The sequence below is a fragment of the Schistocerca serialis genome, chromosome 6, assembly GCF_023864345.2.
Source record: "Schistocerca serialis cubense isolate TAMUIC-IGC-003099 chromosome 6, iqSchSeri2.2, whole genome shotgun sequence".
Classification (NCBI taxonomy): domain Eukaryota; kingdom Metazoa; phylum Arthropoda; class Insecta; order Orthoptera; family Acrididae; genus Schistocerca; species Schistocerca serialis.
Genome location: NC_064643.1, coordinates 308,277,754 through 308,349,842, shown reverse-complemented (window position 1 = coordinate 308,349,842; position 72,089 = coordinate 308,277,754). Strand labels below are relative to the sequence as shown.

The following is a 72,089-nucleotide window of genomic DNA, read 5'->3' as shown; positions in this document are numbered from 1 at the left end:
TTCACGCCTGTCGCGACACCACTGGAGGCGGGCTGCACGATGTTGGGGCGTGAGCGGAAGACGGCCTAACGGTGTGCGGGACCGTAGCCCAGCTTCATGGAGACGGTTGCGAATGGTCCTCGCCGATACCCCAGGAGCAACAGTGTCCCTAATTTGCTGGGAAGTGGCGGTGCGGTCCCCTACGGCACTGCGTAAGATCCTACGGTCTTGGCGTGCATCCGTGCGTCGCTGCGGTCCGGTCCCAGGTCGACGGGCACGTGCACCTTCCGCCGACCACTGGCGACAACATCGATGTACTGTGGAGACCTCACGCCCCAAGTGTTGAGCAATTCGGCGGTACGTCCACCCGGCCTCCCGGATGCCCACTATACGCCCTCGTTCAATGTCCGTCAACTGCACATACGGTTCACGTCCACGCTGTCGCGGCATGCTACCAGTGTTAAAGACTGCGATGGAGCTCCGTATGCCACGGCAAACTGGCTGACACTGACGGCGGCGGTGCACAAATGCTGCGCAGCTAGCGCCATTCGACGGCCAACACCGCGGTTCCTGGTGTGTCCGCTGTGCCGTGCGTGTGATCATTGCTTGTACAGCCCTCTCGCAGTGTCCGGAGCAAGTATGGTGGGTCTGACACACCGGTGTCAATGTGTTCTTTTTTCCATTTCCAGGAGTGTATAAATACAGCCCAAGAGGCAAGACTATGCCTCACTTCCCATCCAGTCACTGTACGATCCACATCAGTCAAACGCCAGAGTGCGTGCTGCCTTGGATGACGTCAGAGACAGGCTGTTACTAGACACGTATTTTCTGTAACAATAGAAAGTGAACTCGCGAGGACTGTACACCATCCTGAATCGCTTAGATTTCGCAGAAGTAACTGTTAATGTGCTGCTCGTAATGTTAACAAATCTGCGTGGCAAATGGTGACAATTATTTTCCACTTTTGTAGCGAGCAATTATTTTGAGTATCAGAAGTCAGGGCGAAAGCTAATTTAATACGAACTTAAAATTTTCATTTATAATCATAGTCCAGATCGAGATGAGCAAACAGAGAATAGAAAAACTTCTATCAGTGGGCTGGACAAGAATGTGGACTTGCAGACTGGGAACTACAGTCAGTATGTTCTCCATCGTTTTCTGGCTGACCACAGAACTAATTTCCACGCTCTCGTAAAAGAGAGCAACAATATTCAAATATCTACAGCAATTCAACAATATTATACTATTTCAAATATTTTCTCCTATTTCTTATGACTGATTAGAATATATAGTAGTAATAATAATAATAATAATAATAATAATAATAATTATTATTATTATTATTGTTATTTACCTGCCACCCCACAGATTCTCTCCAGCTTCTTCAATTTTTCACCTCCAGTCCTTACACCGCTAGTTGTTGTATCTTTCTTTCTACTTGTAACCAAGATCTCACATTTCTTTACATTAAATTTCATTGCATACTCTCTCACAGTTGATCCCCTACTGACAGGCCCAAAATCTCCGTACAGCTATATGTATGAATGGTTATGCATGAAACTCAGAAAAATGTTCACATAAGGATCCTGTCTAAAGCTCTATACTGAACCATCAGTTCCGACCTACGTGGGTCTGTCTGATACCGAAACTGAAGAAGGCAGGTACATTAGAGAAATTTTAAAATAACGCACAACGAATTCGCAAAAGTACATTACCGTAGCAATGTCTGGTCACTTCTCAGATTCACAATGAGTGATAGTAGTATTACTGTCTCAGTGCTGCTAGGATCGAAACTGGTCGATATAGCCAATATGAAAGTTTAACGTAAATGGACGGAGAACTTAAATGGGAATCCTAGAAAGAAAGAGGACGTACTTCTCGCCAAATCCTGTTGGCCAAATTTATAGAACCTGTATTCCAAGACTACTGAACGACATCTTGTGCAGCCTCAATGTATTTGCTAGTGCAGTCATGAGAATAAGAAATGAGAGATTAGGCCTCGTCCAGAAGGAAAAGGCAGCCATTTTTCCCTCACTCAAACGTGATGCGAGTGGGTAAGAAAATCGATAATATCTGTACTATGTAGCCTCAGACGTGCACTGTATTCTGGCTTGTGAAGTGTATACAGGATATGGACAGAAATATAGAAACACCAAAAACACTAAGCCTATTATGTTATTTATTTAACTTGGTATCTTGTAAGAAACGCGTTAACTTTAAAAACAGCTTCCAGTCGACTCGGAATGTGTAAATATAGTTCTTTTGTGGCTGTCAAGGGAATCTTAATTCAGCTGTCCTGCAAAATAGGGGTAATGTTGAAACGTCCCCTTTGAAAAATTATGCACGTGACTGGGCTTAAACTGACACACAATGTTTTTAGCGCAACGCAATCTGACTTTCAATAATCCCTACGAAAGAATGGCCCTGACTAACATTAACCTATACCTTTCACAAATCACTTACCTCACAAAAATCTTCGTTACTCGAACTACTGCAATATAGCGAGCGCCACTACTGCCAGCTAAACAAAAGATTCAAACTACGGAAGGCACTAACTACTAATAGGCACAGTTAGCAAATGAAAGATTTTGATAGAGAATAAACAATGTATTTACCTCAATAGTGTTCAAAAGTCATAATATATATAGCAGTTCATGGTATCCAGTTTTACAAATTTCAAAACTCCGCCATCTCTCTCCCCACATCCACCACTGCTGGCGGCTCACCTCTAACTGCGCAACGCTACGCGCTGTTCACATCCAGCTGCCCAACACTACATTGGCAGACAACAATGCAAACTAGCCACAGACTGCACACAGCACAGCCAGTGATTTTCATACAGAGCGCTACGTGGCGTTACCAATAAGAAAACCTGAACAGCCTACTTATAATGTGACAATTTCAGGTAACTCTCAAGCAGGTGGGTAGGGACCACACAGCCTTCTCTCGCAAGCAGACTACAAAGGCTCAATAATATTTAGACACGGTGACTGTGCTGACACGAGAGATGTGGCAATTCATGTTCATACTCAGAAAACCAGTCCCGGACCACGTCATCAGCGTGGTCAGGGAGGGGCCCTGTCATTTTGGAACAAACATTGGCATTAGGTAACAAATTTTTGCTGGTCAGCCAAAATGGTCACATAATCCTCAGCAGTAATACGACCTTGCAGAGTAACCATGGGGACCATAGAATACCACTATATGGCGGCCCAAATCATCGCCGAACCCCAGACATGTTTCACACTTGGGATGTAAACTTGGTCAGAAATTTTAAACAGTCTTGAACAAGGTACATCCGGCCAAATAACTTCCATTTACGAGCATCTGCATCACTGATCATTGGTTTTGGAAATCTATCTCGTCCTGCAATTCCTTGATTATGAAGCTTTTCCTTCGACGTGTTTTGATACTTGCAGAATACGCGAGTGCGACTTTCAGTTCTGCAGTGACTTTTGCAGCTATTTGTCCTCTTATTTTGCTCCACAATTCTCTTCAGTGACCGTCTGTCACCATCACTCAAGGCAAACTTCGTCCGCTTTGTGACTTAGCGGATGATGTGCTTCCGGTTTTCCTGTATGCGGTAGAAATCTTCGATAAACTGCCTCGTGAGACACCGAACACTTTGTCTACCTTGGTTACTTTGGCACCAACCATGCGATCATCAACATATTGCTCTTGTTCAAATTATATTAGTTCGACATAGTGCACTCACAATTGCACAGAACATTCTTCTGACAACGACTCACTCTTGCAACGTATTGAATAGATTGCTCAGGTGCTGTTAGCGGTCATATACAACAGCGGACTCCAAGTAGGAATTCAGTTACGAGTTTACGGTTTCATAAATTCCTCTTAGTTTTCTAGCTAGGCCAGTTTAGGTGTAACTTGGGACATGAAACCGTGTGCTTTTTATTTATATAATGCGCGACGGAAAACTACACTTCATGATAAATACGACCTTGCCACGTAACTCAAAAAACTGTAACATATCGAGAGACGGTGAGAAATGTACAAATGAAAAGATTTGCTGATTAGCAGTACAAGACTTGTAACAGAGCGAGGTGTGACTCTTTAGAGTCTTTTTATACTACTCCTGAAATCAACAAAAATTTTTCGCTTTCCTAATCTCGTTTTATTAATACTAAACTCATGTTCAGAAGAAACAGAACACCTTGAACGACAAGAGAGAGTACGTTCATATTCACAGTGCATGTAGTTTAGTATGTTCTGCAGAAATGATTAACATTTCTGTCACCTCGGTTCAGCATGTCTTCTGTTGCCTAGTACGCACAGGGTCCGCCATGGGCCCAGATAACATGCGTAATGGGATCGATGCGTGTAAAGAGAAAATTGGAGTCCTGTGGTTTGGACATACATGCTGCATTCACCTGGTTCCAAAGCTCATCTGTTGTGGTTGGCATTGGGTCACAGAGCTGCTAGCGCCATTTCACCATATCCCTAGTCCACCCCGATAGCGTGAGCGTGACGGATTGCTGTCCTACGGGCCCGGGTGCGATTTACGGCTGGGTCGGAGATTTTCTCCGCTGAGGGACTGGGTGTTGTGTTGCCTTCTTCATCATTTCATCCCCATCCAACACGCATGTCGCCCAACGTGGCGTCGAATGTAATAAGACCTTCACCAAGCCGGCTGGACCTGCCCCAAAAGGGGCTTCCCGGCCAATGACGCTAAACGGTCATTTCCGTTTACCATATCCCCATATTTTCGACTGGCGACAAGTCTCGTGATCTGGCGCTCGAGGGCAAAAGGCTAACAGCCTATGACACCAAGAAGGCATCTGTTCGGGCAGCAACGTGTGTTCGTGCATTGTCTTGCTGAAGAAAGGCGTCTTGGGTGTTGTGCAGAACGGATATGGTTGCGGGTCGTAGGACGCTATTCACGTAGTTCACACTGGTCGCAGTGCCCTGGACTCGCACCAACTGTGACTTGTGGTTGTACCCAATGGCACCCTACACCTTAAGCGATTGATTCAGCGCTGTATGTCTTGTTCGAATGCAATCACTTTGATGCCACTCTCAGTGTCTGTGACGAACCAAAATGCAGCCATCATTTTCAAACAGACGGGACCAGGATTCGTCCGAAAACACTATCTTCCTGTCGCCATTTACGTCGTTCCATACATCTTTCGCTTCTATCGTGTTTCTACACATTCGTCATAGATAGGCGGAGAAGTGGAAGACGCGCACGTAACCCATGCAGTAGTAAATGGCGACGACTGTCACCCCTAATAGTGTACGATGTGTTGCACTGTTCCACTAAAGCCGAGAAGGACGCATATCTGTCCTGCAACGCCACTAGTACGAGGTGCAGATCTTCTCGGGGGTGGTCTCGGTCGTGCGACCTGACCCGTCTCGTCGTATTCTACGGCCATCCGTGAACCATCCTCCACATGCCCATTGCACTGCCGAAACACTTCGTCCCACACGAGCAGCAATCACGTTATCTTATGCCAATGGTGCGTCCTCTTTAAGACTCACTGATGTGACCGTACGGTTCGTGCATACGTCTGAGAGACATCCTGCACGTCTGCTCACATCACACTGATCCGTTACCTTCGGTTCACAGCGATAAAGAGGGCGCAGGCACTTTTTACCTGTAGGTGATGTTGCACTGCGATGTCGATGTAGATCTTGAACCCGCAAGCGGCGGTATTGGTTCAAATGCTAATCATTCCTTCAGAACATACTAATTTACATGTCCTGTGATTATGAACGCCCTATCTCTAGTCGTTCAAGGTGTTCCGTTTTTTATGAAAACGAATGCTTATAGAATAATTACTTGGAATGTCCAATTTCATTTTCAAACAGGGGTTCATAACACTTCATTATTCACTGTGTACTTTGCCGATTACTGATGATAGCATAATACTCAGTTCAACTGCAAAGATTGTTTCTAAATAGATATTCATCATTTATTATACATGCGCTCCACGTCAAGGTATAATTTTCGACGAGCTGAAAGCCGATTACTGATGATAGCATAATACTCAGTTCAACTGCAAAGATTGTTTCTAAATAGATATTCATCATTTATTATACATGCGCTCCACGTCAAGGTATAATTTTCGACGAGCTGAAAGCTGTTTCTTTCTAAAGGGTTGTAGCATATTTGATAGCCCTCATTTTCATCTCGTCAACATACGTTCTACGTTTTACTAAAACGGTCATATTTGAAATGTTATTGGTGTACAAAAATCTTGTGTTCCAGTCTTAAAACGTAATTATTTCCAAAATTAACTATCATAAATTTGTTACCCTGATTTTTACATTTTCAATAGTTCAGGTTTAGTAGTAAACTAACTGGGTAGTCCGTTAATTATTCCAATTAAAAAATTCCACTTTCTCAGCTTTTACCAAATTTCGGGAATCCATTTTCACTGTTAACTGCTGCACTATACAATAATACAGATAGTTTTGTCTTTTTATGATTATAAAGCTGTTATTTAAACTAACTAAAGTCATGGTCTACTGTGTCTTCATAGTTTTTAATTTTCCTATTTTTTATATTAATATCTATCATGTTATGTTATCAGCTTGAATTTTACCATTTGCTGATTCCTGTATTACGCACGTCTATAAATGGTCAATAGTAGGGTAGCATCAGTACGCGACTGTCATGTAGGCTTTCGTCAGTCATGCCTTATTACGTAATTTTCACTTCAGTTCGCTATATGCAGTCCAAACGTAAAGATCATGCTGCTGTCCGTGTAACCGTCTACGTGTATCAGTCGGGTCTGAGCAGTAAAGGTGTACAGCTACTACGTGCCATTCAGTTAGCGCCGATCTGGTAAAATATGAAGCTACTATGTCAGCCAGAGTTATGTAACGTAATCTCTTATTCTGCCACCAGTGAACGTCGTTCAATTTGGTTAATTTGTGTAGCTTACTGAATGTATCAAATATTGAGACTCCTGCATGTTATAGCAAGCTGATCATCCAAACAACACTGTGTGTCAATAAACAGGAAGAGATCGACAATCAGAATCTGTCGTGATATGTATTTTATTTAACATACAGGATGAGTCACTAATTATTGCCAACTAGAATAACTCCGAAAGTGTGATAAGAGCTTAAAAGTTTGTGCGACAAAAGTTGCATGGGATAACGGGGACCATAATATGACGTTAATTTTTTTGTTGCTAGGTGGGGCCGCTTCAGAGGCATAAGGGTCAACTTTTTTTTTAATTGGATACTATAATTTGGTACTTATTTTCTGAAAGCGGCTATCGAGACGAATCCAATGAGGTAGTAAGGTCTTTGAATGTCAACGAAGGTCACAAAGGTCGCATGAACGTCCATTTACAGAATGTGTTCGAAGTGATGACCATTGGTATGAATACAGTGGTGCAATCTTCTTATCATTCCTTATCACATCGGCACTTATCGAAGTACATGCTCTTGCAGTTCTCTCTCGCATATCTTCAGGTGTAGTTGGAACGTCTTTATAAACATTGTCTTTTACGAATACCCACAAGAAAAAATCCAGAGGCGTCCGGACACGTCACATATCCTCCGCGACCAATTCAACGATTTTGGGATTGTCTCTGCAACTCATTTCCAGCCATCAGTGAAAAATGTGCCGGACACCCAATTCGCTGATACCACATTTTGTTCCTTGTTCCTAAAGGTATTTATTCCAATAACAGACCCTATGTTTCTTGTAGGAATGTGGTGCACTTCCTATCATTAAGACTTCCTTCGATGAAATAGGGGCCTACAGTTCTGTCCTCCAGAATCCTACACCATACATTCTGCGACCAGGATTTTTGGTTCTCGCTTCCCACGCCCGGGTTCCCGGGTTCGATTCCCGGCGGGGTCAGGGATTTTCTCTGCCTCGTGATGGCTGGGTGTTGTGTGCTGTCCTTAGGTTAGTTAGGTTTAAGTAGTTCTACGTTCTAGGGGACTGATGACCATAGATGTTAAGTCCCATAGTGCTCAGAGCCAGGATTTTTGGAGTGCAACTCGCTGCAGCCAACATGAATTTTTCAGTTGCCCAATAATGCATGTTATGCAGATTAACATTTCCATGGTTCGTGACTGTAGCCTCGTCAGTAAATAAAATGAAATTAATAAATGTGTCATCTCTCTGAATCTGAAGTTGAGCCCATCGGCAGAATTCAATGCGACGCAGACAATCCGTACAAGTTAATTCTTGGTGGAGACTGAAATGGTAAGGATGATGTTTACGGCGATGCGAAATACGAACAACACTACTCTGGCTCATGCCAGATTCCCTTGCGATTTGTCGCGAACTAACACAAAGATCTTGAACCACAATGGCAACAATACCAATGTACGCTTCCTCGTTAGTAACTTTTCTTTGCAGGATACGTTTCCGATGCGTGAAAGATTCATTCGTTCTCAATTTATGATACACGTATTTAAATGTACGACGTGTAGTGTGAGTACGTTGAGGATATCTTTCACTGAATAAGTCTCTAGCTCTCATTGAATTTCGTTGTAAATATCCATAAATGAGAAGCATAACTACTTGTTTTTCGAAAGAATACATCATTCACATTCGCTTTATTCGACGACACTAGTCTTACCGTTCCTATTACTGTTGCATTGCGAAACCGTCGAATGATGTTTACATGTCAATGGCACGTTAGGTGGATACGCCGTATTCGGCGAATAATCACTATTTGCACGATATATGAGAGAGAATTGTCAGAGTAGGTGCTACGATAAGTGCCGAAGTGATAAGGAATACCACTCAGTCCATGATAAGAAGATTGTAGCACTGCATTGATACCAATGGTCATCGCTTGGAACACCTTCTGTAAATGGACATTCATGCCACCTTTTTGACCATCATTGACCTTCAGAAACCTTACTGTTACTCATCATTGGATTCGTCTCGATAGCCGCTATCAGAAAATAAGTACCAAACTATAGCATCCCATTTAAAACAAAGTTGACCTTCATATCTCTGACGCGAACCCACCTAGCAACAATAAACCAACGTCATATTATGGTCCCCGTTGTCCCATGCAACATTTGTCCCGCAAACGTTTCTGATACTATCATACTTTCGGAGTTATTCCAGGTGGAAATAGTTAGTGACTCATCCTGTATATTGATCAAGTCCGTTAATGGCTCAATAACAATGAAACAAGATGTATTGCGAGACTTCAGAGCCCTAATTACAGGTCATTAAAGCCGCAAACTGACTCTTCTTTTCGAGACAAAGTACTTCTTCGATTCAGAAGACAGGCCAATGTGGACGTCATATTCCTTAAATGGTTTGTCAGTGATGCAGTTCACATTAATTCTACTTGCAAAAGACAAGAGCCTGCTGAAAGCGTCAGATATTGATCTGATACTTATGTAATCCTCGTACATCTACAGTAAGGTAAATACATTTATCATATGTGATTTGGATATGTCGTTTCTTTGGTAATGTCGAACCTATATGAGGGGTCATATCTTCTTCTACCTCTGAGTAATAGCTAGTTAGGTCAATGCGGCTAGTGACGGTGTCTAGCTATGGTATACATGACACCTTGTTCAAAAATATTCTAAACTTTTTTTGTAACAAGTAAATAATTCTCTTAAAAGTTTGCTCATAGTTCTAAAAATCCGACAAACACATGGAAAAGGCCACACACGATTAAAATAGGCAAACAGGTTGCTGTTACCTTGCGATAGTTGACTAATTGATTGAACTGTTATCAAATGAGAAAACATTTTACTCTACTTTCTCAGCCGCAGTTGCTCAGTCCCAGCGATGAGTAACAGACATTTCTAAAGCTTTGCCCTTACTTTAATGAAATTGCTATGAATGTTGAATGACGAGACAGAAGAAATAACTGGTTTGAAAGAAGACACTAACCTCAAAAAATGTTATTTGAGAATCAGTTAAAATTTAGAAGTAAATACTACTAGAGAATGTCTCAGTATACGATAAGTTGAAACAGGAGATATGTCAGCTATGTTACAGCCGGAGCTACTCTGGTTGAGCTATTTCAGCGGTTACGGGTACTACAGCAGTCTTAATTGTATTCCTATTACGTCAGGCAATTATTTGATACCTGAATAGTTGTGAAATTTATCATTATAAGAAACTGCTGTACTCGTATATTTCTAGGAGACGTAATTCCTTTAATTACGTGACGCTGCCAGTGCCCTTTACACACCAGCCAATGATTGCGAAAACATTCTGTTGGCACCCAAGTACATGTGAAGAAATGATCATCACGATCAAATAAGAGAAATCAGGGCTCGCACAGAAAAATTTAAGGTCTGGTTTTTCCCGCTCATGGTTCGAGAGTGGAACGGAGGAGAGGCACCTTGAAGGTGGTTCATTGAACCCTCTGCCACGCACTTTATTGTGAATAGCAGAGTAATCACTTAGATGTAGATGTGGCGGACAAATCACAGTGAAAATATTGATTTACGAACACTTTTATATTATTATAAAAAGAGTTGAGGAGAACTTACAAGAAAATTAAACGATTGTCGACCGGAATGCGCGCGTGTAACGGCTGGAAACAGGTTCGACTTTGAATAGGAGGCCATTTCTTTGTTTAGAATTTGGAGCACAACAAGCAGAGGACTGCAAAATTAATGAGTAACGGTTCACTGCCGTGTCACTGGGCGTTTAACATCTTCCAAGTATGACACAGTTTTTGTACCGCCAAGTGGTGTGTACGACTAAGCCCTTCCACAGACGTAATTTGCAGGAAAGTCTCTTGCGCCCCACACGCAATCTCCTCGTTATGCAGGTCCAGTCTCTTAGCCTCTAGCTCTTGTCTAGGACTACCGTCCGTCCAGAAAAAGGAAGGCATGTCCTCATGTTTCTGTATTTTGCTTGTCTTCGGAAATCATTTTCAAATTTCGTAATGTTCCCGGCAATTTACTCTGTATGTGTTTAATATACGGTACCTGCTTAGTTTTCAATAGTTTTATTTTACTTCTTCCCCTGTTAGGACCAAACGCTTCTAATTGCTTTAACAATGATGAATAATTTCCGGTAAAAACGCCAAAACTCCTTGACTTGTGAAAGAAACGTTTACCAACTTTACATTATTAACATCAAAGACTCATTACATTGTTGGATAGTTGGAGTCCTACTGTGATGTGAAAGAAAAGAAAAGATGTTACGGTCACGTTTCTTTCTGTTGATTACTTTTTCTGTAATTAACACTGATTTCTTGACCGAAAGTAGAGTTAGTACACTCGCAGCGGACAGTTAACTGAGTACATGTTGCGTTGAAATTTTTACGTCTTTAAAATGACGAGCTATAGAAACGATGAGTAGTGCTTATAACAGTAGAGAGAAGAAAAGTTTTCATTTAACTGTCTTACAGATTATGGTTTTCAAAGGGTATGTGATATGTTCCGTGAAACGTGTACAATTTCTATAGTACTTGCATTTCTTATCGAAAGACTTGTTCGAAGCCTATGGAATAATTGAAGTGCTTCTAGCGAATGAAATTAGGAAGCATGGAAAATATTAAGTTTAACGTTTTTTCTTGCATACAGTACCTGCAATCCAAGAGAATTAGTATTGATGATTTTAAGACATTTGATCAAGTCTGTAGTTTACACCGTTACGTCAACTTTGGTAGCTGGGGCATGGAAACAGATTTAACTTCAGACCAAAAAAATGTAATTTCATCAATCGGGAACAATCTACATGTGCTGAATCTCTCCAAGAACTTTATAAAATTTGTATGATTATTTTTCCATTCCAGCCCATAACGAGATCACTAAAGAATTTTTCCCTTAAGGATGGCTCAGAGCACTAAGCAAAGAAATCACCTCTTGCCACAGACAGTTAAGGGGATTGTAATGGTGTACAGCAATTATTTCAAACATATGTGCTGTGAACAAGTCCAGTATCCCGTGATCTCCATGATTCGTGTACACGGCAACTATGGTGGACGATATCGTTGAATCTATAAAAGAACACGATCGTTTCGCCTGCTGCGAAGCCTATGTTCAACAGTGTCTGGTAATCAGTTTCTTTCGAATCACTCGGGCCTGCACCAGTATGGTACTCTGTCGACAGACCTGCCACAAATCGCCAGCTATCCTGATTAACAGAGCGGGAGAGCCTCTGACCCACACTTTCTGTGTTGTGATGTGGACGTCCAACGCTACTCGTGGTTTCACCGTCCTTTAGTCACCTTCCATAGATGCCCAAAGCAGTAACACGTGATCAGCGGACCACCGTTAACAGATCCCTTAGATGGCGGACCGCAACCGTCCATCCTTTGTCTAAATCGACTGCAGACTTTCCCGTTTAGGGCCCGCATCGTCGCTAGACTTATTCCCCATTCGTCTCTGCTCCGCTTGCATACTGGGTGTCCATGATGTCCTCCTACAGTTCCTAAAAATCATTATCTGGAAATATTAGATCACCATGTTTTTCTGAAAAAAAATTTGTGTCAGAATTTCAGTGTGTTCTCCTGAAGTCGATCGTAGAGCACCAAGGCAGTATTCAGGTTCTGCATGTACACGGGACAACACAGAAGCACCATCAGTCCTGATTGCTTCACTGATTCGCACCCAAAGGGTGGCAATATTAATGACTGCTGTTGGTACACGCAGTCCTTCATGTAACCTCACCAAAATAAGTGTAATAGCACGACATCCGTAGAGGCATCACATTCCATTTGGCTCTCAGAGAATTTTGTTTGTCCATCCTTGTAATGGCAGGTCTGAGGGACTTCGGCCGTTCTCTTATGTAAGAAAATGAAAAACCTACAGCCGTCCTTACGGTGTCATTTAATATATGGCTACCAGTTTCGGTGCTTCATTGCACCATCTTCAGGCCTTAGCTGATGCTGAAGGATCTAAAACCATCCATATAGACGATGTATCAATGGCCGATTTCTATAGTGCTTAACGTAGACCAACTGTAATCGCGATGTTGTCTTTCCAACCATCAATTATCAACTCTCAGGAAATTTGTCGTTCATCAGATCCCGCATGTTCAAACTCCAACATGGGTGTGCGCCACCACGCGGGAATTCGGTGGTCGACTACAGTTCTTCAGTCTTTGGCAGCTGGACTGTTCCAGCATGTCCAGGTAAACATTTCTCTTTATGGTTTGCTCTGCGAGTAAAAATTGACCTATGACCGTATCGTGCATTCGGCAACACGAAAGATTAAGATTCGGGTTAGGACGGATGTATTCACCAACTTTGTGTGGGTTTTGTGACCCACAAATTCTAATGTTGGGGCTATTCACATTTCCAGATGCGTGGAACGTTGCATCATCTGATAACTTTTTCAGCTAGTCATTTTCATCATCCAGACCTCCGCTGTGACCCTCCACTCAGCCGTGGTTGGCTGTCATAGCGTGATGCTGCCAGAGGGCAGACAGTTTCCGCCTAAGATGCAATGGTTTAGAGCCCTTGCACCGACTGGCATGATCCAAGGGCGCCCATCCTAGGGGGCTTGGAACGGCCGCCCCCTCCCTCCCCCCATGGCTCTCAGGAAAAGGAGGAGGAGGAGGAGATTAGTGTTTAACGTCCCGTCGACAACGAGGTCATTAGAGACGGAGCGCAAGCTCGGGTGAGGGAAGGATGGGTAAGGATATCGGCCGTGCCCTTTCAAAGGAACCATCCCCGTATTTGCCTGAAGCGATTCAGGGAAATCTCGGAAAACCTAAATCAGGATGGCCGGAGACGGGATTCAACCGTCGTCCTCCCGAATGCGAGTCCAGTGTGCTAACCACTGCGCCACCTCGCTCGGTTCAGGAAAAGGAAAACATGTTGTGTAGTCGGGTGTTTGTCTTTCAAGAAAATGATTTAGAAATCGGTGTTACGCAGATTTTTAACAGGCCGGAACTAAAACAGTTTTTATGGCTACTTACAAGTCGCCATTCGTCTTTCAGAACACCGCTATTAAAAATAGTTCATCCCTCCCCCCACTATCGTATGGGTGCTCTTGGGCTGATGGCATGTTAAGCATGCTCAAACAGAATAATTTCATACACGTGAAGAAAAGGAACTGTAGTCGGACTAGAGATAAATAAGTGATAGATCAATGACTGACGTTTCAAACGAAACCGGTCATGGTTTGAATAAATCGTTAGTATAACTGAAGCGGATCTCTTTAAATTAATTAATCTTGCTCCTCATTTGCGGATGTCATACATACCACATCGTGTATTTATAAATAAGAGATCTTACTTCCTGGAGTTCGCATGATACACGACCAACTGACGTCTGAGGGCTCCGCTGCCGTATAGCTTGCACTCTGTCAACACGGGCATAAGAAACATGTGAACGTCTACTTCGAGAAAGGTCTTCGAAATTGTTAGTCTCCTTAAAGCTTTTGAATCACCTATTTATGCCTGATTTTCCCGATGGTGTCCTCACATACTGATGTCGCTAATACTGCAGTACCCTTGTCACATACGAAACGAGGTGGCGCAGTGGTTATCACACTCTACTTGCATTCCGGAGGACCACGGTTAAAACCCGCGCCCGGCCATCCTGATCTAGTTTTCCGCGATTTTCTTCACTCGCTTCAGGCTTATGCCGGGATGGCTCCTTTGAAAGGGCATAGCCGATTTCCTTCCCCATCCTTCTCTAATCAGAGCTTGTGCTCCGTCTTTGATGACGTTGTTGTCGACGGGACGTTAAACACTTTTCTGGTCCTCTTCATTCGTTGTTACATATTTGTATTCTCAGTATCAGATGGCACATTGAGACTTCTCCTGATCTGTCGTCATTTTAATGCACTCCAAATGAGATCTGCAACAAAGGACGAAGGAAAAGACTTTGAGAACCTGCTAAACTTTTTTACAACAAACTACGGTCCTCTAATAGTTCCGAAGTTATGATTTTTTGAAATGATAGTGAGACTTAAAAAAATATGTGTCCCCTTTACTTTACCTCGTGCGTTACTTGCCTGTAAACTCACCGGGACGCATCCGATCTCGCGATTGGCAGTGGTCATAACGTTTTGTCTCATCATTGTACTTCATGGCCGTTGAATACTTTGTAAATGGCGAGTGATTTATTTCCGTAGGAGACAATTGCTGAAAATCAAATCTATTAAACAACTAGATAACATTCTGCTAGGATACACAATGAATGTAACAAATTTTCAGCATGATGAAATCCTTCCACATCTTACCATACGCTTAAGGCAATAATTCAGTCACAGTTACCCTAACCACTGGAATAGTTGTAGTAGCACCGATTGTCTCCTCCCTTCCCATCCCCCATGCCGTCGGTTGGGCGGCTTGCGTGCCTCAGCGATAAAGATAGCCGTACCGTATGTGCACCCACAACAGAGGGGTATCTGTTGAGAGGTCAGACAAACGTGTGGTTCCTGAAGAGGGGCAGCAACCTTTTCAGTAGTTGCAGGGACAGCAGTCTGGATTATTGAGTTATCTGACATTGTAACATCAATACAAACAGCCTTGCTGTGCTGGTACCGCGAGCAGTTGAAAACAAGGAGAAACTACGGCCGCAATTTTTTCCGAGGACATGCAGCTTTACTGTATGGTTAAAAGATGATGGTGTCCTCTTGGATGAAATATTCCCGAGCTAAATTGTCGCCCATTCTGATCTCCTGCCAGGACTACTCAGGAGTATGTCATCATCACGAGAAACAAAACTTATAATCTATGAATAGGAGCGTCGAATTTTACGTCCATTAATCGGGCAGATAGGTTTGAAAATTTAAAAAGGGAAATGGATGGTTGAAGTTAAATATAGCGGGAATTCGTGATGTTTGGTGGCAGGAGAAACAGAATGTCTGGCAGATGAATACAGGGTTAGAAGTACTATGTCAAATAGGGGTAATGTCCGAATGGGTTTAGTAATAAATAAGGAAACAAATTCGGGTAAGCTACTATGAACAACTTACTGGACCCATCATCGCAGCCAAAATAAACACGAACCCCACGTCTACCACAGTAATACAAGTCTACATTTCAAGTACCTCCTCAGATGATGAAGAGGTGTATGATTAGATACAAGAAATTGTTGACGTAGTTAAAGGAGACGAAAATGTAATTGTGATGAGAGAATGGAAAAGGACGAGAAGGAAAAATAATAGGTGTGTATGGACTGGTGGAAAGGAATGAAAGAGCAAGCTGCCTGGTAGAATTGCACAAAGCATAATTTAATCCTCGCTAACATTTGGTTTAAGAATCATAAAAGAACGTAGTATACGTGGAGGAGACCTGAAGAGAGGGGAAGATTTCAGATTGATTATATAATGGTTAGACAGACATTTAGGAATCAGATATTATATTCTAAGAAGTTTCCAGGGGCAGGTGTGGACTACAACCTCAATTTATTGGTTTGAAATACAGATTAGAACTGAAGGAACTGCAAAAAGGTAGGAATTTGAGGAGATGGGACCTGGATAAGTTGAAACAACTTCAAAATACGCAACAGTTGACGAGGACAGGAGAAAGGTACACAGTATAAGACGAATGGTTAACTTTAAGAGATGAAACAGTGAGCCGGCCGGAGTGGCCGAGCGGTTCTCGACGCTACAGTCTGGAACTGCGCGACCGCTACGGTCGCAGGTTCGAATCCTGCCTTGGGCATGGATGTGTGTGATGTCCTTAGGTTAGTTAGGTTTAAGTAGTTCTAAGTTCTAGGGGACTGATGACCTCAGAAGTTAAGTCACATAGTGCTCAGAGCCATTTGAACCATTTTTGAAACAGTGAAGGCACCAGAGAATCAAATAGGTAAACAGACAAAGTGTAGTAGAAATCCTTTGGTAACACCGTATATATTTAATTTAACTGATTGAAGGAGAAAATATAAAAATGTAGTAAATGAGGGAGCGAAAGGGAATAAAAACTTCTAAAAATTAAGAGTGCCAGAAAGTGCAAAATGGCTAGGAATGGCTCGAGGACAAATGTAAGTATTTTGTAGCATATATCACTTGGGGAGCGATAGATACTGCCTGTAGGAAAATTAATGAAGCGTTTGGAGAAAAGAGAAGCAGCTGTATAAATATTAAGAGCTCAGATGGAAAATCAGTTTGAAGGAGTATTTAAAGAGTTTATATAAGAGGGATGTATTTGAGGACATAATTAGAGAAAGGAAAGAGGACGTAGTCGAAGATGAGATAGTAGGTGTGATAGTACGAGAAGAATTTGACAGAGCGCTGAAAGACCTAATTCGAAACAAGCCCCCGTTGGTAGACGATATTCCGTCAGAACTACTGACAGCCTTGGGAGAGTCAGCCATGACAAAACTCTTCCATCTGGTGTGTAAGATGTATGAGACAGCCGAAACACCGACAGACATTAAAAAGAATATAGTAATTCCAATTCCAAAGAATGCAGTTGCTGGCAGATGTGAAAAATTACCGATTTATCAGTTTAATAAGTCATGGTTTCAAAATACTAAAACGAATTCCTTACAGAAGACTTGGAAAACGGGTACAAGGCGACCCCAAGGAAGATCAGTTTGTATTCGAGAGAAATGCAGGACAATGGGAGGCAATACTGACTCTACGACTTGCCTTAGAAGATAGTTTAAGGATAGACAAACCTACATTTAAACCATTCATAAACTTAGAGAAAGCTTTTGACAATGTTGACTGGAATACACTCTTTTAAATTCTGAAGGTAGCAGGGGTAAGACACAAGCAGCAAAAGGTTATTTACAACCTGTACAGAAACCAAACGGCAGTTTTAAGAGTCAAGAGGTATGAAAGGGATTCAGTGTTTGAGAAGGGAGCGTGACACGGTTGTAGCCATCACCGATATTGTTGAATGTGTACATTGAACAAGCAGTAAAGGAAACTGAAGAAAAATTTAGAGTAGAAATTAAAGTTCAGGGAGAAGAAATAAAAGCTTAGAGGTTTGCCAATGACATTGTCTCTGTAAGAGACAGCAAAGAACTTGGTAGAGCAGTTGAACGGAATGGGCAGTGTCTTGAAAGAAGGATATAAGATGAACATCAACAAAAGCAAAACATGGATAATAGAATGCAGTGAAATTAAATCAGGTGATGCTCATGGAATTTGTTTAGGAAACGAGAGCCTTAAAGTAGTGGAAGAGATTTGCTATTTGGGGAGCAAAATAACTGATGATTGTCGAAGTAGAGAGGGTATAAAATGTTGACTGGTAATAGCAAAAAAAGCATTCCTGCAGAAAAGAAATTTGTTAACATCGATATAGAATTAGAAAGTCATTTGTGAAGGTATTTGTCTGGAGAGTAGCCATGTATGGAAGTGAAACATGGATATAAACAGTTTAGGTAAAAGAGAATAGAAGCTTTCACAATATGGTGCTACAGAAGAATGTTGAAGATTAGATGGGTCGGTAACGTAACTAATGAGATGGTTCTGAATAGAATGGTTGAGACAAGAAATCTGTAACACAACTTGATCAAAGGAAGCGAGCAGTTGGTAGGACACATTCTGAGACATCAAAGGATCACCAGTTTAGTATTGGAGGGAAGTGTGTGTGTGTGTGTGTGTGTGTGTGTGTGTGTAAGGGGGGAGGGCATTGGTGATAAAAATCGTAGTGGGAGACCAAGAGATGAAAACAGTAAGTAGATTCGGCAGGATGTAGGTTGCAGAACTTCTTGTGAGATGAAGAGATTCGTACAGGGAGAGTAGCATGGAGAGCTGCATCAAACAGTCTTAGGACTGAAGACAGCAATAGCTACAACTGATTACCTGGCCTCGAAGATATTTTGTACTAACCGTATTACCTATTTTCATTACTCTGCTGTATAGAATTACACAAAAGGACGGTGCTATATCATGAACAATGCCGCTCTTATAAAATGAAGTAAAAATTCATTAAGACACGTAACACAACTTGTTCTCCCAGCAGTTCGACAAAGAATTGAAGTACAGCGAACAGAATAACCTCTTGGCACATAAATTCGGCCAGAAGTTGGTAACAGTGTGAATCAAGACAGCCGACCAAATTATGCTCCATAGCTCCATAGCCCTGCTTATGAAGCTCCCTTCGCGTTGTTTTCGTGCTGGTTGGGTACGTGAGTGCGACATTCAGTTCGGCACCGACTTTTGCAATTGTCATCCTCTTATTTCTTGCTATAATTCTCTTCAGTATCCGTCTGTCACGACACTCAACACTAACATCTTCTGCGATGTGACTTAGCGGATGATGTTTTTCCGCTTTCTGGTAGATATACATGAAGCTGAAATACTTAAAAGTAACTTTGAACGGTTTAAATTTACTACCAACAGCTGAAACATTTCACAAATTGACAGATAATACTAACACATTGAAGTAAGAAATGAATTGAAACTGTTTCATAATGGCCATAAATATTCTATACTCGAGAATTATTCGATAAGGAGCATTTTTCTGCTCCAATACTGTTGATTCAAACGAAGATTTCCGATCTTGAGGTTTTCTCCTAGGGCGGTTTGTGTAAGTGGATGATGTCTGACAGGGGCTTCTGGACTCCAAGCGGGAGATATAGATGAAAAAAAAAATTCATGCGACTGTTAACACGATGGGCTTATTTGTGAAATAGCTTTTCCGTTGCCAGTCAGAATATTGTTTTTATTTATTTCTTGCACTACGCGTTTCGAGGACTGGCTCTCGTTTTTATGAGTGTTTTTCACGTATTACGCTATCTCAGTGTTTTCGATGATTGACGAGCTACGTCGTTCTGTTGCAAATAAATACAAGCACGTTCAATTTGGTAATTAATGATGTATCTTTATTCTTGCATTAAATGCTCTTACCATTCTTGTCACCTTGACTCTCAGAAAATATTCCAGCTTTCGATAGTATCTAACCAGTCTTCGACACGAAAGTAACTGGCTCGAAGAAACATTGAAATCGCACGTAGCACATACGGGCAGAGATTACATTGTCGGCAATGGTGAAACGTCATCCGCAGTGCCTTTGCTTTCTTCCATAAAGATTACGGCCATCGTTTCTTTGGTCGAACTGTGTCTATATCCTTTCTATCGATTTCGTAGCTATTTCATTTCTCATTCCTCTTTTATATCCAAATATTTCTCGAGTATTGAGATGTACATTCAGTTCAATCGGAACATTTGTAATTAGCATTAAATTTCTTCCTGTGCAGATCTCCACTCTTGTCAAGAATCTCGTCTCTGTTGTTTGTATTTCGTTAGCATATTTTTATACATTTGTTTTTATCGAACTGTCACTTCCCCATAATAATATTTTTATATGTTTACTTGCTTTGTAGTTTAGTGCCACATACTGACTGGTATCTGTGCAGCTTTTGATCTGTATTATTATCATAATCGTAACTTGTACCGCAGCCAAAGCAGTTAAAATCGGTCACCCGTTCAATTGTTTCGCTTTTAGCTAGTATTTTAGATTTTACCCGGTGGTGACTTTGGAAAGCTATAAGCTTCTTTCGATGTAATGGAATTCTACGCTTGTATTCTATACGAATTTTTTTAGCTTTGGTGCCGAAATGTGACGGCCGGAGTGGCCGAGCGGTTCTAGGCGCTTCAGTCCGGAACCGCGCAGCTGCTACGGTCGCAGGTTCGAATCCTGCCTCGGGCATGGATGTGTGTGTGCTGTCCTTAGGTTAGTTAGGTTTAAGTAGTTCTAAGTCTAGGGGACTGATGACAGATGTTAAGTCCCATAGTGCTCAGAACCATTTGAACCATTTCGCCGAAATGTCTTTCGTCTCTGATAGCTTCTTCTCTGTGCATCAGTGTATCCAGTACATAATATTTATTTATTATAATCACATGTATGGTTTCCGTTAAATGAATAGGCTAAACTGCGCTAACTGCTACATAGAAAGAAAAGTATACTGTGATATCATAATACGGTCGCTATTTGTAATTAAACCACAGCATATAATATTCTTTATATACATCAAGATATGCATTACATATTAAATTGTTCGTATGAAATTATCTTACAATTATTACGATATACAATACTTCGTTGGTAACAAAAATAAACCTGAGGTAAAGAAACACAGACGCGTTGACCGGTCAGCAGCACTGGCACACGCATATTACTGTTGTTTCGTTGTTAGAAGTAGCTCCAACTTTATGCGTTAGATATTCTATTAATATGTCACTGTAAATGAAACTTCAAGATATTCTAATGCATTGACAGCCATCAACGTTTTTCTTGATCACACTTTAGCTACGTAGTTTTTATTACCGAAACAGTGCACAGTCGCAGTCATTGTAAACGCCAGTTGTGTTCTGATTGTCGCGCTGTTAATACGTACTGTGAAAATGGCTGACACTGCCTCTTTCTTCGTAGTGAAACATGCAAGAGGTACACCGTTAAAAATGGTGAGTAACAAGTTGTTCGTAACGTTTTTCACAAGATTGCAAAGAAAACTTGCTTTGAAGTTTTTCGGGAAGCGATATTTATTAAATATAAGACAATCAAGGATATAAGGTGCATGGGCGAACTGGTAGCTTTTGAGTCTGGTAATCACGTGTTCTGTAGGTCGCTGACCTTTCCTTCAGTCACAAAACCTACATCATTTAAATATGAAATTCATCAAATGCACTAATTAAAAAATACTTAGCCACCATTTTTTGTGAAAAATGCATGTCTCCTCGTACCTAATTAGACATGGCATTCTTAATTATTGATATTTTATAAAATATTGTCTAAGTTAAGGAAACATTATACAACTAAATTTTTAGGACAGAAATGAAAAATAAAATACTCTTTATATGCATATATCCATTTTTATACCAAAGATGTGGTATCGCACGAGGCAAAGTGATAAGCGTCGAAGAAACATGGAAAACAGTAGTTTTCAAGGCCTCGAGCACACTGCACAAACGCTGCATTTTTCAGTTGCCACCGTACCAACACAATCTGTACCCAATAGAATTGCACTGGAGCCAAGTCAAGGGATTTCTCGTGAGAAGTAACAAGACATCTAAGCTTTCAGACGTACTGGAACTAACACTCGAAGCTTTATCACATGTCACTGCCGTACGATGGCGATATGCAGGACAGCACGCTATAAAAGAAGAGCAGAAAATGTGGTTTGTGGATGGCTTTCTGGATTCTGTTGTTGATCGCCTCGTTATCAACGTTCCAGTACTTAAATGTATTCCTCGGATTCGGATACGGAAGTAGTTAAGAGATTACCAAACCACTGACTAAGTAATACCTTCAGTGGCTTCAGTATTTAACTACATGGTGAGATCGCTGCTATACGTTTTTACGTCACACATAGCCCACGTAGAGGAATTACTCTGCGTTTACGCTAAGAATTTTCAGCACTCTTGTTTTTAATTACAATGTTATGCTAACTAAGAACGCGAGCATGTTATATTTTTCATCTAATTACATAAGAAACGTATTGCGAAGTATTGTCGTATACTATTTCAGTCTGTTTAAAAATAAAGTGACATCCAAAGCTGTTGTCTCTCTGCTCGTCTCTTTTTCCGTCTTAAATGCAACTGTTCACATCATTGCAAGTTAGCTGGACCACTTGCCTTGCCAGTGGTGTCAAAATTGAATGCGCCGGCAAAACTGCTGCCCCGTATCATCGCCGTGTCGACACACGCGTAAGTCACAGCATAAACCATATCATTATTATTATACGTGACTGTTCTCGAGAAAGCTTGGCTTCCACTCCACGTGAAACGAAATCCAATGAGGTTCCAGCAAAAGCGGAAGAATACATATTGTGATGTTTACATCAGGGTTGTTCTCAGGATGCGCGCAATGTAGTTAATACACCACTCATCTCTAATGCGTTCTGACTCACATACTCACTCCCAGAGCAATCGCACCTGAATTGCAGTAGTTAACTGCTACGTCCATCACAGCTTTCTTCACTCGAAAAAAATCGTAATCTATATTACTCATGGATTAGTAATATGTAATTGCTAATAATCTAATAATCATAAAAATTGTCTCATAACCGAATCTGTGCATTTTTTAAATCCCATCGCAATGGTGAACATTTTTTGTGTCCTGACCCGTGAGGTATACTTATTTTATCAGCGTTATATATATGTGGGTACCTCATCGTAGCATCAGCGGAAGAAACGTGTAAACCAAGACAACACTGTCCGGTTCGTCTCCACATCTGCTAAGCGTTGCTTCCTCGGTGCGATGCTACTGAAAATTACCTTTCAGGGGATTTTAGCAATTCGTCAGTAAGGCTGTGGAGAAATCAGTCTGCGTGGGTCTGTGATGCTTCAAGTAGCCAAGCCGTTCACCTAACTCTCGCTTGAATAGGACGTCTAAGAAGGTAACCTCGTTTCCTCCTCCATTTCCGCCATAAATTCATATTAAATTATAAGTGGTTCAAATGGAAGCACAAAAGAGGACAGCTGCGGCAGATGTGGGTGCTGTCGCCGCGACCTATCGTAAGGAAGCGGCGGTTGGGTCGTCCGGGAATACCAGCGACCTAACCATCAGGCTCAGGGAGTAATCTCAGCCCGCTACGTGACGGCGGAAATCCTGCAGGACCGGATCCGGGCGTTCGCCTGGCGCCGCCGGAGCCTGCAAAATGCAGAGCGGGGAATCGGCAAATGGCGCCAGCCGCTCAAAAAGCGAACGGTCAATAAACGGGAAATATGGCGGTGTCAGTGACCGGGCAAAAGCCGGCGGCACGAAGCGAGCTATAAGAGCGGCTGCCGCCCGGCCTGGGGTGCACTCAGACACGGACACAGACAAGAGATCGCCATGCTCCAGACGCGCTCTGCGGTCTTGCTCGCGGTGTTGGTGGCGGCCGCGACGGCGGCGCCGGCGGAGGACGCGGCGCTCTACTCCAGCAAGTACGACAGCGTCGACCTGGACAAGGTGCTGGCCAGCGACCGCCTGCTCAACAGCTACTTCCAGTGCCTCATCTCCGACGCCGACGACCGCTGCACCGCGGACGCCAAGTATCTCAAAGGTACGTCTCCTTCATCTTCATTCATTTGTGATACGAACGCCATCAGTTACAATTTTATTCGTGTTTCATTAAATTACACGTTGCATTTTGGACCCTGTGGGTTCAACTTCAGGTGCAAATCGTCTAACACTTACCATGCATTTTCTTTTTATTATAATGTTAGATGTTAAGTGTTGTGTCGGTAGCTGGGCCGACACCGTGAAGTTGAGATTGCTGAAAATGAACTCTAGACTAACGCTGTAGCCGATAGGGCACGCACGGCTAAAGCAGACGGGCGTGAAGTCTGGAACATGAGAACTTATAAATGAATAAGAAGAAAAGTATGTAGATGCTTATTACTTATCTTTTTATTAGTCCTTGGAATACATCTCTCTTGAATACTCGTAAGCTATAGGCACTGATACAAATGGCGCCTTGCTAGTTCGTAGCCATTAACTTAGCTGATGGCTATTCTGTCTCTCGGCTAATGAGAGAGAAAGGCTTCGTACATCTGGTCGGTAGCTAGGTTCTCGTACAACTGGGCTGTAGCTAGGTTCTCGTACAACTGGGGTGAGTCTCTCTCGTATCACGAGACCTGCCTTGGTGGTGGCGCTAGGTCTGCGATCACAGTGGCGACACGCGGGTCCGACATGTACTACATGGACCGCGGCCGATTTAAGCTACCACCTAGCAAGTGTGGTGTCTGGCGGTGACACCACATTCCTCCCCCGCAAATCGGCGAACGGTCGTGTGATAAGGCTTCCGCCCGCCGTGGGGAGGACCACATGTTGACGTATGCGAGGAGGTGGGGAGCCTAACAACAGGCGAGGCTGTGCCACCCGCACCCGGCCATTCGGTCCGAGGGGAGCTAGGAAACGCCTGCAAAACTAGTCCAGGGTGCACGTCAACATGCGGTGTATGCGCCCGTAAAGAGAGAGGAGGGACCGAAGGGTCAACCTCCATAGCGTCGGGGTAGCCGACGCGCGATGACGTCATGTGGTCCGGAGCGGTCGGGAGTTCCATGGCGGAGGACAGCTGGTCACGGGAAGCGATCGGCGGCGCGTGACCCTGGGAGGCGCTTGGCGGCTGCAACGAAGCGTCGAATGCGGGCGGCGCCGGCGGCTGCTGCTGCTGCTGCTGCGGCGGCGGCGGCGCGTCGCCATGGGGCAAAATGGAAGGCATCGTCGGTAACACCTGCGGATGAGGCGAGCCAGTAGATGGGTCCCCAGGGCGCTGACCGGACGGCACCGTCGCTGAAAGCAGACGGGGAGCGGCAGAACCCGAGCGACGACAGAGGCGCAGCTGATTGAGATGCCTACGCACCTCACCAGAGGCCCCCAAAACCAAATACATCGCGCGGCCGAGGCAGCGAAGAATGCGCCCTGCGAGCCAACGCCGTGAACCTCGATAGTTGCGATAAAATACAACGTCGCCTGGAGCAAAAGCAGGAGTCTGCCGCTGCACAGGAACCTGATGCGGCGGATGCAGCAAAGACATCAAGGTGCGATGAGGACGACCGTGGAGCAACTCAGCCGGCGAGCGACCATCTCGGGGCTGAGAGCGATACGAAGACAAAAAGAGCAACAATGCGTCCTCCCGAGAATGCGACTCTTCAATTTCAACATCTGTGACTTGAAAGTCCGGACCAATCGTTCAGCGGCACCGTTGGACTGAGGCGAAAACGGCGCGGATGTCAGATGTTGAATACCATTGGCCTGGCAGAATGACTGAAATTCTGCGGACATGAATTGTGGGCCATTGTCGGAAACAATAGTCTGCGGAAGACCTTCAATGCAAAAGATAGCAGACAACGCTTGGATGGTGGCGGAGGACGTCGTGGAAGACATCCGGACAACAAAAGGAAAATTACTGAAGGCATCGACCAGAACCAACCATCGAGCATTCCAGAATGGACCAGCAAAATCAATGTGCAAGCGTTGCCAAGGGGAAGTGGCTTTTGGCCACGCAAAGACTTTCCGCGGCGGTGCGGACTGTTGTTCGGCACACGCCGGGCACGAAGAACACATATTCGTAATCGCAGCATCGATTCCGAACCAAGTACAGTGCTGACGAGCAAGTTGTTTCGTTCGCACTATACCCCAATGTCCTTGGTGAAGAAGCCGTAAAACAGAGGACTGTAACGAACGTGGGACCACGACTCTGGACTGATCATTATCAGAACGCAACAACAAAACACCACGTCGAACAAAAAGTCTCTCCTTGTGAGCAAAAAATCGGCGAACCAACGGATCCTCGATCCGAGACTTTGACAAAGGCCATTGCGTAGCAACAAAACGTAAAACAGTAGCAAGGACAGGGTCAGCAGCTGTGGCTGTAGCGACACGACGAAAATCAATCGGAAACGATTCGACCACTTCATCGGTTTCCGAATCAATGAACATGCAAGCAAGTTCGGAAGAATCGAATGCTTTATCCTCAGCAACAGGCAAACGGGACAACGCATCGGCGTTTCCGTGCTTAGCAGTGGACCGATACAAGATATCGTAGCGGTACTGCGAGAGGAAAATAGACCAGCGAATGAATTTCTGCGCTGTACGTGGAGGTACAGGCTTGGTCGGATGAAAAAGCGATGTCAAAGGTTTGTGGTCTGTGATGATGGTAAAGTGACGACCATACAAGAAATCATGGAACTTAGTAACACCAAACACAAGAGCCAAAGCTTCTTTCTCTATCTGTGAATAATTTCTTTGCGCAGACGAGAGCAATTTGGACGCAAAGGCAATAGGGCGATCATGGGAGCCAACTTTGTGCGCAAGCACAGCACCGATCCCGAAATCCGATGCATCTACCATCAACAAAAGGGGTTTCTGGGGATCGAATGGCGTAAGGCAAGTATTAGAAAGCAACGCCGATTTCAACTGGCGAAAGGCGCGTTCACATTCCGTCGTCCAGACGAACGGAACACCTGTACGGCGTACGTGATGAAGCGGAGCTGAAAGAGAAGAGGCATTGCGCACATTCACTCACACCTTGTGATTCTACATTGTTCAATGTTCTTGCGACCTCCTGACGCAATGCGTGGGGAACATTGCGCGCTCTGAAAAATTTCGGTTGCGCGTTGACCTTCAGTTCTAAATGTGCTTCATAGTTTTTAGCGCAACCTAAGCCCGGTGCAAAAATGTCTGCAAATTCGTCACACAGCCGAGAAACACTGTCCGTAGGCACAGTCTGATTCACTGATAGGACCTGATTTACAATAGACATGTTAAACAACTGAAATAAATCTAGACCAAACAAATTCACAGCAGAAGAAGAACGAAGAACGTAAAATGACACAAGTTTTGTTTGTCCCTTGTATGTTGCAAGAAGGCTGCACTGTCCTAACACAGGAATTTTCTGTCCGGAATATGTAGTTAGCTTAACATTTGCGGAACGCAACGGAGGTTTGCCCAGTTGTTTGTACGTGTCGTGATTGAGCAATGAAACTGCAGCTCCGGTATCGAGCTGGAATGGTATCACTTTGCCTTCAAAGTCTAAGTCCACAAAAAGTTTATTGTCCTGCTGACGACAAGAGCGACTGTTTTGTGCAATGTGAATAGACACTGGTACAGAATCACTTGCTAATTGACGTGATTTCCGGCGACGTCGACGCACAGTTTGTGTGGGACGATCACAGTCACTGTTAGAGAAAGTGTCACTGGACGAAGCGGAATTAATGACATGAATGTCCATAGGCGAAGGTCCACGAGCCTGAGTGTCCGTGGTTCGATTCCGGCGCGAAGCAAAGGGCCTGGAATGATTGTGATTGTCTGATCTGAGCTTTTTCTGGCAAACACTTTGAACATGTCCTTTCTTATTGCAGAAAAAGCAAATAGCTTGGCGTGACGGGCAATGTTCACGCGAATGTCTAGTAGCACACCGCGGGCATGATTTCACTGCATTTGTGTGCTGGCGCGGCACACCTGGCTTAGCACGCGGCGGTCGCTGTGTCGACGTGCGCAAGGCCCGGTTACCGGGCCGCGCAGCGCGTCCAGCGGGCCGGTTAATGTTACACACGGCTGGCGAAGTTTCAAAAGATTCCTGAGCACAGTCAAGTGTGTCCTGTCTATCCAATATGTCTATCACTTGTTGAAGGGAGGGATTAACTAGTTTCAAAATTTGCTCCCGTATGCGAACATCAGAAACGTTCTGTGCAATTGCATCACGCACCATTGTATCTGAATAAGAAAGACCACAGTCACATTCAAGGGCACAGTCCCTAGTAAGTCCTTGCACGTTGCTACCCACTCCCTATTAGTTTGACCGGCCGTACGTTTTGTACGAAAGAACGTATACCGTTTTGCAACCACATTAACTGTTTCTTTGAAATAGGCATCTAATGCAGACAAAATTTCCTCGTAGGACAGAGTTGCTACGTCGCGTCGGGGAAACAACTTCACTATCACACGGTATGTGGACACACCGACACAAGAAAGCAAAAACGGCTGCCGCTCATTACCTTGAATTCTGTAGGCAGCGAGGTGAAAGTTGAACTGGCGAGACCACTCGTGCCACGTCTCATCGGCTGCCACGTATGGTCGAAAGGGAGGTGCAACAGCGTTTAGTGGCAGCGGTAGCGAAGAAGCGGCGGCGGCCGCATCGGTTTGAATGGTACGTTGACCCTGGACGAGCTGTCCAAGGGCATCCAGTAACGCCTGCGTCTGCTGATTCTGCAAGCGATAAAATTCGGACAGTACATCTGGAGAATGTGGCGAAGCCATGACACAATTAAATGTAAGCAATCAGAACACTTTAAATCGTCGCCAATGTTGTAAACGAATTAATACAAACTCTTTTGCTCGTCGCCAATAAATGTTGTGTCGGTAGCTGGGCCGACACCGTGAAGTTGAGATTGCTGAAAATGAACTCTAGACTAACGCTGTAGCCGATAGGGCACGCACGGCTAAAGCAGACGGGCGTGAAGTCTGGAACATGAGAACTTATAAATGAATAAGAAGAAAAGTATGTAGATGCTTATTACTTATCTTTTTATTAGTCCTTGGAATACATCTCTCTTGAATACTCGTAAGCTATAGGCACTGATACAAATGGCGCCTTGCTAGTTCGTAGCCATTAACTTAGCTGATGGCTATTCTGTCTCTCGGCTAATGAGAGAGAAAGGCTTCGTACATCTGGTCGGTAGCTAGGTTCTCGTACAACTGGGCTGTAGCTAGGTTCTCGTACAACTGGGGTGAGTCTCTCTCGTATCACGAGACCTGCCTTGGTGGTGGCGCTAGGTCTGCGATCACAGTGGCGACACGCGGGTCCGACATGTACTACATGGACCGCGGCCGATTTAAGCTACCACCTAGCAAGTGTGGTGTCTGGCGGTGACACCACATTAAGTTTCGACATTTCCACAGTGTACGATGGTTTCTTCACGTTATCGTCGCATATCACTTCGCTCGAGGTGCATACTTGTTTACAAGTGTTTATAAGCACGTCGCAGATGTAGTTTAACCTGATGTCATCAAACATGAAGTTTATCACATAGTGTCAGAGATCTGACTTTTAAGAATTTGATCTATGAAAGGAATAAATTAAAATTAAGTCTTTAAAATTACTAATGTAACTATGACTAGTGAAATCTGTTTGTTTATTTAACATAGATTCAGGCTTTTTATTTTGAATAGGTATATTTACAATTGTTCTAATAGAACTTGGGTCCTACCATCGGATTATTGCACAGCATGTGCTAGAAACCAAACACGTGATCAACAAGATCAATGTGTTAGTACTATAAAATGAAGCCAATGGTACTACACAAAATCTGTTAGAACAACTGGAAATATATCTCCACAGAGACGAAAAGCCTGAATCTGTGTTAAATAAACAAACTGATTTCACTATCCATAGTCATTTTAGCAAATTTATAGACCTATTTTAAATGGGTATATTAACTTTTTAAAATTCAGATCTCTCTTTGTGTGTGATAAACTTCATCTTTGATCACATCAGGTTAAATTAATTCTATGCTTTTAAACATTTGTAAACTAATGTGCGCATCGAGGGACGTGATGTGCAACGACAGTATGAATACATCAACGTATTCTTACTTCTAAAGGTTAAATGTGTTTCTTTTTTGTTGTTCTGCAAGTGTTTCATTGTTTCATCCACTGTTTCTCACAATTTCCGCTCTCGATTCACGAGATACGAAACCTAACGCTAAACTTTCTTATAGCAGGAAAATGCATTTCACCTCAGTCAAGAGCAAATGTAGATTACGTATTTGACGATTTACACCTGCAGATGGACCTTCAGAGCCCGCAGTGAATCGTGTAATTTTTTAAAAAAAAAAAAGACCAGAAGAAAGTTATGACTGAGGGCGTTCTCTTGAAGCTTGTTGCGCGTAGAATAAATCACCTTCACAGCTGCAAAATATGGATAACATTAAACTGCTCGTAATTTACAAGAATATCCTAGTAAAAATCAAACAACTTAAGTTAGATTTTAATCTCCACCATCATCGTCAAAATAGTCCCTTGTGCGCAACGCTTCCAGCAATTTTTCTATTGCTGTAAATGCATTCCTTCAAGTCTCGTATTTGAAGCGTGTTCACTAATGTTTCCGACTGCAGTGACTTTCTGCTATGGATTTAAAACTTCGTCTTTCCAACTTGAATATCATTTTCTAGAATAGGAAAAATTTGCCTGACCCTACATCAGGCGAGTAGAATCGATGAAGCTTTGTTCTCCATTCTCTTAGAATGTTAGCGCGTAGCATCTTCCCTCAGTCTCCTCAAAACATAGCAGCAGAACTTACCTGTGACCGACTAGTCAAATGGAAGAAAGTACTGAAGGACAAATCCATCATTATCAAGCAAAGATTCGTTAGCATCGACATGATGATGCTGCGAACCTGGCGCATTTTATCGGACTGCAGAGAGGATGATGTCTTCCACTGTACAGTCTGCTGTCTTGCTTCAGGGGGATAACCGTACATCAATGATTCTTCGGCAGTTACGACCTACGACAGGGAATATGGATCGTCTCGAATAGTTGTTCGCAGTTCAGTGCGCATCTGCACCTCATCGTTTCACTGAGTGGTGTTCAAAAGACGAGGAACAAAATTCCTTGCATTTAGGTTCAGTTCATCAGCTCGAATGCTTTGCCGTATCTAGTACGAAATTCCAACGATTTCACATGTGTCATGGATTGTCTATTTTCTGCCCTAGTGGATCACTTCACACACTTTCGCGATAATGTCTTAAGTCGTGCATGACAATCGGTCGGAGTGTTTGTTGTTCTCCACAGAATGTTGGTCATCTAAAACTCGCTTAAGATTGTTCAAATGTTTTCAGAATGTGGTGCCCCAGAACTTGTAAATATTTGTCGAACGTTATGATTACTGCCAAGAGCTACTGAAAAATTGCTTTGTTGAAAACCCAGTTTCGGTCCACGGATCGTCATGAGGTTCATAAAAGCATTTACTTACAACATTGCACTGGAGGTATGAAATCAGTGGCGTCACATAATAGAACTCTTGAAATCATCAGTGTTGGAATTCGTAGCACATGATGTATTAGCTTTGTGAGAACATCGCTTTACTGCCTACTTTGTGCGGTAGGTTATGTTGATTACTAGTGCTTTTACTTATGTAGTTTTATTCTGTATGCAGATATGACCTGAAGATACCTCCAGGTTATGAAACCGCTAGTCATACGTGAACACAAAATAAACAGCTATTGCGGATTTGTACTTTCACTCAGTTTTAACACAGGCTATTTTACCATCTCTGACTTTAAATTGTTTGATTGTCTTTCGCAGTACAAATTTTTCAGTTGAGGTTGCCCGACCTGTTAGGTTATTTGTGCAATACGAATTAGATCGCTAATCATAAAACGTGTCTGTGGCTTCACTCAATCATGCTATATCAAAAATCAGCTGTAAGGCTACGAATTGACAATTCTAAATTATAATTACATCGTTCGTAGCGTTAATGCTGACTGTTGATATAGCATGAATGAGTGCATTGTCTGGCACATTTTATGGCAAGCAATGTAATTTATATAACTATGCGAAAACATTGACGAATTCCTGAATTTTATAATCTGACGCCATTGATTTTGTATCGCTTAGTACTATGTAGTAAGCGATTTTATGAGCGTGATGATGATACGTCGACCGAAATTGTTCACTAAAGAATTTTTATCAAGAGGTCTTGGAGGTAATCATGCCGTTCTTCACTCAAGTGTTCTTTCTTGACGCTCAACAAAAGCGTCCCTTAGCATGCTGTGAGGTTTAGCGGTAGTTTTTGGGGAGCTCAAAACGGAACTTAACACACTTCATTTGTTCTTCAAGTCAGCTATTCAGAAGTTCGTAGGACATGGCGTAAAAATATCTGGAATAAAACAACTTCCAGACGAAGCAATCAATAATGACCTTACCTGGAAGACCGGTAGTTGACTAGAACAACTAGAGGCTCCTTGCGATGCAAGTTTGTTTAATGATTGTTTGGGGGCAATATTCTAATTCTCGGTAATCTTGGACAGGGCTTCAGATAGTGATTTTTTCACCATAGTCTATTTTCCAGCTCAGTCACTTATAATTTGTACAAGAAATTACCGGTTTCGGTCATCGAGGGCTAACATCATATCGTAAGAATGGAAGCAACAGTCATTCGCAAACACTTAGGATAGCACAGAGTCAGTAACTAAACCGGATTTCTCATTGTTTGCGAGTCAACTACTACTTCCTTCTCAACGTCTGAAGAAGTTTGGTGACGTTTGAAACCAGCAACGTCTGGTACAAGTTATGAGTAACTGTGCAGAAAAATTAACCATTTTCTTTTCGAAAAACATTTCAAAAACCCTCGAAGCCTCCAGTACGATCGAAATGTCGTTCATTAGATTTCTTGGAAGAATCAAAAGGAACTGTAGCTCATCTGTATCAGCGACCACGAACAGAACACTTGCCAGACCTGTTTGTAAGTAGTGTTCGAGTCAGACTGAGTCAGATATGTCAGGCTGAACGAAGACTTTGAAGCAGTTCAGAGGTGTTCTGACTCGTGACTGGTGCTTTTTATCAACACGCGAGTGGTGCGCACATGCTCCGTGAACGCAAATGGGAATACATGGAGCGTAGAAGGCATACTTTTCTCGAAATATTACTGAAAAATTTCAGAGAATTTGCTGCAGCCTACAGATCAGTCCTATCGCCAGTAACAAACATCTCTCATAACCGCCCACGAAGATAAGGTAAGAGATATCATGGCTCTTATGGAGATATATAGACACTCCGTTTTTCTCCCTCCATTAGCAATTGGAATCGGCAAGGGAATGACTAAAAGTTGTACGAAGTACCCTCCGCCATGCACTATATAGTGACTTGCGGCATCTCTATGTAAATTTAGATGTAAGACCTAACAATGTTGGCCTCTCTGTTTTCATCATGAACACACAAGTATTACGCATCTATTCGGCAGATGTGCGTGCAGGGTGAGAAAAGTTAAGTGACAGATCACCAGTGCTCGATCATGTTTTTGAGCTGAGAAACAAGAAGCACATGGAAATTAATTCTCCCTGTTACCCTAATTAGTTTTAAGACTGTATAGTGTTAAGATTCGCTTCACACAAGTACGTTTTCGTGTGCAACGGTGTTAGTGTTTCCTTGTAAAGCAAACGCTTGCATGGTACTCGTTGCTGACATCGCAAATAAACGCTACACTCTAGCTCTTCGCTTTTCGACTACATTTTAATTGGAGTGAGTGTATGACGGGGTTGGTGGTTATCAGTCTTCTGCTTGGCATGATTCAGCGCGCCAGTCTCTTGATCTCAGAGTAGCATTTACGAGGTTATTAGCTCTTCATATTCCCTTCTCTTTCTTCTGCTAGTGTGTTTGACGTTTATGGCTCCCTACAGCGACCTGCAAGCTATACTATGAAGTCCTAACATATGTTTTATTATCATATCGCTTCTTCTATTTAGTGTTTCTCGGCATTCATTTTCTCGCTATTCTGTGTCGAAACAAACTCATTTCTTATCAGTCTTTGTACTGCCGAATATTCCCTTAGATTACATTTATGGCACTTCAGTTTCTTCATGCATTGAGATACAATACTGGTAAAGTCACGTATTTGGGGTTCATTCCCATTCTATCATAGTAACCTTACTTTACCTCCAAATCTCTTTTGAAAAGTAAATTGCATAATTGTATTGCCAGCTGTTTAATAAAGTTACCCTTATTACTTTTGAATCACTGTCTTACTGGAAATTAAATACTTTTGAATCACTGTCTTACTGGAAATTAAACCGAAAAATCGGAATTCTTGACTTTTCTGTTTGTATCTCGCTCAGGCAACGTACCCAAATCTACTAACAGAAGTAAGGTTTGATCCTTTACAATCACGGGGATGCTCCTCAGTCCGATTAATTACATTCTTATTATCTCTGACCTACAAAGTAATTGTAACTCCTAGTTGCTGTGGATTAAACGCGTATATGTTACGGTTTTTCATGCAAAAGGCATCAGTGTTAAGTTTTTCTTAGGCAACCTTCTCTCTTGAAAATTTTGGTTACTCTAAGGCTTTACCTCCTATTGTAGAAACTCATGTAAGATTTTATGCCAAATGCTGGGAGAGAATTTGATCACGTATGCATTGTACTTATGTGGTATACATCAACTTACTTTCTTGCAGAGGTAATACCGGACGCACTCACCAATGAATGTAATCGGTGCCGTCCGAACCAAAAGGAAGGAGCCGAGAAGGTCATAAAGTTCCTTATTAACAACAAACCAGACATGTGGGAGAAACTGGAGGCGAAGTACGACCCACAGGGGGTATACAAGAAGAGGTACCAGAACGAGTTTGAGAGAGTCAAGGGGGGGAAGGACCAGGAGCCGTACTCCAGCAAGTACGACAATGTGAACCTGGACGAGGTGCTGGCCAGCGAGCGACTCCTCAACAACTACTTCGAGTGCCTCATCGCCGACACAGAAGAGCGCTGCACGGCGGATGCCAAGTACCTCAAGGGTGAGTACTTTTGTACATTATCTGTCTGCTGCAAGACGTGGCAAATGATACCACTGATGGGAAAGAAAGATGATGAATTCACGAAAAGGCTATCGTACGAGTACTCTTCTGGAATAATACGTAGACTAACTGACAGATTAATGTCAACGAGAAAGAAAACGGTGGACAGCACTTCTTCAAAAAATCTTCGCAACCTTCGAAAATTCTGCACCCTGTAAAATCTGATCCATTCAGCAAAGTGGTTGCCTTCTACTTATTATGTTCGGGTTTACATATCGCTCCATTATTGGTACTAGCAGTGCCTTAAGTGGTAGTAAAAGTCCTTACGACGTTTGCCTTGAAGAATCGCATCATTTGCTAGCTTGTTTTATACTTGATAATGATACTCCCTTTGTAGCGAAATGTTTCAGTATTCAAACTTTCGCTGCCTCTTCTCGTCTTTAACTTCGAAAGTGCACGTCTGGCACCGACAAACGTTTCACACATACGTCCTATAGGAGCCAACAAAGTGTGATATTAATGCCAAGAGTATGCATCATTTGTCCTTCACGGCAATAGTTTCCATTTTATTTCTTAACTTTAACACTGAGCAGTTCGGGAATGACGGCTTAAATTTTTTGTTGCCTTGCGAACAGTTTATTGCACAATTTCTAAAACTGCAGAACACACCTGGTGGACAGACACACATATGCATGACTCTTACTTGGGAAGAGCTCAACTGATTCTAATTTTCCACAACTTCCATAAGTACCTTCAGGTAAATGGCGGCATGATTACTTCTAAAAGTACACGTCAACAAAGTCCAAAAGTATTACTAGTTTTGATCTTTTATATCATCTTTTCCTGTGCTTTATTACCGATTTCATGAAAGATCTAGGATGCTAATATGAAGTAAACAAAATGTTCTCCTACGTTCTAATCTTTTTTCTCTGACGACAGAGGGAACTAGTCAAACACAGATGCTACTGCACATGGGTTTATCTGTGCATACTGTAGGGAACTATGGTGCAGTGATTCAAAAGTTCTTTAGAGAAAATTTTCTCACTATTTTCACATCACAAGCACGTGCATCAAATCACATACACACACACATATTGAACTCTCCTCTTAGAAAAATTTACGAATTACTGTGCTGGTAAACCCCTTACGTTATTTGATTTTCAAACAGTTGAGCAAAACTGAACGTACTCAGACTTTTCTCTCTTTACTTATTCTGATCATCACTAAATTGACACAGTATTTTTAGCGCAACGCAATCTGACTTTCAATAATCCCTACAAAAGAATGGCCGTGAATAACAATAACGTATACCTTTCTTGAATCACTTACCTCACCACAGTCTTTGTTACACGAACTACTGCAATACAGCGAGCGCCAATACTGCCAGCTAAATAAAAGATTCTAAGCACTAACTACTGATAGGCATAGTTAGCAAATGAAAGATTTTGATAGAGAACAAACAATGTATTTACCTTAATAATATTCAAAAGTCATAATATATATATATCAGTTCATGATATCCAGTAAATTTACTCTTTCTGATGGAAGCACGTCCAGATTGTCCGCTCTCAAAATTCTGCCATCTCTCTCGCCACATCCACCACTGCTGGCGGCTCACCTCGAACTGCGTAACGCTACACGCTGTTCACATCCGACTGCCCAACACTACCATAGCAAATATTCCAACAATGCAAACCAGCCAGAGACTTCACACAGCACAGTCAGTGATTTTCACATAGAGCGCTACGTGGCGTTACCAACATAAAAACCTAAACAGCCTACTTACAGTATACGCAGACGCACGCACAAACACGCAAACACAGTGGTAGCCTTGGCTGCAAACTCTTCCATAATGCGTTTTCCCTTCAGTGCTCTCATATAATCTCTTCCCTGCTTGTGACGTCACATGTCTCTCTGATTTATATTTATTTTATGACATTAAACAAAATAACTTTGTGTAATACTATATATCTTATTAAATTCAATGTAAGTGACACGTCAGTTAAATCAAAACCTGATTTCTAATATTACTTAGCTTGAGCATGTATCGTAAATCTATTATTATTGCTTGCCCTCACTTCATGAATGAAATGACCGCAACAAAAAAAAAAAAAATTACGATCGATTACTGGTGAGCCGACACAGCGCTCCGGAGCCCATCCTCGAACAATATATGGAATCAGAAGGTAACCGTAGCCATACAACCATTTCCCGTCCTTTGGCGTGTAAAATTAACGCAGTAGAGTGCACCGTAGTAACTATGCTTATAGGCGCTACAGTCTGGAACCGCACGACCGCTACGGTCGCAGGTTCGAATCCTGCCTCGGGCATGGATGTGTGTGATGTCCTTAGGTTAGTTAGGTTTAAGTAGTTCTAAGTTCTAGGGGACTTATGACCACAGCAGTTGGGTCCCATAGTGCTCAGAGCCACTTGAACCATTTGAACTATGCTTATACTGCAGAACCTAGAAATGACAGATGAGTCCATGCATGTAACCTATGTGGGAAATGTGAAAATTTTGAAACGGCGAGAGCAAATTAATAACTACTGTAAATTATGAATACTCTGTTCGTAACGTATCAAAATTAGGTAATCATTGAACTGTTTGCACCATGTGAAAGAAATACCTGTCATCAGATTACAAAATTCGGTCACTTTTCTATTGTAGAAGTGATACCGGACGCACTGACCAACGGCTGCAGCCGCTGTCGCCCAAACCAACGTGAGGGAGCCGACAAGGTGATCAAGTTCCTTATCAAGAACAAGCCGGACATGTGGAACAAACTGGAGGCCAAGTATGATCCCGAGGGCGTGTACACGAAGAAGTACCAGAAGGAGTACGAGATGGCCAAAGGAGAGGGGAACAATGAACCGTACTCGAGCAAGTACGACAACGTCAACCTGGACGAGGTTCTGGCCAGCGAGCGCCTCCTCAACAGCTACTTCGAGTGCCTCATGGCCAACACTGAGAACCGCTGCACTGCCGATGCCAAGTACCTCAAGGGTAAGTCTAATGCTACCAACGCCCTACTTCAGTGTACCATCAAAAGAGACAGTAATCTTCTAACTCATGAGGTGTATTCTCTCAGATTGCGTGAAAATTTTCAAACTCGCTCTCCAAAGTCATTTGTAGCGGAATGCTTCTGTGCACTCTCTATCGTCCTTAAATTTCCGGCCTTAGCGTGTTATGCTGTCGGTTGCGTTAACGACTTGTTTGTTTGTTGCTGACACGTGCTATTGACAGGTGTCAGACCTCCTAGACCACGCCTAATCAACTACGTACCTGTTTTCTTCTGCACAGTAGTGTATAACACAAAATGCGTTCGCAGGAACGCGTCAGTTTTAACTTTCTCGAGTTTGATGAAACTGTTAGATGGAGGAAGGCGTCAGTAATATGGATCAAGAAAGAGACGAAGAATACGACGATTTTACAATAGCCAGTGATCATAGTTCCGCTATCGAATAGGAGGATCATTCGGAGAAAGAACTTCAGGACAGTTGTGGCGGAGATCTGCATGCTTCCCCAATAAAACAGTTACAGTGTTAGTTAAAATCAAACATTTTCTGAGTAGTGATAATAAAAATGTAGCTCCCAGCAACGAACGTAAACTTGGCAGACTTCCTTATTTCTAAGTGCAAATTTAAACCCTATAATTTAATTTTACGTTTCATTTTATTTGCTTCAGAGACAGCATAGTTTCTCAGAACGTAAAATTCCGTTCTCTAGCCGTCCATTTATGTCTACTATTTAAAAAAAAAGACTCACACAAAAGTACGGGATTTTCTGTGATAAATAGAAAAATGCTGCAAGCTTTACTTAGTGCTATAAGAAAAACGAGAAGTATTTAAACAACACCTATCATAAATTAAGAATTTATAATGACTTTTGCATTAAATCTCAGTTTACACTTAGGAGTCCCAGAGAGTAAGATAGAAATCTATAGTCGACGTTGTTATGTTGGAATAATTGCATTCTCGGCAGTTTTTTTTAAATTATTATAGTTGAGGGCGTCAGAGATTTTGGTAACAAAAGTCGGTAATTATATATACGAACCCGTTAAACTAATTTTTTCATTCCATCATGTGCATAACATCATCTTCAACCGAAACACAAAAACTTTGGTAGTATTAATATTGAATAGAAAAAAATTTATGCCTTTCACGAGCTATCTCACCAAGAACATAAGGAATTGCGGTAACAAAAGACTGAACTGTATGCAGACTTACTTAATTATTAAAGTTGAGGGCATCAGAGAATTTGGTAACAAAAGACGGTAATTATATATACGAACCCGTTAAACTAATTTTTTCATTCCATCATGTGCATAACATCATCTTCAACCGAAACAAAAACTTTGATAGTATTAATATTGAATAGAAAAAATCTATGCCTTTCACGAGCGATCTCACCAAGAACATAAGGAATTGCGGTAACAAAAGACTGAATTGTATGTAGACTTACTGGCACTTCCATAGGCTTGTGACAATTGATCATATTTCTTAACTGTCAAATTCGTGTGGGTCATTGAAAAGGGTTTCGTCGCGCCCTATCGGTTTCAAAACTATTTCTTCCACTCTGGAGCGGAATTTATACCAGTTTGCAACTCACTAGCAGTAGATTGAAACGATTGACAGGTGCGGGACTCAAACGTGAAGCCTTGTGATTCACGGGCAGAGCTCTCACCGTCTGAACTATTAAGGCACAGTTCACGATCTTCTCTCGCTACTTTATTTCTGCTAGTACATCTCTCCTTCCCTCCAAATTTCACGGAAGTTCACTAAGGGGTTCTCCTGAACATAGTTAAGTGGCCACAAGGTGAAACGCTCTCTCCAAAATAAGTCTATTTGAGACGGCTAGACACATTTATGTCTCGGTTCTCCCAAAATATCATTCATTACAACAATTTGAGGCGTCTTCGAATTTTGGCGCTCTGTTGAATTTAAACTGAAGAACACATCGAAAGGTTTGCTTCCCTTCACTTTCCACCTTGATCAAATCATTAATTATAAATGATCTTAAAAACATCAGTGATCGTGTCACAGATGGTAATATTCCAAATAACGAATGACACATGACGAATGCGACACTTCTGCCTTATGTGTCAGTCTACTCTATTAGCAGTGCGATAATTCATTAACTAATTCTGTCTGCAGAGGTCATCCCAGATGCGCTCACAAACGGGTGCAGCCGATGCAAGCCTAACCAGCGTGAGGGTGCCGAGAAAGTGATCCGGTTCCTCGTGAAGAACAAGCCCGACATGTGGAACAAACTGGAAGCCAAATACGACCCTGAAGGCATCTACAAGAAGAGTTACCAGAGTGAATACGAGAGGGTCAAGAGCGGAAAGGACGAGGAGCCGTACTCCAGCAAGTACGACAACGTGAACCTGGACGAGGTGCTGGCCAGCGAGCGACTCCTCAACAGCTACTTCGAGTGCCTCATCGCCAACACAGAAGAGCGCTGCACGGCAGACGCCAAGTACCTCAAGGGTGAGTAAGCTAGGCAGGTGCCCAGTACTCCTCTACTGGGTTAAGTCAGTAGTCTAAGCAGGACTCCAAATCGCTTAGCTCGTTGCCGGAACTGACCTAATGCCCCAATAAATAGTTCAAATGGCTCTGAGCGCTATGGGACTTAACATCTGACGTCATCAGTCCCCTAGAACTTAGGACTACTTAAACCTAACTAACCTAAGGACATCACACACATCCATGCCCGAGGCAGGATTCGAACCTGCGACCGTAGCGGTCGCGTGGTTCCAGACTAAAGCACCTAGAACCGCTCGGCCTCTCTGGCCGGCGCCAATAAATAGTCACTTCTAACCTGAATGAAGTACACATTGCGTAGAAAAAGTGAAATGGATACTTTCGCCTTGTTTCAGACTCTCACACGTTTGAAGTTGCCACTAACGCAGTGACTGGTTGCCACTAAATATCTATAATACGCTATAGTGTCTACCTTTGTTCTTCTCGTATGCCTGTAAAAATTAGTCGATTTTCCAGACAAAAACCCCACTCTCTAACTGAGTTTATATCGCAGTGGAACTTCCTGGTAAATTGAAACTGAATACTGCCGGCCGAAGTGGCCGCGCGGTTCTGGCGCTGCAGTCTGGAACCGCGAGACCGCTACGGTCGCAGGTTCGAATCCTGCCTCGGGCATGGATGTGTGTGATGTCTTTAGGTTAGTTAGGTTTAACTAGTTCTAAGTTCTAGGGGACTAATGACCTCAGCAGTTGAGTCCCATAGTGCTCAGAACCATTTGAACCATTTTTTTTGAAACTGAATACTGTGATTACATTTGCTTTTCGAGAGGTTGGGTTGATTTAAAACATCTTCTTTCCAACTTGAATATCATTTTCGAGAACAGGAAAAATTTGCCTGGCCCTTTATCAGGCTGGTAGAATCCCCTGCGTGCCCTCCAAGGAGACTCTTGTCTCTTGACAGAGAATGACTTCTCATTCCGAGAGACACTCGGCCCTCACCCGTGTCAGCCACCTGAGACGTTGCCCTTTCTCCATTACTAGGACCTGTGAGTTGGATTCTACAGTCGCAGGTTCGAATCCTGCCTCGGGCATGGATGTGTGTGATGTCCTTTGGTTAGTTCGGTATAAGTAGTTATAAGTCTAGGGGACTGATGTCCTCATATATTAAATCCCATAGTGCTCAGACCCATTTGAATTATTTTTTTGAGTTGGATTTTCCTTAGATTGAGAATGAGACCACAAGGCATTCCTCGTACATCCAGAATACTTTTTTCTTTATCCTGCCAGACTGAACGGTACAATAGCTGTCTATTGCGATTCGAACCGATTTGCCATTGAGATATACATAGTAATGAGATACTGCTGCTTTAATATTGTGTATTTTATTTTCCAGTCAAGCGAATAGAGTCGGCTGTTTGAGGTCCCTCACATTATAGAGTTTCGGTTCCTTTCGGTTAAATATCAGATAATCTGGTAATGGATAGACGGGTTTCCCTGTTAGGAATAAATGTACGCTGATTATCGGTTCGTATCTTTGTATTACAACCAAGGGAAAGCACCCAAAAGCCTTAATCGAAATTAGGTATATGCAAAAACAATTAATTCATTTCCTTCGCTATAGCTGTGTTACGACACATGTGCATGTGTACGTATCGTTCTGTCTTGTAGCTACAAAATGCAGTTCACAGAATACCCATCTACGTTCAAGTGAGGGACACACCGAGCGAGGTGGCGCAGTGGTTAGCACACTGGACTCGCATTCGGGAGGACGACGGTTCAATCCCGCGTCCGGCCATCCTGATTTAGGTTTTCCGTGATTTCCCTAGATCACTTCAGGCAAATGCCGGGATGGTTCCTTTGAAAGGGCACGGCCGATTTCCTTCCCCATCCTTCCCTAACCCGAGCTTGCGCTCAGTCTCTAATGACCTCGTTGTCGACGGGACGTTAAGCACTAATCTCCTCCTCCCTCCAAGTGAGGGACATAAATTCTGTTAGATATAACTGGTGTTTTATATAGCGTCTCTTCAAAAGATTTATTTCATTGTACTTTCTCTGGCTCATGTTATTTTTTTGGTGTGAGTGTAATACCTCTAGATTTAAGGAAAATAAATTGTGATCGCACCACTGCTACGGAGCAAAGTCATTCATCGGTCTCTCCATTGTTTCATGTTACGGGCTAAAAAAGTCCCTCTGCTTTATTGTGATAAGCATATACGGAATGTTATTTCACCAACGTTTCTTTAAAAAAATTAGTAGATAAAATAAGTATAATACAATTCAAATTGGTTGTAGAATTGTAAGTTATTTGCAATACAACAAAATAGATTTTATTAGTTTCTGTCAAGAACACTAGTTACTAACAGGAAACAACGAAATTTTGATACCGTATTACAATGACGCGTGTTAATAAGTATTTCCGTTGCTGAAATTTCAGGGGTCATCCCAGATGCTCTGACGAACGGATGCAGTCGCTGCCGCCCCAACCAGAGAGACGGTGCCGACAAGGTCATCAGATTCCTCATCAAGAACAAGCCGGATATGTGGAAGAAACTGGAGGCCAAGTACGACCCCGAGGGTGTGTACGGGAAGAAGTACCAGAGCGAGTACGAGAGGGTCAAGCGGGGGGAGGCACCCATTGAGAGGAGCAAGACTGGCCAGGACAATGAGCCTTACTCCAGCAAGTACGACAACGTCAATCTGGACGAGGTGCTGAAGAGCGACCGCCTTCTCAGCAACTACTTCCAGTGCCTCATGGACGAAAACGAAGAACGCTGCACTGCTGACGCTAAGTACCTCAAGGGTGAGTCAGCAAATTCGTTCTAATTACAGAATCTCACAATGGGACGTACTTAGTCATAGCTGGTACCGAAAACTGTCCAGTGACTGGACTAGGTCATAAATGTCGGTAGGCAAATGAAAATACACACTTTGCTTCGGCTTGATAATGAACTACTGATGGAAACCGGTGGCACTGAGCAAAAAATCAAACAACTGATGGTTATCTGTAATGAAGTTTCACAATTCTTTGACAGATGTGAAGCCCCAACTCATCAAAAATCCGAATACACATGTATTCTATCCTAGTGTTTCAAATGGGTTTAACCCGTCGCAATGTTTCAAAACGAAGTTCACTCAGATTCGGAGTGAAAATTTTATGTAGCAAGTGTGTGTCTTTTTTTGCAGTCATGTTAGTGACAAACACGTTGATTATAGGATGTATATGGTTGAAATACTGGGTGATTCACAGTATGATTAAAAGTAAGTCTTCAGTGCTTCAGTTACCAACCATCGTTAGCAGCGCGAAGCAACTTGCATGGAAAATTACATAGAATATTAGTGACAATGAAAAATATTTTACAATAGTTATTCAAGGTATCTTCCTTGCTATATCCAAGATAATGCTAAAGCTACTGAAAGAGGTTTCTTAGCAAACTGAACACCTGCTGAATATTTGTTAAGACACCCAGCGTACTATGCACTTTATGAAATTACAAATGCACACAAATGTCGACTGTACTACCCTCTTGTAGATACAAATAACTTTAGGGGTGCCTATCGACGTAAATATAGTTGTTCACTTACGTGCATTTTCGTGGAAATGTAATCACATTAGCTTTAATATCTTTCAAATTATACATATTTCCCTTTTGCTGTGGGATTTGAATCACTTGATTTATCCGAGCTATGTGAGACACTTCAGGAAAAGTAATTAAGAGGAAAGTAAGTTTTACAAAATGAAATGTCAGATACTGTATTCTCTTACTAATGAAATTAGCGTCATTAGAATGAACTAGTAAGTTATGACACAGGTCCATGTGTATTTGTCTGTCCTTAAAATATTTAGCCATGGCTTCTCTCCTCTCCTAACTGTTTTAGAGGAATATCTACATACTCCAAATTAATGTGATGACTAGGTATCAGGTGTTTTATTTGACATGTTGTGACGGCATCTTGAGAATAAAATGATTTTTTTTGGCGGGGATTGAAACATAGAGTCGGTACAGGGTCTAAAACTCTGCGATAGCACCAGTAGCTTAACATGACCGAACACAGGACAAAGGGTTTGACGTTTCCTATATGCAACAACGTTAGAGCACAGTCTGATCAATATGAATTAGACTCCTACCACATTTTCACATTCTTCTGTCACGGCTACGAATACAAACGGCTGCCGGCTATCTCTGTCAAGTAAGTCGATGGATAAAGAAATGGCCGATGCCAGCGACAACAGCAACACTGCTCATGTATTAACCAAATTTCGTAACTGACAATAAGGGCAATTCGTGCAGAATTTTCCGACGAACCGTTTCATCCATTACCTCTTTCCTTCCCATCAATAATTCCTGATGTTGAAGAAAGTTGTATACAGTTTACGAAAACACTGGCGAGTATAAAATCAGTGGAAAATTGTAACAGCTAGTAATACATAATTTCCTAGCCATATATCCCTTACGTCTTCATTAAGCTCTGTGTAATTATTTACTGGGAACAACAGAGAAGAGCCCATATCTGATAAATGAAATACTGTACGGTGCGTTATTTTCCAGAGCAACCAATTTCAGCAGTTTTCGGTAACAAATACGAACAGGTTACCAACACGTGTGGACCGTTGTCACCATCTGGCCTGGTTTATCCAGAGAGACCTTCGGGAAATGGTCACATAAAACAGACAGTAGGAGAAGCGGAGGCCACACCGAGATTCGTAAGAAGAATCTCAAAGAAGTGTAACTCATCCACGAAGGAAGTGCTCATAAGGCGCTTGTTCGACTGATTCTTGAGTATTGATCAGCAATACAGGAGCCTCACAGATAGGATTCATAGAAGAGATAGGTAGGATACAGTGAAGAACGATACGTAACATACAATGATCTTCATGGAATCGTTTATTCGGCGCGAGGGCACTTCCGAGATGCTCAAGGAACACTATTGGTAGACGTTACAAGTGGGGTGTTGTGCATCATGGACAGAACTACTATTTTCCGAGAAAAGTCGGACAACGCGTTACTTCTTCCAAAACACATCTCGCATAATGATCACGACGAGAAAATTCGAGAAATTAGAGCCAATACCCAGGCTTACTGGCAACCATTCTCTCCAAGCGCCGTTGACGCTTATAACGAGGCTGGATTATCAATTACTGGTTCAGGAAGTACCCTTTGGCACTATTAGGTGAAATGCGGAGTATGATGTAGATGCAAAAATATGTACAGTAGTCACAACTGTTTTGGTCTCAAATCATACCTACTTCCAGAAAAAAAAACCATTTAGATTCCAAGCAAATGTAAAATTGACGGTGTTGAAGGCTAAGACTGATATGTTACTTTCGAATTCGCGAAGCTCATGTTTATCGAAGTACCAGAAAAATGTACATCAATGTACTGAGTTATAGTGTGCAGTCCATGGTAGTCTGTTATTAGTAAGGGTTACTGCCAATGCATGAGATCTCATGTATTTCTTTCTATTATAATTACTTTTCAATCAAAGGTCAAAGATTATGCTGATATTTGTGTTTTGTTCTTTCTTCCAAGCTTTCGTCGTGAAAAACTTTTCGGTAACCTTCTTCGGATATCGTCCTGCTTGACCCATGCTACTTCCAGAAATTTGATAAGAACTCGTGATTATTTATAGGAACAATGTAAATGTATCAGCCTAACGACTTGAGTTTCAGGACTGGAGCAAGTAAATGGAGTATTATAACTCCGGGCTTCATATTCTCCTCGATTCAATCTACCGAAATGGAGCATTTAATGTATGAACAGCATATAAAATTGAATAACAGCCTACCCACGCATTCTAGTAACGTCAAATAAAAGCCGTATTAATCACTAAAGGTATTGTGACAAACTTCTTTACCAAATAATAACTAAAGAGAAAACTGTGTCTTTTCATGTTTACAGAAGTCATCCCTGACGCTTTGAACAACAGCTGCAGTCGCTGTCGTCCAAACCAGCGGGAAGGAGCCGAGAAAGTGATCAAATATCTGATGAAGAACAAGCCCGATATGTGGAACAAGTTGGAGGCCAAGTACGACCCTGACGGTACGTACAGGAAGAAGTACGAGAACGAGTACGACATGGCAAAGAGCGGCCAGGACAAAGAACCGTACTCCAGCAAATACGACAATGTGAACCTGGACGAGGTACTGGCCAGCGAGCGACTCCTCAACAACTACTTCGAGTGTCTCATGGCCGACACGGATGACCGCTGCACAGCCGACGCCAAGTACCTCAAAGGTGAGTGACACCCACAATAAGCATTTAGCGCAGCAGTGAGGTTTATGAGGCGATTTCATTACTTTGTATGGTGCAAACGCTTAACGTACAGCAAACAGTAAATATAATAGAGGCACACGTTCAATCCTCTGTATATCGTTACAACAAGTACAGAGAGACGCAAAATAGGCGTTACAAAGTTTTTGTGTAGTCTCATAGTATCTGGTGATAGTTTCTTGTTATTATATTTATTCTATAGCAGACAACCAGAAAATTAGTGCAAGAGCGTTCCCCCTGCTTCAGAGAGTGTGCAGAGTCTGAATTCCGTGAAAAATTACTGAAGACCACCATTTTCGACTGCACGGATAATTCTCGAAACTGCAGTATGGAGGTGGTGAAATGTTGCAGGTTCATCTTCGAAGACCCTGCACTTTATATAATCTCAAAAGATATGATCATACGGATCGGGATCGATATTATAAGCAAGCCATTTCACACCACGTCCAGCAGCTTGAAGGTGTCGGTCCACAGTATATCAGTGGAACAATTTCTGTTTGTCGACGTCCCCATAGGGTTGGGAGTGTGCCTCATCATTAAAATCGGATTCTTAACGACTGTTCCATTGTCAAAGCCTTCGGTCCTGTCATTTGAAAACGAATGCCGTCGCTCCTCGTCATTGTCCTCAAAAATTTGCCACAGTTGAATTTTTTAAGGGAGTTGCCACAATGAATGTCTATCTCATGTAGTTAACTCTCCATTAAATAGGGTTTCCACTCGCTCCACATTCGCTTGAGTTTCAGCTGAGGCTGGTCATCATGAGTGCACTTTCATTGTGGCACGTGGGGATCCAGTATTTCAGAATGTTTCATCAGCCTTCAATAAAACGGAGGAAACTTTAAATAAAATCAGTACCAGGTGATGTTTGAGATTTGTCATCACAATTGGATTTCCTTTCAGTATTGTAATCCCACGGAGAAGTGGTCACTCGGGATGGTGCTGTTCTTGGATCAAATGTGCTGTCGAATGCACGACTCACCCTAACACGTCCAGAATTTGTATAAAACGTCTTTTCCTTGAACAAACGCTGTTCCAGTGCTTGCGTTTCCATTATGAAAAGTAAAGTGAGACGTTGATGAGTGAGCTGCAGAATTTCCAGAGCTAAAGTAAAATATCAAAAGGAAACTCATTTATGGCAGACGATTAAGCCACAGTAGACAAACAGTTTCTAGCACCTATTTTGCGCCACCGTATATATGCAGCTTTAGATGATCCACATGTCAGTATTGTGCATTAGCCTAAACTAAACTGTGTCTACTGTCTTCGAATTACACTTGAAATAATTCGTCATCCAATTATACAATTGTTCTAAGGATATTCTGATCTCAAAATGTTACGAAGACGATTCGAAGGAAATTCGTATTTGTCATGAGTATTCTATAAAGAAATGCTCTATTAAGGAAACTGAAATAAAATCAAAGTGTGTTTCAGGAATTAAATGTCGTTTGAAAATCCCACAGAGATTTCTGTTCAAGGAATGTGACTAACGTACTGTTTGTGCAACACGTCTGTCACCTTTACATTATCGACTGGCTGATGAAATGGGAATTTCTCTAAGCAATTTCTTTTGATATTCAATCATTTTTTTATCAAGTATGCACTATAACAGCCCTAGAGCTCAGGAAAGAAGCTCAGCGGGACGAGATACGTACAACATGAGAAAAATAAAACGTAGAGACGTATGGCATTGTTGGTTGGGAGATACTGATGGGTGGCTTCAGACGACTGATCAGAAGACTTTTCCTTGACCGTACCCTATCGGACTGTTCCACACGGCATTCGAGAATTGTGTCTGAAATGTATCTGTTGACTGTAGGTGACAACGTGTAACAGCTGTGCAGAATATGGTGTCATATTTGTACTATTTGATGAAGATAACTCCGTCTGAAGAAACGTTGAAATTCCAAGGGTATCGACCGACCTCCGTGTCATCCTCAAACCACAGGCGTCATTGGATGCGGATAAGCAGGGACATGTGGTCAGCACACAGCACTCCTTGCCGTTGTCAACTCCCGTGACCGGAGACGCTACTTCCCAATCAAGTAGCTCCTCAATTTGCCTCAAAAGAGCTGAGTGCGCCCACTTGCCAGCAGCGTTCCCCAGACCGAACGGTAACCCATCCAAGTGGTAGCCATGTCTGACAGCGCTTAAATTCGGTGGTCTTACGTAAAGCGGTGTTACCACTGAGGCAAGGCCGTTGGCATGATGAAGATAAGGAATAGGGCAAAACTGCTCTTCGAGTATGACATGAAACTATTACATTTCAAATATAAGTACATCGATCGTCCTTGGGTACAAGACGGTATGATTCAGTAGATGACTTTGACGACAGTGCATCTGGATTCTAACTGTCCCGTAATCGTTGATTTTTGGTCAGGCATTCAGCTTTAGCACTATTCAAAGACTTAAATGTTACTTTAGTTATAAAACGCAATTTCTGTCCTGATCGAATTAAAGTTAATGAAAAAAACGATGGGTTCGGTCTATTTCTATTTATTTACTTCTTGTATCATAGATGCATGATTCTGTATTGTTAGTTTTGGACTTGAAAATGATTTTTTCATCAAATGGAAATCTGAAAACAAAATAATAAATATAGTGGGTTATTCTGAGGATGTTTTCTTTCATTGTACCAGGACGATATTGGACGATTTATTGCTAATTCTGTAAGAGAGCTGAGTGGCTTACGTTAGTTTCTCTTTTGCATATCACAATGGTAAGACATTATTTTTTGCCTCATAGTAATTATGAATAATTCATATTTCCAGAGGTCATTCCTGACGCTTTAAGCAACGGCTGCAGTCGCTGTCGTCCAAACCAGCGGGAAGGAGCCGAGAAAGTGATCAAACATCTGATGAAGAACAAGCCCGATATGTGGAACAAGTTGGAGGCCAAGTACGACCCCGACGGTACGTACAGGAAGAAGTACGAGAACGAGTACGACATGGCAAAGAGCGGCCAGGACAACGAGCCGTACTCCAGCAAGTACGACAACGTCAACCTGGACGAGGTACTGGCCAGCGAGCGACTCTTCAACAACTACTTCGAGTGTCTCATGGCCGACACAGACGACCGCTGCACAGCCGAAGCCAAGTACCTCAAGGGTGAGTCACACGTTGCACGCACTCTCTTCCTTACGAAACGCTGAACTGACTTTGATGAAACCGCTACGTGCTTTCACGTATCTAAAGTATCAATAACTAATTAGTTAAAAATTTCGCAAGTACGGAGAGTAATGGGCAAGGAGCACTGCATCAGTAGTGTGTGGATACGTTGACAATGTGGATCTCGCGGGAGGCGTCCTATGGTAGTCTGTGCAGCTGGGATGACCAACGTGTCACGATAGCGCTGGAGTCAGCGCATCTGTGTAGACAGCAGGACACCCGTGTTCGAATACAGGTCCAACACAAATTTTCAGTTTTCCCCATTGATATGAATCAATGCTCGCTGGCAGTTAATGTCATTAATTAGTTTGTGTATAAAATATTAAGACATTCAGGCACTAGAGGAACATACCTACCACTTTGACATTCATTTATTTTATAGCCACTGTTTAACTGTAGCACGGAACGTGGTTCTAGGTATATTGAAGTTCTTGTTCTGTTTGGGCCGAGAAGTCACACAATATTCGCTTAATCATTAAAGGGAATTTAATCGCTGCTTTCTTACCTTTAAATATAGTATATCTAACATTCTATGCCATCAACTGAAAATCGGCCTCCTGATGTCAACTGAAATCGATGAAACAGAATTTATGGAACGATGTTGTCGTGTGTTCCACTCAGATGTCTCGATTGCAACATTATATTTTTACATAGCTGGAAATACACTCCTGGAAATTGAAATAAGAACACCGTGAATTCTTTGTCCCAGGAAGGGGAAACTTTATTGACACATTCCTGGGGTCAGATACATCACATGATCACACTGACAGAACCACAGGCACATAGACACAGGCAACAGAGCATGCACAATGTCGGCACTAGTACAGTGTATATCCACCTTTCGCAGCAATGCAGGCTGCTATTCTCCCATGGAGACGATCGTAGAGATGCTGGATGTAGTCCTGTGGAACGGCTTGCCATGCCATTTCCACCTGGCGCCTCAGTTGGACCAGCGTTCGTGCTGGACGTGCAGACCGCGTGAGACGACGCTTCATCCAGTTCCAAACATGCTCAATGGGGGGCAGATCCGGAGATCTTGCTGGCCAGGGTAGTTGACTTACACCTTCTAGAGCACGTTGGGTGGCACGGGATACATGCGGACGTGCATTGTCCTGTTGGAACGGTCTAGGAATGGTAGAACGATGGGTTCGATGACGGTTTGGATGTACCGTGCACTATTCAGTGTCCCCTCGACGATCACCAGTGGTGTACGGCCAGTGTAGGAGATCGCTCCCCACACCATGATGCCGGGTGTTGGCCCTGTGTGCCTCAGTCGTATGCAGTCCTGATTGTGGCGCTCACCTGCACGGCGCCAAACACGCATACGACCATCATTGGCACCAAGGCAGAAGCGACTCTCATCGCTGAAGACGACACGTCTCCATTCGTCCCTCCATTCACGCCTGTCGCGGCACCACTGGAGGCGGGCTGCACGATGTTGGGGCGTGAGCGGAAGACGGCCTAACGGTGTGCGGGACCGTAGCCCAGCTTCATGGAGACGGTTGCGAATGGTCCTCGCCGATACCCCAGGAGCAACAGTGTCCCTAATTTGCTGGGAAGTGGCGGTGCGGTGCCCTACGGCACTGCGTAGGATCCTACGGTCTTGGCGTGCATCCGTGCGTCGCTGCGGTCCTGTCCCAGGTCGACGGGCACGTGCACCTTCCGCCGACCACTGGCGACAACATCGATGTACGGTGGAGACCTCACGCCCCACGTGTTGAGCAATTCGGCGGTACGTCCACCCGGCCTCCCGCATGCCCACTATACGCCCTCGCTCAAAGTCCGTCAACTGCACATACGGTTCACGTCCACGCTGTCGCGGCATGCTACCAGTGTTAAAGACTGCGATGGAGCTCCGTATGCCACGGCAAACTGACTGACACTGACGGCGACGGTGCACAAATGCTGCGCAGCTAGCGCCATTCGACGGCCAACACCACGGTTCCTGGTGTGTCCGCTGTGCCGTGCGTGTGATCATTGCTTGTACAGCCCTCTCGCAGTGTCCGGAGCAAGTATGGTGGGTCTGACACACCGGTGTCAATGTGTTCTTTTTTCCATTTCCAGGAGTGTACATCTCTTGAAAATTTGTGCGGGCCTGGGAGACCAACCTAGGTCTCCTGATTACTAAATAGATGCGCTGACACTGCGCGTTTCGGACACGGTGGTCACGGCCACTGCACGGGCTACCCTAGCACGCCTCCCGTCAGACCCAAATTATCAACTTATCCACACACTACGAATGTAGTGCTCCTTGGCCGTCATCCATATTACTGGCAGCATTTCGCCAATTCCATTGAGTTCGAGCTTGACGTGCATATCCATTGAAGAGTTCAATAGCCATCTTCGCCTCAGTTTTATATAATTGATGTCTTTTCTCTCAGACAGGTCCGAACCTTAGAACATTTTTCCTTCCTCTGACGTTATTTGCCATGGGACAGAGGGCATGTCTCATCTTGGTGTTTTCTCTTGCAGTACACCATTGATGCAACATCATTCACGTCTAGTACGTGCACTTATCCCAGCGTTAAAAATGTTGGTTTTCCTATCAGTAAGCCCCACCACAACAGATTTATTTGTGAAACAGAACAAAACACGGACGATGCCTTGTTAACACCTCAATGCATAACTGAGTATTCCTGGAGACTGATGGATAACAACAAACTTTTTTCGTAACTTCGTTGAGCTGTTGATAATGAAGGAAAATACAGAGAAGGAGTCCTGGCGTCCAAAACAACCTGTTTCGTTCACATTCACGCTGTTCGTTGAAAGCCAGGCGGAAGTACAATCGACAGATTATTATCTTGTTAGGAGTTGCTTTTATTATACCCAGCATATACATACTGTTTTATGTGGTACAGACAGCTATTTCGTTTAATTTTGTCTCTAGTAAGGTAATCACAAACAAGGAAGTGAACGAAAATTGTCCTCGACTTCAATACCTTTCGTGTTGGATTATCTACCCTCGAGGATTCAACAATCGTCGTTACCGGAACGAAGCCAGAAACGAAAGGAAACAGGGACAGGCACGTAAATGTTGTACTATGTTGTACTTGTCTCCCCTTCTGAACCATGGAGAAACCCAAGCACCTGCACCCGTTGGGAAGGGTTGATGAATTGTGCTTTTGCGTCGCTTTTCGTCGTTACGTGCGTCCCTTGCTTTTTCGTACAATACGCGCATGCCACGACACAAATGCAAAAGCACCTCTGTGTTGCAGAGGTCATCCCGGACGCGCTGAAGAACGGTTGCAGCCGCTGTCGGCCGAACCAGAGGGAGGGAGCCGAGAAGGTGATCAAGCACCTCATCAACAAGAAGCCCGATATGTGGAACCAGTTGGAGGCCAAGTTTGACCCTGAGGGCGTTTATCGGAAGAAGTACCAGGGCGACTACGAGAGGGTGAAGGGCCAGAAGGAGGCCGACATGTACTCCAGCAAGTACGACAACGTCAACTTGGATGAGGTGCTGCGCAGCGACCGCCTGCTCGACAGCTACTTCCGCTGCCTCATCGAAAACACCGAGGATCACTGCACCGCCGACGCCAAGTACCTCAAGGGTGAGTACTACCACCCGCTACCACAGTACACCCGTCTGTTGCTTCACTATACTTTAAGAGATTCTAGACTTTTACAAATGTTGACCATGAAACAAGCAAAACTTATCCGCATCTAAGGAAAAAATTATTATTTGGGTCAACATTTAAAAGACTCTAATTCCTTTCTCTCAAGAGAGGGAGAGTTTTAGTTCTAGCGAATCAGAATTTACGAAGTTAATGAGTATTTTTTATTTATCCGTAACCATTTTCCACACAAAAATGAGAACATGAATTTTCTTGAATTACAGTGCCAACTACCAAGAATCAAAACAAATGTTTAATACATAATGTACGTAGTTTTTTATGTAAAATCTGATTCTGCAATAAAAGAGGGGGTTCCCATTTGAAATTTTAAAGTTGCCTCCCGCCCCAACCCCAGGGGGCTGGAGTGGCGGACTAATTTTAGCACCAGCAGATGTCACCCTCGAAAATAATCAACTTTGGATTTCACAAATTTTTTCGTGTGAAGCTTATTTTTCGTGTTATTCTAGTTTGTCAGCTTAAAATTTACAATCTGTATATAAAAATATATCCTTTGGATTACGTTCCATCACCGACTACATCATTCTCGACAAACTGAAACATACAATATGTAGTGTACAGTGATATCCTGAGCTGCTTGTTTTCATAACACCTCATTATTATGAGTCTATATACAAAAAAGGAAGAAAATTTTTTCTATGACATTAAAATCTGAAGTTACATAGAACGAAAAACAAATCAAACGGAGTCTTATATTCAAAATTAATGTCATTCATATATTGTGAAAATGTGTCTAGAATGAAGTCATGAAACACAATCTGCGGTTCGGTTCTTTCTAGGAATTTCATGAAACTTCAAAATAGTTGACAAATTTTTGTAATTCTAAAGTTATCTCAAAGAGAATCAGATATTTTTCCTCAACATTAAAATATTTTTGAAGCATTTGCGATGTGGTTCAAAACTGTTCGCAGTTCAGTCTTTTGAAACTTCTTCTCATCCTCAGTGTGATGTCAATGGATATAGTAGAAATCATAAAAAACGAATTTTCTGTATCTCATGTTGACTAATTGACAATTGTAGTACGGTGGAAAGGTCACTATTCAGAAGATCATGATCATTAAAGTAGGATAAAATATTAGTCTAATGAATTTTTATGTAACAGTAAAACTAAAATAATTACTTTCATTAGTTTTAACTGCGTGATGTTTCTCCAACGGTCCCATTTTTGCAGAGGTCATCCCAGACGCACTGACGAATGGCTGCAACCTATGTCGACCAAATCAACGAGATGGCGCCGAAAAGGTCATCAGACACCTCATCAAGAACAAACCCGCCATGTGGAACGAACTTGAAGCTAAATACGACCCAGAGGGCATCTACAGAACCAAATACCAGAGCGACTATGAAAGGGTGAAAGTCTAGGCAACGATGTATCTGAATTAAATCCTTCAACTCTATGTGGCTTCCAAAACAAATAAAACACAAATAATAGTTTCGTTCTTGTTATTTCTTTATGTATCACATTTATGCACCACATTATCACATAATCGATTATAAAACACGCATATAATCGTGAAAGTGCTTTGTAATGCACGAGAAAGAGGCGACATCAGCAAAGCAGGAAGTAAGTTTTCTAATAGAGATAATACACACCCCCCCCCCCCCCCCCAACCAACCTGTAAAAAGAAATTTGGAAAATCTGTTGGGACACGTCTTTCATTGCAGAAATATTTGTAAAGATCTACACAAAAATTGCCTTTGTAAACAAATGTAAATATTTACAGGAAAAAGTACATGTACATGGTTGCTTGCCTCCGTAATAAAACACTCCGTGAATAACGTTTCTCAGGCTGTGAGTGTACAAAGATATTTGTTTGCTGCAGTCAGTCTCCATTTGAAGGGGCGTTCTAAACTTCACAGAATATGTGACATTCGCTCTTTTCTCTGATCATTTGTAGTATCTCCTACCATCAGTTTCCTCCGGTTCACTCAATAACTAATCTTGGAATAAAAGAATTAAGGAAGTTTCGTTCTTAAACATGCTTCACTACTTTCATTTATCATGATCGATGTTTCGGCGTTTAAATTGGCAGAATACACATTATTGAGTTTCGTTATAGAGCGGATGGTACTCTAGCAGAGAACCACAGGAGGTTTTGAACAGATGGCAAGAATATATTGAATATCTCTATGAGGGGGATGAAATGGAAAGCGAAATAAAGGTCGAAGAGCAGCAGTATGTGCCGGAAGATGGAAAGATACTCACTATCTAGGAAGCAGACGTATAAAAGGCGCTGAAGGAGATGGAGAATAGGAAGGCATGTGGAATTGATGATTTACCAGCAGAACTGTTGAAGAGACTGGGAAACAAGGCAAGGAAAGAAATAGTGTACCTCTGTAACGAGATATATGACAAAGGGAAATGGCCTGAGGTCTTGCGCAACAGTTATGGTACCAATATAGAGAAAGAGAAACACTAAAAAATGTGAGAAGCATCGGACCATCAGTCTAATTTCTCATGCAGCTAAAGTCTTGCTGAGAGTGCTAAATAGAAGGCAGTATGGCAAGCTGGATAGAGGGATTGCAGAGGAGTAGTTCCGATTTAGAAGAGGAAATGGAATAAGAGATGCTATTGGTCTGTTAAGAACTATAGGGGAAAGATATATGGAAAAAGGTAGAGAAATCTTTGCTGTTTTTATAGATTTAGAAAAGGCTTTTGACAGAGTTCAGTGGAACAATCTGATGGATATTTTGAAGATGAAAGGAGTGGATTGGAAAGAGATACAACTGATACAGAATCCTTATTTACACCAGAAAGTAAGGGTAAGGATCTGAAATGAAATGTCAGAAGGCAGCATCATTGGACGAGGTGTTAGACAAGGTTGTTGCCTTTCCCCGCTGTTGTGTAGCGTATAACTTGAAGAGAGTATTGCGAAAAGCTTAGATGGGAACAGAGGAATATGTATTCGTAGAAAGAGAATAGAATGTATAAGATTTGCTGATGACATGGTATTAGTGGCAGAAAGTGAGCGGACAGTGAATAACATGCTGAAAGATCTGAATGAAGCTTGTGTGGAATATGGGATGCAAATAAACACAGCAAAAACAATGAGTATGGTCATCAGTACAAGTCAATATTAAAAAAAGGACAATCTACGATTAGCCAAGTAAGTGAATTTAAATATCTTGGAAGCACAATAACCTAAGACTTGAGATGTCACCAGGAGGTGAAATCTCGAATTGTCATAGGGAAGGAGGCATTCAACAGAAAGAGGAGACTCTTATGTGGCAAATTAGATAAAGGTCTAAGGAAAAGGCTTGGCAAATGTTTTGTCTGGAGTGTAGCTCTATATGGGACAAAAACATAGACGCTGAGACGAGAGGATGAAAAAAGGTTAGAAGCATTCCAGATGTGGATGTGGAAGAGAATGGAGAGAATAAGCTGGATGGAGAGAGTGAGTAATGAGAGTATTGGAAAGGGTTGGTGAGAGAAGATGTTTGCTAAAGGTTGTAAGAGAAAGGTAAAAGAACTGGGCGGGACATTAATTGAGAAGGTAGTTCTTGCTAGCACATGCTTTGAAAGGATTTGTTTGTCGAAGAAGACTGAGAGGAAGAAGGAGATACAAGATGATAGACGACATAAAGGGGAGAGGAAATTATGCAGACTTTAAGAGGATAGCAGAAGACCGGACAGCCTGGAGAACTCCCATGTCAAAACCTGCCTTTTGGCACATCCCTGATGATGATGATTATGATGATGACAGAGTCGGTGATTGGTGTGTAAGTGTGTAGTATAGATGGACACTTTAATAGACAGATTCCTTGGTGTTGGCTCTTTACTGCTGAAAATCATTATAGTATAAAAACAGCTGTGAACTCATCATTAGTATCTATGATAGTGTCACCACAATTACATCGAAGTAATACCGTAACAGGCCTTTTTCTGATAAATAACGAAGTTACTTGACCAAAATATAAAATAAAAATTGTAGAAGTATTTAAACCACAGAAGAACAGATATACAATCAGTAGCATAGTTTCATAATTATTTCACAGAACAGTAAGCTCTATAAGCGGAATGACGACTATGCAAACATGTACGCTTTGAGCGAAGTGATATGCTGTTCTAACATCTTCTCTGGAACTCACGTTTTTATATTACCTCGCTAAAGAGAAGATCTAATTACCTCTGACCATGCAATCTCAGGAACCGAAATGCGTTGTGCAACGTAATAGGACACTGGCAGATATAACAGAAAGCTTTGTTGGTTTAATTATGGATTAAATTAGATCACTTTTTAATCTGCCACAGATTACACAACATTCACTAACCTAAACAGCATTTTATCTTATAACACAGTAGTTACGTCTCCTTTCTCTGGCGTATTACGTTCAAAGAAAGGAAGGTACTAAATAATGAAAACCATGAGCTCCACAATAAATACAAGAGGAAAAGATGTGGTACCGAAGAAAATAATGGAAACTGCAGGAAAAAACGTGATAGAAGAAACTGGGAAAGAGCGTATTACAACTAAACCATTATAAAGAAGTGCTATTCGAGCAGGATGACATACTTTGCACTGAAAAGAATGCGGTGTAGTATATAGGACTGAGTTGGAAGCACCAGTGAAAGACTTCAAAGAACAGGAAGATATCACGACGTAGTAGTCTGAATGTGTACGCTTTCAAACAGTGGTCCATACATCAAAAGAGAAGGTTGTGTACAATTCTTCATTGAGAAGTGCAAGACAGAGAACACTCTAGTGGAGGGAAGAGTGGGAGAGTAATGACCATCAGTAAGGAGCTTGACTATGACATCTTGCTAATGGCACAGGTATTGATTTAGTAAAAGCCACATATAAAATTTATAACAAAACCAGAAAAAAATGCGTCTTTAGTTGGAAAATACTGCATGAACCATATTACAGCATCAGAAAAAAAAGATGAATCACACTTGCAATCTTTGCAGTTGAAAATTAGCACGGCCATAAGTGCATCACTAAAAGGACCTCACCTGTCAATATAAAGTAACCATTTCTTGTCCATGCGTCCACTTCTACACCTCACTTGTTTCCCAGGGAAAAATAAACATTACAGGCTTCCTCTTTTCAGATGTACTTGGAGGTATGAACCAACCTGAAGCATGCTACTCCTAATAGCTATAATTAATAGCCTGCAAATGAAATAAATCCTAATGTTATGTTGTTTAACACACTGACCTCAGTCATCAATTAAAATATTTGCAGTGACACCAACAACACCTTATATATCATATATCAGTATTAGATTCACATTATTCAAATGGAACTGTTGTAATTTGTGCTGATGTTATCATAATTTTAAAGAGACAAAGTCTGCCGCATTTCAGTCTTCATGCTCAGTTCCCAGTTTCTTAGTAATTACAATATTTAGAACATAGTATTTAACTGTTTTTATCATGAAACTAACTGCTGCCTGGGAGTCCCTGGTTTCACATTCAAGCAAGGAAATGCGTCATGTCGGACAAGGAGAAAATGGAATTTTGCCTTGCCATGATACTAGCATAAAAAGGGGCGCGAAGTAAATGTACATATACATCTACGTGGATACTCTGCAAATCACCTTTAAGTGCCTGGCAGAGGGTTCATCGAACCACCTTCACAGTTCTCTACTATTCGAATCTCGTATAACGATCGCAAAGAACGAACACCTATATCTTCCCATACGAGATCTGATTTCTCTTATTTTATCGTGGTGATCGTTTCTCCCTATGTAGGACGGTGTCAAAAAAATATTTTCGCATTCGGATGAGGAAGTTGGTGATTGGATTTTCGTGAGAAGATACTGTCACAACGAAAAACGCCTTTTTTTAAAATGATGTCCAGTCCAAATACTGTATCATTTCTGTGACACTCTGTCCCATATTTCACGATAATAAAATTTGTGCTGCCTTTCTTTGAACTTTTTCGATGTACTACATCAGTCCTGTCTGGTAAAGATCCCACACCGCGCAGCAGTATTCTAAAAGAGGACGGGCAGGCGTACTGTAGGCAGTCTCCTTAGTAGATCTGATATATTTTCTAAGTGTCCTGCCAATAAAACGCAGTCTTTGATTAGCCTTCCCAAAACATTTTCTAGGTGTTCCTTCCAATTTAAGTTGTTCGTAATTGTAATACCTAGGTATTTAGTTGAATTTACGGCTTTTAGGTTAGACTGATTTATGGTGTAACCGAAGTTTAACGAATTCCTTTCAGCACTCACGTGGATGACCTTAAGCTTTTCGTTATTTATGGTAAACTGCCACTTTTCGCACCATTCAGATATTTTTTCTAAATCGTTCTGCAGTTTGTTTTGATCTTCTGATGACTTTATTAGTCGATAAACGACAGCGTCATCTGCAAACAACCTAAGACGGCTGCTCAGATTGTCTCTCAAATCGTTCATATTGATAAGGAACAGCAAAGGGCCTATAACACTACCTTGGGGAAATCCGGAAATCACTTCTGTTTTACCCATGACTTTCCATCAATTACTACGAACTGTGACCTCTCTGACAGGAAATCACAAATCCAGTCACATAACTGAGACGATATTCCATAAGGACGCAATTTCACTACAAACCGCTTTTGTAGTACAGTGTCAAAAGCTTTCAGGAAATTCAGAAATACGGAATCAATCTGAAATCCCTTGTCAATAGCACTCAACACTGCATGTGAATAATGAGCTAGTTGTGTTTCACCGGAACGATGTTTTCTAAACCTGTGTGTCAATAGACAGTTTTCTTCGAGGTAATTCATAATGTTTGAACACAATATGTGTTCCAAAATCCTGCTGCACATTGACGTTAACGATATGGGCCTGTAATATAATGGATTATTGCTACTACCTTTCATGAACATTGGTGTTTTCATTCTGCTTCGTCCTCGTCCGTCCAGCTCCAGTTGGCTTAAGAAATAAACGTGTGTAAGCTTAGGGACTGATGACCTTAGCAGTTAAGTCCCATAGGATTTCACACACATTTGAACATTTGAACAAAAAATTAAGAGGAACAGGATATATTACTTTTTTGTTTACAAAGAAAGCAATTCATCTCGACGACACTGAATTATGATATCTTAAATATGTGAAGAGCTTAGCCACCTCATGTACTGGGTGTTCCATTTGTCTTGACAACTCCAAGCAACTTTTTCTCCAGAAGCATATGCATGCAAATGTTGTTTAGCTGCCAGGTTGACATTAACAAGTGTGATTGCCTTCCTCGTACTTTTATTCATTAAGAATATATTAATAGCAGTATGACTCTTTCAAACAGCAGCCTGTATTTCTTTTTCAGAAGTCTACTTCATCTTCTGAATAGCTTTAAAAAACGTTTCACCTGTTAATGTAGATATAATATTCAACATAATAAGAAACGACAATGGATATATTTCACACCACTAGTAGGACTGTAACCCACTGTGGGCACAGGATGAGGTAGAGTATTCTAGAGCGCTCAGAGTGGTAATCATTGACAGTGGTACACTAGTCCAAGCGTTAGGTGAAAGAATTCACCACCGCTTTCAGTGTTGCCAACTGAAGTGTATGACAAGCAAGCACGATACCTACCACCTTGTGCACTGCAGTTGTTGCAAAATCGTTGCATTTTTGCATTCCCAAATAAAAATATCCACACGAGTTAAGTAAGGACACTGAGCCGACCAATCTACTGTTCCTCCACGACCAATACATCTGGTGGGATACCTTTCGTTCAGAACACATCTATCGAACTGGTACAAAATAAATATTCTGGTTCTTAGTGGTACTTCACCCTGAAGGTTAGGTTGAATCTGTGCGTGACTGTAGCCATATGCCTTGCATTATAGGTGACCATTGATGAAATAAGGGCCAGTAATGGTCGCACTAAGTACCCCACACAAGACATTAACTCTCAATTGATGCTGATGTGCAACCTATCCAAGTCAACATGGGTTTCCAATGGACGAGTAAGGCATGCTGTTTTCGAAAAGGTACAGATCCATTTCTGGTAGAGTCTGGATTATTGCCAGATATCTGCCCCATAGTGATTTAGTTTGCATTGTAGCCTCATCTCTGTTGTGCAGTTTGCACTGTTGATAGATCCCTGTTGCATAGTGGTGCCACCTACATTCTTGCCAGATGTTTCCCACTTTCTGCTTCCCCTCTTCCCTACCTCCTCCCCCTCTCCCTTTATCACTTGCTCTTGGCCAGCTGTGTGATTTAGAAATGGTAATAAAATGAAAGGGGCTTTCCCCTATTGGTCAGGTAAGCTGGCTCAGATCGCATGGTTTCCCGATTTATCCCCAATTAGTGTATATAACTTCTAGTCGAGTTGGGGAGGGGGGGCGGGGAACCTAAGGAGTGTTGTCATACTAGTTATTTCTCTGTTATTCTGTTGTAATTTACTACCGAATTTATTATTCCTATTTATAACTCCATTAGGACTGCCCAGGGGCCCTTATCAAAGTATTAACATATCACCCAATTAGTATAATATATGCCACAATTTGACTGACACGCCATGGCATCATTATCTGGCTGCATAATGTGAGACCTTCATTGTAACGTTACTGTGGATGTGTAAAAGCCGTGGGCAATTAAAAACTCCAATAAACATAGCATGGTCTGTTAATGGAGGAATGTTTCCTAGGACATGTATCTAATTGTATTACGTTATAAAACACACTTCACACATCAACAACGCTGTTCTAGGAATAAAACTTCACGAAATGCAATGTTGTTAACAATCACAGGCATGTTGGAACATTTTAGCATCGCGAAATGGTCCTATTACGCTCCAAGGAATTTCTAGGAAGACACTCACTTGGAAGGACTTGACCCCTAGTTGCTCAACACCATTCTCTATTTAAATGCATACACAAGTATATATTCATCAGAACCAATCAGAAAAAAACAATTTAATCAAAAAAATTATCAGTTACAAGAAGGTTAGTTTAAAACATCAATTAATCCAGAGTTTACGTTAACAATATCAGGACTATGTAGTTTGAGTCTAACTAATAACATCAAAATAAAGGTTCACAGGGGACCTAATACTAGAAATAAAACTGTCCATTAATTTCTTATTTTACAAAAAAGTGAAATTCATTTCCCATGAGGAACCAGCTCCCTTAGCGCAACTAGCTGAATAAAAAAACTGAAACCTTTAACAAAATTAACTGTATAAAAATTACAGGAATATTTAACCTTTTATCAATAATATTGCTTTAGAGAAATAAGAGTCATAAGAATAGATAATGGAGGGATGCTATTAATCAACACAGTAGCAGATTAGGTACAGGAACATCAAACAGTACATAAAGCAACTTCCTGGAACATGAAAAACAAATAAATTCCTGTTATTACTACTTTGCCAACTAGTTGCATGGACTAATTTCAACGGGCACCATATGCAGACAGATTTCCTTTGGAACGGTTACACATAACAAGACGTGTCAACAAGTATCTAGGTGTCTCTTTCGGACCGCAGATGTGCAGACTGGGGAGCGCGACCCTTTCAGCGATGGAAACGTTGGCGATTAATGCAAGAAACGCTGACCCACGTAAGCAGCGACATTAACAAGTGGGATGTGAGGCAGACCAAGGATACGAAAACATATTAGTCGTGATGTAAAAGGGACTGCAAAAAGCTGCCAACCCCACGTCGCACGGAGCTATCACCGGCATGCCGAAAGCCCAGTAACGCCCACTTCCTTGTCAAATTTTACCAAACTCAGTGCGTTCGCCTCACTGCTGCTACGCCAGTACTCCATCGTTTGACTTACCCTACGACCCCGTAGCACCACCCAGCCACACCTTGCATCAGCGAATCAAACATACAGAAGCAGCAACGGATCGACTAGAAACGAGCTCCCACAGTTCATATTGTAAAAATGTGAATTGCAAAAGTTTATTTTCAATTACGTCAGATTCTTTTAAAAATAAAATACGCTCTTACTAGGTAATAATTCACATAGTACACTCTAGAATGCGTGAACAACTAGACTGATAGTCCCTGACTGTCCTCGCAGTACAACTGTCTTTTTACATTTAAGTGCACTGGAACTGCAAGCGTGATTGGTTTTGAGGATTCACATCTGCACTCATGACGCCCCCCCCCCCCCCCCCCGCCCCACGCCCCCCCCCCCCCCCCCACACACCTGACAAGACTATCAGAAATCATAAAACTAAAAAAATGTAACTCCTGTTATGAACTTATGTATTGACATGTATCAAAGAGAATTACGTTAATAATGCGATAAGGTCACAGACAGTATGTCAATAAATAAATTTACAACGCAAAAACTGAAAACAGCTAAAACAGTTGCTGCCTTCCTGTCATAGTAGACACAGACCCAGTATAAAACTTTCAGAAATTCCATTATCCCAAGAACCCTATGCAACATATATCAAGTACAGTATTGCCTTGAAGAAATTTGCGAGTGATTTTTTCATCCAGTTGCGCTGTAACACCTTGTGTGGATGGAAGGAGTCGACCAATTAGGATGTCTTTATCGTTAACAATCGCAGATATTGGCAAGCGCAACATCCATGCCATCACCGCCACGAATATCGTCGCAGTCCGCGACGTTAGAATGTTCTCCCCTGATATCTGAGAAGGCAGCTGTCACCAAGCACACAGCGATCCACCGGCGTCTGTCCCAGTTGTTTGACACCAGGGGATGCTGTATTCCATCACCATACTGCACCTGTCACAGGCCTCAGCCGCGCGGGATTAGCCGAGCGGTCACAGGCGCTGCAGTCATGGACTGTGCGGTTGGTCCCGGCGGAGGTTCGAGTCCTCCCTCGGGCATGGGTGTGTGTGATTGTCCTTAGGATAATTTAAGTTAAGTAGTGTGTACGCATAGGGACTGATGACCTTAGCAGTTAAGTCCCATAAGATTTCACACACATTTGAACATTTTTTGAAACGTACCTCACCCATACTTGCCTTCATTGGTTCTGCCGTTGCACTCTACTCACCAAAAACGACCATCAGCCCTGATGTGAACCCTGATACTACAAGAGAGACAACAATTACTGAACGGTACCCATCTGCATTCTGTTGAAGTACAGATACGTGATGTCATCTCTCTCGTTGCAATTTTCAGTACATGCAGCTTTTCTGAATGTGTGTATAAATCATTCTATTGTTGCTATAGGCGTATGAGATATGAGCATAGCCAGCACCTAAAACATATCGAAAACATAGAAAAACACATTTGAAATTTGGAATCATTACTCAAAATACGCCTTGCAGGCGATAAATAATTGTAGTTTCGATCAAAATGGCTCTAAACACAATGGGACTTAACATCTGAGGTCATCAGTCCGCTAGACTTAGAACTACTTAAACCTAAGGACGTTACACACATCCATGCCCACGGCAGGATTTGAACCTCATACCGTAGCGGCAGCGCGGTTCCGGACTGAAGCGCCTAGAACCGCTAGGCCTCAGCGGCCGGCTAGTTTCGATCGGATAGAATGATTACTCCTAGGTATTTTATGGCTGCTGCTGTGTCTGTTGGTTTACTGCAACACACTTCCATATATAATGTTACATGTTTGTATCGTTTGAGCGGTAAGGACTCTGACATATGGTACTAGGCAGCACCCAAGACATATCTAAAATACCACTGGCCTGTCAATCACTCAACACGACTTTATCGTTAGTGTCACTATTGTCCATTCTTAGTGTTTCCAGCTAGTGTACCGTAACATTGTTACTGGTTCATATCATGATGAGAAACCGTTATTCCATAAGACAGAAAGCCGTTTCCTAGCCGTAGACTACCACGCTAACGTTGGTTGTGAGGTTTATGCGTTTCGTTTATCCACTGGGCTGTGCTGGTGGGAGCAATATTTCGAGTAGCGTTACCCACGCCGGACTGGTCAGAAGGTGAGTTTCCTAAGTGTAGTCCGATTATGAGACTCCCTTCTCGGTAGAAGGTCGTTGGCAACCACATGACCCCTTAGCTAAGTCTTACATCACTTCCACTTACATGTGTCAGGTTTCTTATGTCCAGAAAGACAAATGGTATAAAGGAAAAAAAGAACTTGATTAAAAATTATCTAGCCCTCCAGTCTAGGATTTTAGGCGTTCTGCCTGTTCCCCATCGCTCAGAAAATTTTATCCTGCAAAGAATTCTAATATAATCTCAGAAGCAGTTTGGAATTAAACGGAATCGACCCACCAAACGAAAAACACATGCATTTTAGAACATGAAAAGTTTGCGGCATCGCAGCTAAGAAATCCATCGGAAAAACGTAGAATCCACTGTACTCAACATTTTAGGGCCTATCGTCTCCTCTTAAACCTTTTTAAATAGAGATTATTAACATTCTTCTTCTTTATTCCTCACGCCTGCATATTTATTTCTCAACATTTTCATCCTGGCTACGAACACATTTCTCGCAACTCCCAGTTTGCCGATACCATCCCTGTAGAATGTTTTACTTCATTGACGGAGCCACCTTCTCACCACCGGTTGCTCCGCTTTATCACCATGAAGTGAGGTCCTCGAAGGTGTTCTTTAAATTTTGGAAAAAGATGAAAATCGGAAGGGGCACAATCAGGACTGTATGGATTATAATCCATGAACTGAACCCAAGGCGTCGAATAGCTGCAAATGTTGCAGAGCTTCGGTGTAGTCTGATACTGTCATGTTGATGGAGGGCTTTCTCTGTGTGTGGACGAACTCTTCGAATTCGATACTCGCTTACAGCAAACTCTTTCTCATTCACATCCATTGTTAAGTTACACTCCGCCATGTTACATGCTGCAATTCGCAGCTCTCTACCGGCAGAGTGCTGCAAATACGTAGACATGAAGAATAGGGATGGAGAATGTTAATAACGTTGGTTTTATTCAAAAAGCTTTAAGAGTTTTCACATAATAAATGGTGAGGCATTGATTTTCAGCAAGGCCTCGTCGTGTTTGAACATTTCTCGAAGCACTTCAGCTTGTGCCATAGTGAAGACGAAATCGCTTTCATATTTAAAGAGGAGTTCATCACAACGCATTTAAAAAGGTAAGCAAGGATGACTGCGCAAATTATCGAGGCAACGTGGTTCTAAGTTTTTCATCGAAACTGTATGGTAAGATACTTAAAACAGGAATTGGGAGAGAAATTGAAGTAGAAGAACATAGTGGCTTCAGGATAGGCCGGCCTTGTATTGGTAACATCTGAAGCATTAGACAGGTAAGTGGCAAAAGAAAGCACATAACTTGAAGACACACATGGTTTTTATACACCTGCGTAAGGCGCACGACAGTGTACCGCTTACTCGCGTGTGGGAAGAAATGAATACACACAACATTCTAAATGGCACGTTCATATGGTTCAAATGGCTCTGAGCACTAAGGGACTTAACATATGAGGTCATCAGTCCCTTAGAACTTAGAAATACTTAAACCTAACTAACCTAAGGACATCACACACATCCATGCCCGAGGCAGAATTCGAATCTGCGACCGTAGCGGTCGCGCCGTTCCAGACTGAAGCGCCTAGAACCGCTCGGCCACACCGGCCGGCTACATAGTACGTACATTATATTCATATAATATTTGTTGTACTAGATTTGAGATGTTATGATCACAGGAATTTACTATTAACAAAGGACTGAGATAAGGATGTTGCTTAGCACTTAGTCCCTTTAAAATGTTACAAAAAGAAGCACTAAAAATTGGAAAAGAACGTGGTGCAAAAACGTGGGAAGAGGAATAGGTGATGACACCATGCTGTCACTAAATTTCACCGACGAGGAGGTCAGAAAGGGCTGTATATTACATGTTAAAAAAGCTTAAGAAGAATATGACTAGTGGGACACGAGAATAAATTTCATAAAGACAGAAAACTTGGCTGCTGGGGATACTGGAAGGGACCTTGCTGTGGATGATGAATCTGTAGAGAACTGTTGCAGATCATGTAAATATTTAAAAAAATGGTTCAAATGGCTCTGAGCACTATGGGACTTAACATCTGAGGTCATCAGTCCCCTAGAACTTAGAACTACTTAAACCTAACTAACCTAAGGATATAAAACACATCCATGCCCGAGGCAGAATTCGAACCTGCGCCTAGAAACACTAGGTCACAACGGCCGGCTGTAAATATTTAAGGTAAATCATTTCGGATAAATGTATACGACAAAAAATGTTTAATGGATGGATATATTACAGTTGAAAGCACTGCTCTGTATGGTGTTGGATTGCGGGAAGTTTCCAGGGTCAACGAGAAGAAATTAAACTAGAGTTGAGGGAGATTTCGAGACGGAATTGTGAAGTAACAACAAGAAAAAAAAAGAACTGAAATTTTACAGGAACAGATTGGAGTTACCAAGGAAGTTCTGTCATGATACATGGCCACTGTGCGTCTCAGCACTGACACAAACAAGGAAGGAAAAAGGTTGCGATGTCATGTGGCAGGAACCCAAAATGATCTGTACATTGACCTTTAAGGTTAATACAGTTCTTTATTTCTAAAAAAAGTAAACTTAACTTCTTTTGATTCCCGTGCTTCCTATGTCTCGTAGATAGAAGTACTGTATTCGGTATTACTACTTGCAGAATGCAGGCTAAGTAATGTCTTCATATTATTCGTACTACTGCTCTCGAAAACTGCGACGAAACTGGGTTGACCAGTTGGGCGTCTGGTTAAGTCAGCGCTGGCAGGGGGCGCTGAACTCTGTCTTCCTGGAGGTGTGGCGCTGCCCGCTCTTTCCATTGGCGTGTGGGTCAGCGCCTTCTTGATGCCGTTTCGCGGTGCTGTGCTGGTCGCTGTGCAGTCGGTGCGTTAGGTCTGCACAGTACGGAGACCTTAGAATAATGTCCGAGGAAATATGGCCTAAAATATGGCACTGAGACCTGTAGGCCTTAGGAAACGTCCATGGCTATGTGGGAACGGGTGAGTCAGGCGTGCGATACAGGGCAGAGCTATGCAATTAGAGGACTGGCAAGATAGATGGAGATGGAAACTTTGATGTGAGAGATGCTTGATAATTTAAAAAAACTTGCAGAAAGAAGAGGAATAGAAATCTGTCTCTATCTCCCTATCTGTCACTGGCTATGTAGTCTGACATCACGAGAAAAATAAACCGCTAGATTCTTTAGGTAAGTACAGGATCGATCTTTGCCCACAATTTTCCAGAAAAATTTTGTATTGTTTAAGATAGTTAGAAATTCGATGACTAATTTATGTACTGTGAACACTGATTAACTATCTTTTTTTGTTATTTTGCTACATACAGTATTTAATCCTCAAGACTTGTAGATCATTCTGTCGAAGGTCGCCTGTGCCTGTCCACCTGTTACAAGCGGCCCATATGAGGGTGGACACTGTCACAGGTAGGCATGATCAAATGACAGTAGCCAGAACTCAACTGTCGGCTACTATGTTATTGTTACTGCAGGCCACAACTCGGGGTCAACAAACCCTCAACTCAAGTTACTTTCCATTAGGAATGTAGGTGTAGTCAACGACTGTGATATGACTTTCAGATATTAGGACACAGCAATCAGCCGTCCTTTCCTTCAAGTTTTTTTTTAGACAAATCTAGATTTCGGCTAGTGCTTCGCCATTAACAGTGCACTATTTCCATGGTATCAATGCATGTCCTAGTATGTCAGTCCCCAGTTGTTTGGGCTTATGGCACAGTTCGTTTAAAACTACTGTACTCATGAACGAACTGACAGAAGCCCGAACAACGGGACTGACGTACTAGGACATGCATTGATAACATGAAATAATGCCTTGTGAATGACTGGGCACCAGCCAAAATCTAGATTTGCCCGATAAAAACTGAAAGAAACGCTCAACTGTCATTCCATGCATTTCTCTTCTGAAAGTAAAATTTTCCGTTTCGTCAAGTGGTTGTGTGGTAATGCTCAGCAATTAGCTAAAGTAGAAATTTAATAAACATATTCGACGGAATAGGATTTAATATCACCACCATTATTCCATCACAACACGTTACGTTTACAGGGTTTCCCAGAAATGGTGTGACAAACTTTAAACTAAGTTTCAACGAAAAATCAGGGATAGCAACCTGTGTCCAAAAGTGTTACAGTATGTTGATAATTTTTATTTTTGAACTGTAATTCTAATTATAACAGTCTAGGGGCATGAAAGGGAAGCAGTGCTCGAGAAGGAAGTGAGACAGGGTTGTTGCCTCTCTCCAATGTTATTCAATCTGTATATTGAGCAAGCAGTAAAGAAAACAAAAGAAAATTAGGAGTAATTAAAATCCATGGAGAAGAAATAAAAACTTTCAGATTTGCAGACGACATTGTAATTCTGTCAGAGACAGCAAACGATCTTGAAGAGCGATTACGAATTCTTTCCCGGCGTAATAATTGAATGGCATGTCGCCAGACTCATACATTCTATACACCCACGTGAATAGTCTTTTTGTTGCGGTTTCCCCAAATGATTTACGAAATTCTGATGGGACGTTATCTATGCCTTCTGTCTTAATTGACCTTAAGTCTTACAAAGTTCTCTTAAATTTTGATTCTAATACTGGATCACATATCTCTTAGACATCGACTCCTGTTTCTTCTTCAGTCGCATCAGACAAATCTTCCCCCCTCCCCCACCCCATATGGCCCTTCAACGAAATCTCTGCACTTATCCGATCTCTCCCGCGCATTTAACAATAGAATTCCCGTTGCTCTCTTAATGTTACCAACCTTGCTTTTAATTTCAGAAAAAGCTGTTTTGGCCTTCCTATATCCTTGGTCAGTCCTTCTGACAATCATTCCTTTTGCGATATCTGCAGATTTCTCATGCAGCCATTTAGTCTTGCCTTCTTTGCGCTTCCTCTTTATTTCGTTCCTGAGTGATTTGTATTCCTGAATTTCCCTGAACAATTTTGAACTCCCTTCTTTCATCGATCAACTGAAGTATTTCTTCTGTTACTCATGGTTTCTTCGTAGTTACCTACTTTGTACCTACTTTTTTCTTTGCAACTTGTGTGATTGCCCTTTTAGAGATTTTTGTATCCCGCCTGGAAGAAGGCGCGTGGGTAGGAGCAGGAGCAGAAAAAATACGTCGGTACTGCACGTAAGTAAAAGTGGTTTACTGGTGCAAAAAACAAGTTAATACATGGTTACATAACTTGCAATGAGGTGCGATGTTGAGATCCGTCGTATGCAGAGCAAAGCTGAAGCGAAGCGTCCCGGCCGTCTGCTCTTTATCAAATGGGCAGAATCTGGACTGGAGCTCGTAGATCTGCACAGCACCGACTAGAGGGCGCTGTCGTCGGTGTCTGTTGTAGTGCCAACCTAATAATTTTAACACTCCCTGGTACCGTTGCTATCGATAACACTTCCCTCCCCCTGAAACTACTCACCGTCTCTGAGTAGGGCTTCCGACGGCGGGTGGAGGGACCCATGGGCGGCGCATCTGAGGGGGCGGACAGCGGACCTGCCGGGGCGCGCTGTCCACCCGCGACCCCGAATTGCTCACGAGGGGACGGGGAAAACGCCCCGTGGAAAACCTGCTCAGGCCGCGCACCGCTACTGGGTATGCTCCGATGAGGAGGCGGAGCAACAATCTCCATGGGTGACAGCGACGTCGACGGTGGCGTGACGGCAGCCTCAGCGTCCATCGGTTATGCCACCGCGGAGGAAAACGGCGGCGGTTGCGACGATGGCCGGAGGTAGGGTAGGGCCATGGCGGCGGCGAGAGGCGCCCATCCGGCGCAGATGACCGGAGCAGCAGGGGCGACGACGGCAGGCGCACTTGCAGCGAAGGCGCCGTCGGTGGAGTCGTGGCCTGAGGCGGCGGAAGCCGCGAAGCCTCCAGTTCTGCCGGAAAACAACCAGCGGTAGAAAAACGAAGACGGCACAAACGGATCTGGTTCCGGTGTCGCCGGAGGGACCAGAAATGAGAAATAAGGCGTGGCCAAGCTGGCGACGAATGCGCCCATGCTCCCAGCGCTGCCTGCCAGAGAAAAGGCGATATAACACCAAATCATGCGGCGCCAAGCCAGAACGAGGCGGGAGCGTGCGGGAGCTTCCGATGGGTGCGGCCATGTAGCAATTCTGCTGGGGAACGGGTACCGCGCGGCTGAGAGCGATAGGAAGCAAGGAAAGTGTTGTGTCGGTAGCTGGGCCGACACCGTGACGTTGAGATGGCTGAAAATGCACGCTAGACTAACGCAGACGGGCGTGAAGTACTGGAACAGGATACGTAATTAATGTTATTAAGAAAAGTACGTAGCTGTATTAATACTTATCTTTAATATCATTGTGGTACATCGATCTTGACGATACACAGGAGACTTTAATTACAATCACTGTATGGCTAATGGCGCCTTGCTAGTTCGTAGCCATTAACTTAGCTGATGGCTATTCTGTCTCTCGGCTAATGAGAGAGAAAGGCTTCGTACATCTGGTCGGTAGCTAGGTTCTCGTACAACTGGGGCGAGTGCTCTCTCGTATCACGAGACCTGCCTTGGTGGTGGCGCTAGGTCTGCGATTACACAGTGGCGACACGCGGGTCCGACATGTACTAAATGGACCGCGGCCGATTTAAGCTACCACCTAGCAAGTGTGGTGTCTGGCGGTGACACCACATTCCTCCCCCGCAAATCGGCGAACGGTCGTGTGATAAGGCTTCCGCCCGCCGTGGGGAGGACCACATGTTGACGTATGCGATGAGGTGGGGAACCTAACAACAGGCGAGGCTGTGCCACCCGCACCCGGCCATTCGGTCCGAGGGGAGCTAGGAAACGCCTGAAAAACTAGTCCAGGGCGCACGTCAACATGCGGTGTATGCGCCCGTAAAGAGACAGGAGGGACCGAAGGATCAACCTCCATTGCGTCGGGGTAGCCGACGCGCGATGACGT

At 42.6% G+C, this 72,089-nt stretch overlaps 1 protein-coding gene across 1 annotated transcript; it reads left to right on the top strand.

Moving 5' to 3' along the window:
• The first annotated feature begins 23,596 nt into the window (after positions 1–23,596).
• LOC126484839 (uncharacterized) lies at positions 23,597–54,722 on the top strand. Its single transcript, XM_050108434.1, has 9 exons — positions 23,597–23,807; positions 34,422–34,757; positions 37,426–37,761; positions 39,912–40,247; positions 42,672–43,037; positions 46,135–46,470; positions 49,275–49,610; positions 52,886–53,221; positions 54,474–54,722. Exons 1-9 carry the CDS (start codon positions 23,597–23,599, stop codon positions 54,662–54,664), a joined length of 2,784 nt encoding a protein of 927 aa, XP_049964391.1. The 3' UTR covers positions 54,665–54,722.
• The last annotated feature ends 17,367 nt before the right edge of the window (positions 54,723–72,089 follow it).

What these genes read in the sequence shown, in the direction of transcription:
- LOC126484839 (XM_050108434.1), top strand. Translation starts at nt 23,597, where the DNA reads ATGCTCCAGACGCGCTCTGCGGTCTTGCTCGCGGTGTTGGTGGCGGCC. An exon ending in TGACGCTAAGTACCTCAAGG is followed by an intron (nt 43,038 to 46,134) that starts GTGAGTCAGCAA and finishes TCATGTTTACAG; the next exon opens with AAGTCATCCCTGACGCTTTG. An exon ending in CGACGCCAAGTACCTCAAGG is followed by an intron (nt 53,222 to 54,473) that starts GTGAGTACTACC and finishes CCATTTTTGCAG; the next exon opens with AGGTCATCCCAGACGCACTG.